Consider the following 72,089-nt stretch of genomic DNA (forward strand, 5'->3'; position numbering starts at 1 on the left):
CGAAATTCGACCCTTGATAAAATGTTAACAGATATGTTTGCACATATGGTAGCAAGAAAGGTTGGCACCCATAAAGAGGGGCCGTTATAAAGAAGGAGCAATGTCTTGTGAATATTTAATATTAAATGATTTTTTTGTTATTTATGCCATGAATTATGCCCCGGCATGCAGACACTTATCCTTGTTAATGTAAAAGCAACTTCACAAACCCTCAGAATTAAGATTTTTTTTTTCTCGTTTTTCTCGTTTACAAGATCTCTTTGCAGCCGCCGAAGCAACAATGCGTTTGGTAGAAGCTTTTGCCCTGTATTTATTTCTGCTGATAATAAGCATTTTCTTCCAGCCGAGATGCAAATGTTTAAGAATGTGAGTCTCTATTGTAATGAAAGGGAAAGCTGAGCTGATTTGCTGACCCGGTGGTTCTGCACTATATAGACTTCTGGGAGAATGGAATCTCAATCAGAGCATAGACTTTCTTTTGCCCCAGGCTAGGAAAGGTTTCGAGGTGAATGTGGCAACCCTGAGAGACTGGGATGAGGCAGGCGTTGAGGGAAAACACTGCTGGTTGGTTTTTCGAGGCAGCGATAATGTTCTTCATCAGACAGGAGTCAGGTCTACGGGGACTTTCTTGGGAACATTTAGCTGGAGATGAAAGAACAGTCACAAACCTAAGATCCCACAAGCACAGGCCAACAAAAATAATAAATAAAAATAAGGCTGGAAGGACAGGAGAGGAGGAAAGAGAACTTCAGGAAAGAGTGTATATCGCTTATATCTCTATGCAGATGAAGAAGAACTGGAGGTCACAAGTAATAGATACAATAAATAATTAACGCCCTGCCCTGCAATCAATTATAGGGAAAACAGCAAGCTGGAAAAAAAATATCAACTCGACCGGGAAATTTACATTATTAAAAGTGCCCACCCATGTAGCGTGTTAATAAATGCCTTACTGGCCAGAAATAACCCCAAATACAGGTGTGGAACCTATTATCCAGAATTACCGGGACCTGGGGATTTCCTGATGATGGATCTTTCCATAATTTGGATCTTCATCATACCTTAAGGGGCAGATTTATCGAAGGTCGAGGTGAATTTTCAAATGAAAAAAATTCGAGTTTCGAGATATGTTTTGTGTACTTCGACTAGGGAATAGTCTAAATTCGTTTTGAGATTAAAAATTCTAATATCGAAATTTATCATGTACTGTCTCTTTAAAACTTCGACTTCGACCAATCGCCATCTAAAAACTGCCGAATTGCTGTTTTAGCCTATGGGGGACCTCCTAGAACCTACTTGGAGTCAATTGGTGGAAGTTTTTGTTGGGAAAACATTCAAATCGAATTTGATCGAATACAGCGTGAAAATATATCATCGATTAATCTAGAGGAAAAAGCCCCACTGATTGGTACTCGTGACGGGCAAATCTGTGGCGGTTTGCTTCGCCGAAAAATTCACGAATTTAGAGAAATGGCGAAAAATAAGCGAAAGGCATTGAAGTCAACGGGCATCGAATTGACGTGCGACAATTTTGAAGCATCGACAATTTTTATACGCTCGAATATTTAGTCTAAATGCATTAAAGTCAATAGGAGTCTGAATAATTCTGAAGTGCAACCATTTTTTTTCATCTCTGAGGCAGCGAAATGCAGAAATTCGGCGCAAATCCATGCCTGGCGAATTTATTCGCCCATTACTAACTGGTACTTTCCAGCCCAAAAATGGGTAAGTGGACACTTTAAAGTTGGGACACACAAGGGCCGCCTCCAGCAGGTTTTTCCCATTTAAAGGGGTGGTTTACCTTTAAGTTAGCTTTTAGTAAGTTATAGAATAGTTTATTCTAAGCTACTTTTCAATTGGTCTTTATTATTTATTTATTTTTATATAGTTTTGTTAATTATTTGCCTTCTTCTTCTGACTCTTTCCAGCTTTCAAATGGAGGGTCACTGATTCCATCTAAAAAACAAATGCTCTGTAAGGCTACAAATGTATTGTTATTGTTACTTTTTATTACTCCTCTTTCTATTCAGGCCTCTCCTATTCATATTCCAGTCTCTTATTCAAATCAGTGCATGGTTGCTATGGGAATTTGGACCCTAGCAACCAGATTGCTTTAATTGCAAATTAGAGAGCTGCTGAATAAAAAGCTAAATAACTCAAAAACCACAAATAATAAAAAATTAAAACCCAATGCTAAAAGCAGCTCCGGATTTGTAGAGAGGCCACTAAGGCCCAGGCCTAGGGCGGCAGGAGTTTAGGGGGCAGCTGCCCAACCGCACCCACATTGCTTCAAAAACACTGGGGATGCACAAGAGATATGATAGTTTTTTAAATTTCCCAGATGCCAATCCCATTGCTCTGGTCCCGATGATGAAAATTTGCACAAATAAAGGGGAGGGGACGGGGGCACGAACTGCAGTGGGCCTAGGGGCGCTCGTTATGTAAATCCGGCCCTGGCTAAAAGCCTTAGGGTAGAACAGAATTTTTTTGAGCCTTGGAGGCCCCCGATGCAACCCCCTCTCCTGCTCCCTGCTTAAGACTTTAGGGACAGATTTATAACGGGTCAAATTTTTTAATTCGAATTTCAAGTTCATTTTAGTGTAATTCGACTAGGGAATAGTCCAAATTCAATTCGAAGCTACTTTTTTTTTTAATAAGTTTGGATTGGTCGTTTTTTCTCAAATTTCGATCTTATGGGAGTTGATGGAAGTTTTTAACTCCCATAAACTCGAAATTCAACTAGTGAATAGTCCAAATTCCCTTAGGGCAGATTTATCAAAGATCGAGGTGAATTTTCGAATGAAAAAAAAATCGAGTTTCGAGCTATTTTTTGTGTACTTTGACTGGGGAATAGTCCAAATTCAATTTGAATTTGAAAAAAATTCTAAAATTCTAATATCATGTACTGTCTCTTTAAAACTTCGACTTCGACCATTTGCCATCTAAAACCTGCCGAATTGCTATTTTAGCCAATGGGGGACCTCCTAGAACTTATTTGGAGTCAATTGGTGGACTTTGAACTTCGAATATGGACCTATTCGATCGAAAACTGACCTATTCACCCAAACAAAACTTTGGCTTAATTCCGGTTGGTCTTTTGAATTCGAATTTCAAAGTTTTTTCGATTCGAAATTCGACCCTTGATAAATATGCCCCTTAGTGTCAGAGCAGGTCAAAAGGGGGCCACGTCGTTAGTGTAATGAGTGCTCTCTTTGCACTAGCGCAGCCAAATCTCAGGTTTCTCAACCGGAAAGTCGTTATTTGTATTAAGTGTTTTAAAAAAATGACTGAATTATTTGCCACACATCATCAGGTATCGGCGTGTAAAAAACAGCATAAAAATTACGTAATTGTTTTATGAACTTTTTTTTATTCAGCAACTTCCACCGGATCTTACTTACAAGGGTCTGAATTAGCAGCGGAAAAACTGGCATTCGCATGTCGTAAAAAAACACACAGCTTGATAAATTTGCCATTTATTTTACACCGCTTTTTATACTTTTCTTGTGGAATTTTGTTTTACACACCATAATAAATTGGCCCGTTAAGTTACAGGAGGTGACTTTTGCTGCCCCTAGTAACTGGCCACTCACTGTTGCCCGAGGCAAATTCTCACCATTCCTCATGGCTGGAGCCGTCCTGCTTGGAGCCCTCCAAGAAACCCAATGGGGGGGGAATGTAAAAACCAGAATAAAGGATGGTGTAGCCATTTTTATTATAAAAAAGACATTTAGGGCCAAATTTATTAAGGGTCAAAGTAAAAATTCTAATTCAAATTTTCTTTTTTCTTTTTTTTTTGCTCAAAACTCTAAAATTTGAATTGTGAATTATCCAAACTTGATTTGAATTTTAATTCGAATTCAAAATTCCGAGATTTATCATACTCTGGCCCTTAAGAACTCGAATTTGACTATTCGCACCTTAAACCTGCCGAATTGCTGTATAAGCCAATGGGAGAGGTCCAGAGTTCAGTTTGGTGATGTTTGAAGCCTTCTGATAAACAAAATTGAATCAAGTATTTTTAATTTGATTCGAGTTTTTGTAATCCGAATCAAATTCAATTTGAGTTCTAATTCGAATCAAATTAGATTTACGTTTTTCTAATTCGAATCTAATTTGATTTGAGTTTTTTTAATTTGAATCAAATTCGATTTGAATTTTCGGGTCAATTGAATTCGTCTGAGCTGAGAAAATTCAATGTTATTAATAAATTTCGATTGATCGAATTTCGAGTGTATGGGAGTTTTAAATAACTCACATGAATTCGAAATTCGACCGTTGATAAATGTGCCCCATAACCTACACTAGGGTCGGATATGAATCAGGGAAGTTGAAATTCAATGAGCCAGACCAATAACATTTAATTATGAGCCCTCATCATCCCAATGAGCTGGTAAACTTTCTGCAACCACTGCTTAAATGGGTTGTTCACCTTTAAATTAACTGTTAGTATGATGTAGAGAGTGATATTCTGAAACAATTTGCAATTGGTTTTCATTTTTTATTATTTGTGGTTTTTGAGTTATTTAGCTTTTTATTCAGCAGCTCTCCAGTTTGCAATTTCAGCCATCTGGCTGCTAGGGTCCAAATTACCCTAGCAACCTTGCATTGATTTGAATGAGAGACTGGAATCTGAATAGGAGAGCCCTGAATATAAAGATGAGTATTAAAAGTAGCAACAACAACACATTTGTAGCCATACAGAGCGTTTGTTTTGGGGTTTTTTTGGTTGGGGTTCAGTGACCCCTGGAAATAATTGAAAAAACTATAAAAAGAAATAATGAAGACCAATTGAAAAGTTTTTAAGAAGTGGCTATCCTATAAAAAAATATAAAAGACTGGAATATGAATAGGAGAGGCACAAGTAGAAATATGAGTAATAAAAAGTAGCAATAACAATACATTTGTAGCCTTACAGCGCATTTGTGTTTAGATGGGGTCAGTGACCCCCATTTGAAAGCTGGAAAGAGTCAGCAGGCAAATAATCCAAACACTATACAAAATAAATAATGAAGACCAATTGAAAAGTTGCTTAGAACTGGTCATTCTACAACATACTAAAAGTTAACTTTAGTACCACTCCTTTAAGTACCAGTCCTAGGGTTACAGTTCTTCATATTTAAAAATGTAAAGGTGAGATCCTCAACCTAACATTTTGTTTCTAGCTGTGAGCTACATACTCATGCTGTGAGTCGCTGGCAGATATCCCCTGCTCTAATTGGCTGATTTCTGAATTTGCAAAGCGCTAAAGAATGACCTGCCTCAGGCCTCTGGGAAAGTGTCAGACTGAGGAATTACACCCATAAAGAACTTCAATAAGAACCTACTGTGGTTTAATGGATTTTCTATAATAGTATAAAGTCAAACGTTAATCATTGTATGGTAAGCCTTGTCCAAGGATGCTCAGTAAATAAAACTTCTTTCCTCCAGAATCAAACAGCCTACACTAAACAATTCCATACACTTACGTCACGTGAGGCTGGAACCTATGGGTACAATTATTCAATATGTAGTACTATTAATATACTACTAGTACAATTATTCAATATTAAGTAGTATTAATATACTATTAATACTATTATTCAATAGGTAGTACTATTAATATATTATTAGTACTATTATTCAATATTTAGAACTATTAATATACTTTTAATACTATTATTCAATATTTAGTACTATTAATATACTATTAGTAGTATTATTCAATATTAAGTACTATTAATATACTATTAGTACTATTATTCAATATTTAGTACTATTAATATACTATTAGTACTATTATTCAATATTTAGTACTGTTAATATACTATTAGTAGTATTATTCAATATTTAGTACTATTAATATACTATTAGTACTATTATTCAATATGTAGTACTATTAATATACTATTAGTACTATTATTCAATATTTAGTACTGTTAATATACTATTAGTACTATTATTCAATATGTAGTACTATTAATATACTATTAGTACTATTATTACTAATTATTAATGCAGCATGAAATGAATAAAGGATGACTGTCAGGTCTAAAGAAACATGAATATTCTCTATGAATCTACAGGCATCTATTCAATCTTCTCATTCCGTTTCTACTCGTCTGCTCCAAACACTTCACATTTCTGTAGCTCATTGTTATTTTATTTACTTCATATATAAATATGAGTTTTGTCTGTTTGGGCCTTTGTTCTTTTGTACATTTGCTCAGCAACAGAAACTAATAGTTCACCACAGTATTACTGGCTGCAAAAAAAAACTTCTCTGGACCATCTTCCCACATGGGAAGAAGTCAATGACTACTTTTTGTTGTCAAAGCCTTGGGTTTCACCTACAATGGCCCTCGAGCTGTCAGATTTTCCTTAAAGGAGAACTAAAGCCTAACTAAAGAAGTAGGTAGAAATGTTGTACATGATGTTTTGTGCTTCTGTACCAGCCCTAGGCAACCACAGCCCTTTAGCAGTAAAGATCTGTGTCTCCAAAGATGCCCCAGTAGCTCCCCATCTTCTTTTCTGCTGATTCACTGCACATGTTCTGTGCTGCTGTCACTTACTGAGCTTAGGGAGCCACTCACAATATACAGTACACACAGAATAGAAATGTCACAATATAAGGCTGATTAGTAATTAATAATTTAAACTTTCCAAAAATGACTAAGCAAAGTTACCAGAAATTGTGACTAAGGGCTATGCAGGTTGGGGTGTCCACAAACAAACCAATTTTGAAACATATGTACAAAGAATTGGGACTTACTCTCCAACCGTAGGCCCATAAATGACCATATTCTGTAAGTAATCAAAACATGTAAATAAAAAGGCAATATGTATTAACAACCCTAATATACCTTTAAAATCAGATTAAAATCATGGGTTATTATGTGTGGGAGAAGGGATCGCTCTCGTATATCACAATCTGATAAATATGAATCAGATGGGAGGAAAAGGCATGTAATATTTAGGGGCAGATTTATCAAGGGTCGAATTTCGAAGTAGAAAAAGCTTCGAAATTCGACCATTGAATTGGAATACTTCGACTTCGAATATTTTACATCGAATTTGGCCATTTGCGTCCGAAGTAAAATCTAACGATTCTAAGGATTTCAGCGATCGATCGAACGATTTTACTTCGACTTCCAAAAACTTAGAAAAATGCTCTAGAAGGTCCCCATAGGCTAACATAGCACATCGGCAGGTTTAATTAGGCGAAATATTGAAGTTGAAGTTTTTTAAAGAGACAGTACTTCGATTATCGAATGGTTGAATATTCGAACGATTTTACTTCGAATCGAAGTTCGTAGTATCCTATTGATGGTCGAAGTATCCCAAAAATTTTTTCGAATTTTTTTACTTTGAAAATTCCTTCGAATTCACTTCGACCCTTGATAAATCTGCCCCTAAATGTACAGGCTAACTGCCCTATCTATGTTATTAATGCGCAATAAGAAACAAATCAACATATAGCATGTGCCATAATGTTAGATATTTGTTAGTATAAATATGAATTATAGGCCTTGTAATGAACAAGGTCATATGTTGGGGTGATGACGGTCAACGGTCAACACCATAAGGGGCAGATTTATCAAAGGTGGAATTTCAAAGTGAAAATTACTTTGAAATTCGACCATCGAATAGCTATACTTAGACTTCGAATATCAAAGTCGAAGTTTTGATTACCGAAGTTTGACCGTTTTGCGGTAGAAGTAAAATCGTTCGATCGAACGATTTTACTTTGACTTCCAAAAACGTAGAAAAATGCTCTAGAAGGTCCCCATAGGCTAACATAGCACTTTGGCAGGTTTAATTTGTCGAAGTATTGAAGTCGAAGTTTTTTTAAAGAGACAGTACTTCGATTATCGAATGGTCAAATATCTGAACTATTTTACGTCGTAGTATCCTATTAGACGGTCAAAGTATCCAAAAAATTACTTCGAATTTCGAATTTTTTTACTTCTAAAATTCACTCTAATTCACTTCGACCCTTGATAAATCTGCCCCTAAGTGTGGATACTTTGCCAATGTGATTCCGTATACTCTTCAGCCAATCAGGGGGCTTGTTTCATCTCTGGATGTTTCCTGCACACTGTAGATTGGTTGGTCTGTCTATCAAGTGGAGATTATTTCCGGTGTCCTCCGCTGTGAAAGGAGAGAGAGAACCATAGGTAAAGTACTGGATATCCTCATATTTGTCACTGTCTGACATCACTAATTGCCAGATATAAGGATATTATTAATTGCAAATCTTAAGTTTGTCTGTATTATGTATTTATTATCGGGAAAACACAAGAACCTGGGGTGCCTACCTACAGTTTTAAGATTTTTTGCTCCTCTCCAGAAAAGGTGACAGGGTGACGATCCATCGTGCAGCGCTCGATTACAGGGAGGAGGAATCAAGTGCCGCAGGATGGATTGCGATCACCTTTTCTAAAGAGGAGCGCAAGCGAAGTTTCAGAAAGTTTTTTCTTAATAAAGACTTTGTGATTTTAAAGTTTAATTTGTCTTGGTGGTTTTTTTCAATGTACAATAACGAAATTTTTTTTTTGATAAAAAAAATTGATGTCACTGGTCCTTTAATAAATTTTCTAAAAATTCGATTTTTTAAAAAATAATCTGACAAATTCGAAATTGTTCAAAATTAGTTTTGACCCAAAAAAGCCCTACCAGAGTTTAATAAATAACCCCCTTAGTATGTTATAGAATGTTGCATTTTAAGAATCTTTTCAATTGGTCTTCATTATTTCTTTTTTATAGTTTTTTTTTAATGATTTGTCTTTTTCTTCTGCCTCTTTCCAGCTTTCAAATGGGGGAGTGGGGTCACTGACCCCATCTAAAAGACAAATGCTCTGTAAGTCTACAAATGTATTGCTGTTGCTACTTTTTTATTACTCTTCTTGTTTCTATTCAGGCCTCTCCTGTTCCAGTCTCTTATTGAAATTAGATTTTTGACCCCAAAAAAGCTCAACCAGAGTTTAATAAATAACCCCCTTGGTATGTTTTAGAATTTTTCTTTCTAAGAATCTTTTCAATTGGTTCATTTTTTATAGGTTTTTCTTCTGCCTCTTTCCAGCTTTCAAATGGGGGTCACTGACCCCATCTAAGAAACAAATGCTCTGTTTTGTTATTGCTACTTTTTATTACTCCTCTTTCTATTCAGGCCTCTCCAATTCATATTCCAGTCTCTTATTCAAATCAGTGCATGGTTGCTAGGGGAATTTGGACCCTAGCAACCAGACTGCTGAAATTGCAAACTGGAGAGCTGCTGAATAAAAAGCTAAATAACTCAAAAACCACAAACAACAAAAAAATGAAAAGCAACTGCAAATTGTCTCATTAAATTAAATGAGAACAACCCCCTTATTCTAAAGCCAGAGCCATCTATTCCTTGTTATTATATGAATTCCCTGCTATTCATTATTAACCCCCTGCAAGCCAACAGCCAATATAAGATGAAGCCTTGCCAGTCTGCCTGGAGGCACAGCTACATTGCTTCTTCCATTGCTTCTTCCTTGGAACCTTATGACACAGAATTGAGGCTGAATTAAAAGTTAAATGCACAAGTATTTAGCCACTAATCCCTTTAAGTATTTGAAAGCCTAATGAAGATTTATCGAAGGGAATCCGACATATGCTGCTGCCGTTAGTTTTGCCTGCAGGCTGGGATTCAGCAGATTGGCCTATTTATATAAGATATTAATTAAATATCGCTTCTGTTTGTATTTAGCGCGCAGGCAGGGGTGCTTCGCCAATGAGGCGAGTTGAGGCTGTCGCCTCAGGCAGCAGCGCCCCACTAGGTACCAGGGGCAGCAAAAATGCTGCTCCAGGTACTTTAAGAGTGAATTTCTGGGGTAGGGGGGGCAGCAGCAATTGCTGCTGCCTCAGGTGGCGGAGGGGCCAGGATCGCCCCTGCGCGCAGGATACGCGTGCGCTCGCTCGGTGCTGAATGGACAGCTCCTCTCCGCCGCTGGAATCGCGCATTTAATCGCATCAGGAGCAGCTGCCGCGTCAGTCTGCGCTTAAATCATATCTCCAGCCGATGGCATCGTGGATTATTCTCCTTTTTATTGCTGGGGCTTGAGGAAAACAAATATTACACGAGCTGCTGTTTGTATGCGTCAATGTCGCGATTTTCTGGATTCGGCAGAATTAACTTGATATGAACGTTAGAGCAATGACTTTCCTTTGTTTGCTGAACCCATGTACTGAATTATGTACTGAAGTCTGGGCTGTAATTCTCTGAATATATATAGTAGTTACATCTATAGCATCATTTGCATTATTTAAAGATTATTTCTGGTTTTTATTTTTAAATCCTAGTGGTGCTGGAGGGGTTCCCTCTTTTTTTTTAATTTATTATGTTTGAGGGATTATTTTAGTTCCCATCTTAGAAATGTTGGTCCACTTTATTTCATATTTTAAATAATAAAGAAATGGGGATCCAGCAGCCAAAGCAGAGACCTTGTATAGAAACGCCCCCTGTAGTGTGGAATGGGGCCCTTGGGTGCGACCTGTGGGTGCCATTTAGTCATCCAGGTTCGCTACATGCCTCCACTACAACATCAAGGAGAACCAGTTAAATGGATACTGTCATGGGAAAGAAATTCAAAACACATCAGTTAATAGTGCTGATCTACCAAAATTCTGCACTGAAATCCGTTTCTCAAAAGATTAAACAGATTTTTTTTATATTTAAATTTGAAATCTGACATGGGGCTAGACATATTGTCAGTTTCCCAGCTGCCCCCAGTCATGTGACTTGTGCTCTGATAAACTTCAGTCACTCTTTACTGCTGTACTGCAAGTTGGAGTGATATCTCCCCGTCCCTTCCTCCCCAGCAGCCAAACAACAGAACAATGGGAAGGTAACCAGATAGCAGCTCCCTAACACAAGATAACAGCTGCCTGGTAGATCTAAAGGTGACAATAGATGTATAGATCCGCTCAATTGGCAATATTGCCAAACGAGCGGATCTCTCCCCGATATGCCCACATTGAAGTGAGCGATATCGGGCCCAACGATCAGAATGGATCCGATATGGACGGTCGGAGCGCGGGACCTCATAGATACACAGATGTGGCCTTGTTTCGACAGGATTTTTTAACCCGCCCGATCGAGATCTAGCCAACTTTCGGGCAGATATTGATTGGGGAAGCCCATCGGCTTGCCCCACACATGGGCCAATTAGCTGCCGACTCGGTCTGCCGGCAGCTTTTATCAGCCCGTGTATGGGGGCCTTAAGAACAGCACTCAATAGTAAAATCCAGGTCCCACCGAGACACATTCAGTTACATTGAGTAGGAGAAACAACAGCCTGCCAGAAAGCAGTTCCATCCTAAAGTGTTGGCTCTTTCTGAAAGCACATGACCAGGCAAAATGAGATGCACCCACACACCAATATTACAACAAAAAAATACACTTGCTGGTTCAGGAGTGAAATGTTATATTGTAGAGTGAATTATTACACCATAACAATCATGTCAGAATCCCTTTAAGTTAATAGGTTTATTTTAAAAGGGGTGGTTCACCTTTAAGTTGACTTTTAGTATTTCGATAGAATGGCCAATATTGGGCACCTTTTCAATTGATCTTCATTATTTATTTTTTATAGTTTTTTTCTAATTATTTACCTTTTTATTCTGACTCTTTCCAGCTATCAAATGGAGGGGGTGGTCACTGACCCCATCTAAAATAACAAATGCTCTCTAGGATTACATATGTATTATTAGTTATACTTTTTATTACTCCTGATTCTATTCGGGCCTCTCCTATTCATATTCCAGTCTCTTATTCAATACATGGTTGCTATGGTAATTTAGATCCTAGCAACCAGGTGGCAGAAATTGCAAACTGGCGAGCTGCTGAAAAAAAACTAAATAAATCAAAAACCACAAATAATAAAAAGTGAAAACCAAATACAAATTGTCTCAGGATATCACTCTCTACATCATACTAACAGTTAACTCAAAGGTGAACAATCTGTAGAAATATGTAGAGATGTGGGACAAATCCAAGGCAGCAACTGGACTGCAATAACTTCTTTATTGGGGATAGAGGTACACAACATGTTTCGGGCAGCGCCCGACAAAGGGCGCTGCCCGAAACATGTTGTGTACCTCTATCCCCAATAAAGAAGTTATTGCAGTCCAGTTGCTGCCTTGGATTTGTCCCACATCTCTACATATTTCTACAGATTGATCTTATTGGGATATCACGCACAGGATATCCCGTGGGAAGATCAGACCAAAAGATTTGGTGAGCTCCACTTGTACTCTTAATTTCAAAGGTGAACAAACCCTTTAAACTGTAATTCCAGTAGAGCCATAGAGGCCAGTCTTACCCTTGGTATAACAATGAGCTCAGCTACAAGTGCCTTCACCCCCACATGGCTTCCATACAGATTTGGGGGTTCATGTGTTTCTTGGCAGAGGTGCTCAGGGCATTTATTTTTAGAAAGAGTATTTAGACTGGCTCTCAAACATTAGTAGAACACCTTTGGCGGATGAACATGGAGACAATTACTATTTAAAGGATTAACATCCATAGCCCTTTTATGATAAAATTTAAGGTTTGGTGAATTTGGGGAACTTTAGTTTAGCATCATGAATAAAAGTGGGGAACCTTAATTTAGGAGCTGGCTCCCTGCCTGTCTATAGGCGCCCATTTTATGGCATTGGCAGTGGCCCCTGTGCTAAATAGAGAGCATAGGGCTTATTTACTAATGGATCGCAAAATGCAAAAACAATGTGGTCATTCCAGCGTTTTATCAGCAACGCAACATTCCTACTATGAGTGAATAACCATGGAGCCACAATCACTTGCATTGGTTAGTACCTTGTTTCTCAATCCTCAGGGGAAACACATGAAGCTTTATGACCCAAAATTGGTTAATGGACCCCACTTGATTGACTTATTTCAGGGGAAAATGTAACTGTATTCAGGGTGACATATAGGGAAAAACAGCACAGGGGTAATTTTTGGGTCCTAACCCATTATGTTATGATTTCTGCATAGGGGGGACCTATAGGTTAAGAATCCTGCACGAGGGACCTATAGGATTGTAATCCTGCATGGGGGGACCTGTAAATTAAGAATCCTGCATGGGGGGGACCTCTAGGTTAATAGTCCTGCATGGGGGACCTATAGGATAGCAATCCTGCATGGGGGGCTGTAGGTTAAGAATCCTGCATGAGGGGACCTGTAAATTAAGAATCCTGCATGGGGGACATATAGGTCAATTACCCTGCATGGGGGACCTATAGGTTAATAATCCTGCATGGGGGAGCTATAGGTTAATAATCCTGAATGGGGGACCTATAGGTTAATAATCCTGCATGGGGGACCTATAATTTAATAATCCTGCATGGGGGACCTATACATTAAGAATCCTGCAAGGGGAACCTGTAGGTTAAGAATTTTGCATGGGGGACCTATAGGATAGTAATCCTGCATGGGGACCTATATATTAAGAATCCTGCAGGGGGGACCTGTAAGAATCATTAATTTAGTAAATTGAACACTAGTGGGCACAACTTGCACCTGTGAAGGACCTGAGTGGACACTAACATACCCTTATTGGTCAGGCGTTCACTTCTATAGGTGAAACAAACACACAAAGGGATCCCTTTATTTAGTGTCAGGTCCAAGTAGCATTAGGTACTGGCCTGAGCCTTGAGCACTTTAGGGTCAGGGGTACAATTGAGAGCAAGTGAAGTGATCACAGACACACCCAGTGTTATAAGTGAGGTCTCACTGCTGGTGTATGTGCAACTGACACACCACATTTTTATCTGGAATAAGAATTATTCACGTTAAAACAAACGAGAGAGAAATCCCATGCGATGAAGTCGCTGTTTTCCTAAATTCCTTTGCTATGACCCAGGTTTAGCCAATCATCCGACCCAGTTCAGAATCTTGACACACCCAAAGTGGTATCACTATCCATAGCTTATAATAAACCTTTAGTATCATAATCAATCAGTGTAGATATTTGAAAGAACTGATGGAAAACGGTGCGACAGAAATCGCAGTTATGAGCAAAGCCAGCGACTCTCCACTCTCTTCATTACACACGCGGCTGCTGCAGGCAATTGAGTGAATGTTTATATTGAATTCTCCTTGTATAATTATCCACATCACAGGGACTCCTGTCCCCACTTCTATAGGTTAATTATACCAATAGGTTTTGAACTCCCATATTCCAGAAATCCACATTAAAACAGAAATAGATTTCAGACCATTCCTTGGGAAAATCCAACTGTCCCATTGTTATTTTCTATTGCTGAAATCTATATTTATTTTTTTATTTTATTTTTATATTGCCTAATGAAAGGTGTTATTTGGGGGTTTATATGATATCCTCTTTATGTGTGAGAGAGAATTAATTGTAAGCCTGACAGACACAATTCTGACAGCTCAGTCCACATTGTTTAAGGGGATTTGCTATGGCTGATAAAGTAGAATTCGTCTGATTTTTGCCCACTGTGAGTTCCACAAAGCCTTTGGCTCAATTAGATTCCTCTAAAGTTTCATAGAGGGAGAGTGGGGCAGCCAGACATCACAGATGGGCACAAGAGCTTACAAACTATGCCCATATGTCCCTGCTTCTGGGGTTCAGCCTTGGCAGCTCGCTTTCTTTCTATGCCAACATTCTGCTGCCATCACTTTCTGGCCTTTATTGTTCATTATAAACTGAATTATTGATATTTTTCCTACAAATTCTTAGTCGACTTTAGAAATTATCTTTACGTTACCCTTATTTCTGTGTTATCTTGGTGTGATAGAGCCAAATAAACAGGAGGTATTTAGAATTAGTGAAGGTGCAACTCCCTGCACCTTCTGTCAGCCAGGTAATGTGGATAACTTTATAGTCAATTATTACAACCTTTTTTCCTTGCTGAGTAGATCTCTCCCTATTCCCAGAATCAAGCTTTTTTATTGAAAATGTCTTTTTTCCAATTGAATAAAATGGAAATGCAAATTCCCCAGCCCTCCCCTCCCAGACCATGTGACGTGCTCTCCTGTGCCCTTCCCTGATTCCCTTTATTTGGTGACTAAAGTGCAGCACATTGGGTTTGATGAGACTGCTAATCATGGGGGCTTGCCTGTTGACCCCAGTAGCAGTTAGTGAGATGCCCTTGACTGCTCACACAATAGCTGAGCTCTAGGCGTGTGCCTTTGTCCATTAGCTGAAAGAAAGAATGACAGCTCCTTAGACTAGCAGTCCAACAGCAGCCCCAGCAAATCCTGACCTCCTTCTTTCTTTCTTTTTTTTTTCATTCCTCCCTTCTCCTTTTGGCAGGGTGGATAGAAGCTCAAGCCTTTGTTTGCCTGCGGCTTTTTATTAAGACACCTTCCTTATGTTAACACTTGAAAGCAAAGCCCCATTAGAAACCAATTAAACAAAGGGGGTTTGGGGATCCCCTATATCTTCAGGCTGGATCTTTTCCCTACTCATTTCAGGAGATCACTAATTTCTATCCCTGATTACTTGTCCTCCTTATCTCTTTATGCATTCAACTCTTTTTTAATGTTCCTTTTTTTTTATTTATTTTTTTGCCTGCTGTAAATTGATTTACAACAAGTGGGTTGATGCTATCAGGGCTAATGTACATCAGTGAGCTTCAATGGGGAGCTTTCCACGTCATATAAATGGAACAGAGTGTGGGCTTTTCTCTATAGCTTGTGATACAGTAGTATATTGTCACGATTAATTCCTAATATATATATATATATATATATATATATATATATATATATATATATATATATATATATATATATATATATATATATATATATATATATAATCAAAGAGGTAAATAAACCGCACTGCCAGGACTTCCATAAGATGTGAAAAAGCAAAAATTATTTTATTTTCAACGTTTCGGCTCCCAACTTAAGCCGTCTTCAGGAGGTGAGACGGCTTAAGTTGGGAGCCGAAACGTTGAAAATAAAATAATTTTTGCTTTTTCACATCTTATGGAAGTCCTGGCAGTGCGGTTTATTTACCTCTTTGATTATTTATAATTTAACCAGCACCTAGGCAGTGACGATCACTTGGGAGTGCTCCAGATTGCGAATTTGTATATATATATATATATATATATATATATATATATATATATATATATATATATGAATATCCTTTGAAATACAAGTGTATTTGAAAGGAAATGAAACATCCGGTTTGTACTATATTCATTATATGTATAAGTATTTGATATATAGAGCTACCTCTACCTCTGCATATATATATAGAGCTACCTCTAATATATATATATATATATATATATATATATATATATATATATATATATATATATATATATATATATATATATATATTAGATATGTGTATGAATATCCTTTAAAAATAGAAGTGTATTTGAAAGGAAACGAAACATCCGGTCTGTACTATGTTCATTATATGTATAAGTATTTGATATATAAAGATATAGACACCCAAATATACAGTCTCAGAAGCATTAAGACTATCCCTATAGACGATCTAATATTAGAAGTCCAACATCTGAGCAGTACATTGGCGTCCAACCACTATAAATACAGGCAAATCATAGGAAATGGCACAGGATGGTATAGATCTGTTGTAAAGATAAAGTAATAAGAGATTAGGAGAGAGAGAGAGGGGAGAAAAAATGGCTAAATTGTCAAAAGATCCCACAGTTCCTTATTAGGGGAAGATACAATATTTATTCCGTGTCTCTTGGGATAAAGCTCTTCTATCTATTGTCCTCCCCATTCCTCACTGCTGATGCTTAATTTTCAAAACTTCTATATTACCAAGGGACCTACGACATCAGCTAAAGAATTACCCAGCAAGTACAAAATCTCATCCAGGCGGCTGGTTTAGTGCAGAGGGGAAAATATTTTGCTACAGGATTTTTCTAGCAGACTACGGGGGAGAAACCGACATTTGCGTCTGTGGCAGATCGAACGAGTATTTATTAGGGAGAAAAAAATATATAATCTATAAACACAAACTTCGAATCTACAGAATTTCGTCGAAGGGGAAACAAAAAAAAGAAAGAAGAAAAGACCAACCCTTTAAAAAATAAAATCATGTCAACTTCATTCCCAGGACTGGTCCACGATTCAGAGGTATTTAGTTGTTTTTTTTTTATTATTTTTCTATGACAGATTTTATTTTTTTTTATTTTTCTCTCCTTAATCCGTTTAACCGTTACAGTGTGCCTCCCCAAAATTTACAGATATTACAAAAAAAAAAGAGGGGGGGGGAGAGAGAAATTCGTTATGACATCTGTCGCCTGGAATGGCACAATTGTGCTCAATACAACAGTTGTTATAACGAAATTGAGGGGGGTGGTAGAGACGGATACAAAAAAAAAATAATCCCCTTATAGAGAAAGACTTAATATTGAGGCATGTTGCAAACGAATGAATCATTTGTGGGCATCAGATAAAATGTCTGGGGGGGACAGAAGCTGCGATTAAGATTGGGAGCGACTGGGGTTTTCTCACCTGCGGAAATTTGCTTTTGTGTTATCCGGTTAAGTTTGATTTGCTTTGATGTTGGGGGGGTCACTTTGAATAGAATGTTATTGTCTTGTCGATTTTACCTTGATCTGTCGCTTCCCTGCGACTTTGATGCGATTTGTGCGTTTTCTATTTCTTTTTTCTGCCATGATTTTGAGTTTTATTTGTATCATTGAAATTGTAAAATGGATCGATGTAGGAGAAATATGTAAAAGAAAACGATTTAGTCGCACAGGAGAAAATACAACGTCCTGTGTGTTATTTAAAACGACAAACCTGTTTTTTTTTTTTTTTTCTCCCTGTCTTTTTCTCCCTTCCTTCCAGATACGTCACGACGGATCAAACAGTTATCGTTTGATGCAACTCGGTTGTCTGGAGTCTGTGGCCAACTCGACTGTCGCTTATTCTTCCACTTCTCCTCTAACTTACTCCACCACCGGCACCGACTTTACTTCTCCTTATTTCTCTGCTAATCATCAATATAACCCCCTGCACCACCAGTCGTTCCACTATGAGTTCCAGCACAGTCACCCAACTGTCAATGCCGACGCCTATTCCTTAAATTCCCTCCATCATTCCCAGCAATATTACCAGCAGATCCATCATGGGGAGCCCACCGATTTTATTAACCTTCACAACGCCAGGGCTCTCAAGTCTTCCTGCTTGGACGATCAAAGAAGGGACTTTGGCTGCTTAGACGCATATCGCAGGCACGACTTGTCGCTCATGAGCCATGGCTCCCAGTATGGCATGCACCCAGACCAGAGACTCCTGCCAGGATCAAGTTTGGGGCTTTCAGGTGCAGGAGGGGACGATTTCCAGGTAAAAAAAATAATAATATTATATTCAATTCAATTCGATGTACGATTTAATCGAACGACCGCATCGTATAGTCTTTCCCTCTCTCTCTCTCCCTCTCTCCCCTGAACACTCCTAATTAGCTTGGGCGTGGCTCCATAAAGAAATCTTATTTTATCCTGAACTCCAACAAATCTGAAGGGGAAATTGGGGCATACAGGGATGTGAACACAGAAATAAATTTAAAAAAAGTTTCCAGCAAAGTTCCAATATATGGATTAAAAATGCGTCTTTAATTAATATACATAAGGTTATGTGCCAATATAAGGCCATTGGAAGCTGTAGTTGTTCCTGCGCCGCTGGTTCTCGCTCTTGAAAACAATTTAGTAAAAATAGATTTCAAAAGTCAAACCTACCTGGGCAGAGTGTAAAAAAAAAAATATTAACAAAAGTTAATATAATAACAAGTCACGTTTAAACCGCTGATAATTAGTAACTCATGTTTATAGAAAGACTGCTTAAAATTCTATTTTTTTCCCACTAATTTAGGGTTTAAATGTATCAAGCGAACTACAATAGGGCATATTCTATACTAAAAAGAAAATCTGAAGAATGTATTATTTAGTGCCAGCAAAGCTAATATTATTCTGGAAATAATTTTATAATAATAAAAATAATAAAAATAAATAATAATCATAATAATATGATATATAATGATAAAAATAATAATAATAATGTCATATATAATAATACTGATAATACTACTACTACAACTACTGCTAATAATATATAATAATAAAAATAATAATAATGTTATATATAATAATACTAACACTACTACAACTACTACTAATAATATATAATAATAATAATAATAATAATGTAATATATAATACTAACTACTACTACTAATAAAAATACATAATAATAAATAATAATAATATATAATAATAAAATAATAATAATGTACTATATAATAATACTAATAATGCTACTAATAATAATAATAATAATATATAATATATAATAAATAAATAACAATATATAATATATAATAATAAAATAATAATGATGTAATATATAATAATACTAATATGACTAGTAATAATAATATATAATAAAAATAATAATGTAATATATACTACTACTACTACTACTACTACTAATAATAACAATAATAATATATAATAACAAAAATAATAATAATAATAAAAATAACAGCAATAGTAATATATAATATATAATAAAAAGTAATAATATATAAAACATACTAATAAAAATAATAATAATGTATAATGCTAAAAATAATAATCATAAAAATAATATATATAGTTTATTTCCCTGCACATGGCTGGGAGCAGGTTGTTTAACAGCAGAGCAGGGTGACTGGGTCAGTCCAACGTGACTTCTCTTTTATTTACTCCGTTAAATCACTTTAGACTCCTGTTTAGTCTCAGTTCCTAGTCTATTTAAGGGAATAATAATTGAATTCAATAGGGGATCCGATTTATCCCCTTCTCCTTTTCCAGGCACAGTCTGCTGCTCATTTCCCCCCCTATCTGTACAAATGTTTCTTTTTTTCCCCCTTTTCTTTTGCCTTTTAGCAAGGGCTGAGCGTGGCTCTTGTCTCAGAAAGAAGGGATTAGTGAATTTGCTAAGGGGGGCAGACAATGGCTAAATCCCAGGCAAAAAGAGCACCGTAGTTGATCCAATTTCGCCACTTAATACCATTCAAGCAGTCATTTATGCAATGTCATCCGAGCAAACAGCACAAGGAATAATAAAGCTGGTTATAAACAGCGACTAATCCACAGGCAGTAAATCGCAGCTGCTCCTCTAGGCAAATTATTTAGAAACCGTAAACTTCCAGAGATCAGGAATTCAGCAGGAAAACGAGGTATTTGGGTCTGATCATAAAATATTGGCACAGAATTTGTTTCAAAATGTTTCAGTTGAAAAGTGGCATCAACACTCCAATATCTAAAAAGTGTCATTTTTCAAGTGTCATTTTTACAGTGAAGGGAAGGGAACCCCCCGGATACATTTGCAGGGCGCTTACAAGTCAAACTGAACAGATGTAGAGGGTCTGGGGCCTGCGAGTCGCATCTTTCAGTCTCCTAAAAAGATTTTCCATGGGCAACAATGAAACCTGTCACACCTTGTCCAATCACAGGGGCTAATTTATGCAGAATTTCTCCTTTTTTATATATATCTATCGATTTCATAATCAGCTCAGGGCTCAGAATTATTGTTTCTGGAGGTATTTTTTTTTTCTTTTCCTTCTGCCACAAATGATGGCGATGAAAGAAAAATCTAAGGAGTTAAATGAGTGGTTTAAAAAACAGACTTTTCCACTGATTGGGATTAGACTTTCCCAAGGTTTGGGGCCTGCTTAGTTACTAAGGGAGACTTTTGTCTGTAAACTATTTTCCACTTAATTATGTGGCCTTATTAATTAGTCTATTCTCAGAAATACCATTAATCAGCCCGCAGATTAAAATTAATTTATGGAAAAGAGTAAGGGATATATATATATATATATATATATATATATATATATATATATATATATATATATATATATATATATATATATATATATATATATATGATATAAAAGAGTAAGGGATATAAGTGTGTGTATGTATATATATATATATCCCTTACTCTTCTATATATATATATATATATATATATATATATATATATATATATATATATATATATATTGTTATGGACACAATGGAAAAGAGTAAGGGATATATATTTGTGTGTGTATATCTATATCTATATCTATATATATATATATATATATATATATATATATATATATATATATATATCCCTTACTCTTTTGCATTGTGTCTATAATAATATAGGTCTGTATGTGCAAATATATAAATATATGTGTTACAAATGTATCAAGTCCTCCCTGTGTCCAATACACCAATGATATGACTCCTATAGTCTATCGAATATATAATAAAGAATTGTAACTTAGCTATTTGACATTTTGGAATATATACTGGATTTATAGTAAATTTGAGCAGAGGCCACATAATAATAATAATAAAAATAATAACAATAATTATTTAATTATTATTATTATTATTATTATTATTATTATTATTATTATTATTATTATTATTATTATTATTATTATTATTATTATTATTATTAATAAATAATAATAATAATTGAAGTGGCTGTAGCTGCATGCATTGGGAGTGTTGGCATTTTGGGATGTATTTTCTATGTGAATGTATGAAATATGCACCAAAATTACTTGTTAAATTGGGCTTGGATGTTTTTTTGGGGGAGTATTTTTAGAGAACCGATTAAAAACGCAGAAAGAGAGATAGATGGGGGGATATATTAAATAAATATTATAATAAACTGCTTCAGTCTAGAAAAAAAAAGGAGACTGCAGTATTTAATAAAGTGACATTTGACTCTAAAAATAACTATTATATTGTATAGAAACGAAATAGAGATAAGGACAGGAGACGCAGTTGCGCAAATGGAGTGTCTCTTGCAAATCGCAAATCGAGAATAAATCGGTGCAATGTGTATAAAATGACTCTATATACAGTCGATACATAAAAGATATAATTAGTATTCGCTATATAAAAAAGAACCCAATGAATATCGATTATACTGGGTGAATGTTTGGGCATTAACAGACATATTCACAGTTTGCGCCTTTCTATTATTGAAGGGTTCGGTGGAGGCCCAGTGCGGATTAGTTCTCAACAGTCAAGGCGGAGTGATCAGGAGAGGTAAGTTGTTTTTTTTAATACGTTGTTTAATTAACGGGAAGTGTAAGCGCACAACTCATCCGCGCGATCATTCCCCCGCGCATTTACGCAAAGTTTCATTTCTACGCATCCAAACAGTCACTAGCGTATTACCGCGCGTCCCAGGCGACAGGACAGGCTGATATTCGATATAATTAGCTATACTGACAAATGTCAAGGCGTTATTCGCGATTCAAATGCCTCCTTTTTACTTAGCACTTTTCCAAGCTTTGTCGCTGGTGGTGAAATGGCACAAATGTCGCATTGACAGCAGAGCTAGTGCTGGGTTTAAAGGGGAACTGTCACGAAAATGAAAATTTAATTTAAACTTCATCATACTGAAATAAGAAAATTCCTAAATACAATTAATTAAATATTCTGCATCATTTCTGAAATAATCAAGTTTATCTTCACTATTCCTCTCTCAGCATCTGTTTCTCTTCATTCTCTCTTCATGCAGCAGTTGGGTGTCAGATATTCACTGACAGTTAGATCCAATATATCTTATAGGGGGGCTCCTTTTGCCTAGAAGATGTATTAGAGCTCACTCTATTAAACTCACAGACATCATGTCTCTCTACATGCAGAATCTGTGCAAAAAGCAGTTATTTTCTCAGATTCCTAATACATCTGCTAGGAAAGGAAACCCTCCTATAAGATATATTGGATCTAACTGTCAATGAATATCTGACACCCAACTGCTGCATGAAGAGAGAATGAAGAGAAACAGATGCTGAGAGAGGGATAGTGAAGATAAACTTGATTATTTCACAAACAATACAGAATATTTATTTCACTGTATTTAGAAAGTTTCTTATTTCAGTATGACGAAGCTTATATTCCATTTTACATATTACAGATAATAATAATATTCGCGATAGTTCCCCTTTAATTTCGCCCATTGCCGTGCCCCTTATTCTTCTATTTGGTATTCTATTTCTGATCTACCGACACACCCGTAATGTAGTTTAGGGTTTCAATTGATAATGCGGTGGAATAAGAGTTTCCTTATCGCCGCCAGCCTTTGGTTTGGACATTTCAATCGGTAAGTGACAGATAATGAGTAGCCATAAGACAGATACGTAATATTAAATTAGAGATATGCTGTAGTTTGACACACACATACATAAACATATATATATATATATATATATATATATATATATATATATATATATATATATATATAATATATATATATATATATACATACACATTAACATGATTCATATCGGATATTATTACAGTCACTATTATTTATTGTATGTGTAAAGTCAAATTACCAGCAGCACACTAAGTCAGTTGTAATGATGCAAAAAAGTGATTTATTTAGCCCAAAAACACAAACCGAACGGGCAACGTTTTGGGCCCTCCAGACCCTTTATCAAGCCTATTATTTATTGTATGTATATAGCAGTTTAGTACCATATATTTATAAATATACTGACACCTGTGAGGGTGCTAGCAGTATATTTGTTCCCACAATAAGGGTGCCAGAGAATACAAGTAGGACTATATCCAGGGGAGCAGGGGGAGCTATTCCTAGTGGCTGGTGTTGGCTGCAGTGCTTGGAGAGACGCATATTTTAACTGTTAGCCTGAGGCTGTATATGTCCTTAATGAGACAGACAGCTGGTACAGTAGAGTGCAGCTCACAACAAAGCGTGGGACCGACTCAATGCTCCTTCCCCAGTCCCTGGTGCTGAAATGAACAGCGCCTCTCGCAATTTCATTCATTATTAGGAGCTTACAATCGCTTGGCTCGGCTGAGCAGTGTGTTCAGTGTCAGTGTCTCTCCCTGCTACACGTTTACCTCCATATTTTCTTTGTCTCCCTTATATTTTGGCGTCTCCCTTGGATGAACATTCCATCCATCGGAATTATTCCCTTGTCTCATGGATTGTAAGCTCTTTTCTTCCTGCATAGCTCAGTGTTTAAATCTGGTTTGCAATCTATCCCTTTCTATGGTACAACTGCACCGTATAATAAATAGGCGTAAGTAATATTACTAATTCCATTTAATGTGATCATATAGATAAATATCTACCTTCTCTTTCTGTCCCTGCTCCTTCCTGGTTTTTATTTTTCTCTTTCTTTCTTACATCTTGCAGAATATGTCATGTTTGGTGATGCCTTTTATTAGCTAACTGAATAAAGAAATAATTGCAAGCTTTCGGAGCACACAGGCCTCTTTGTCAGACTAAATACAAATGAAAGCTGGAAAGGCACAGCATATATACTGTTAGTAAGGACATACAGGGAGATTAGTCGCCCCAGCAACAAATCGCCTCTTCTTCTGGGCGACAATATCCCCGAACTGCCTTCCCCTAACTTCCCACCGAAAAAATCGCTAGCGGTATGACACTCATGGCGCTTTGTTTTCCGAAGTCGCCCGAAGTTGCCACACGCAAAAACTTCGGAAAAACGAGTGCCATATTGCTGGCAATTTTTCATTAAGCCGGCGGAAAGGTAGGGGAAGGCAGTTCGGGGATATTGTCGCCACGAAGAAGAGGCGATTTGTCGCCGGGGCAACTAATCTCCCCGAATTTCCCTGTGTGCCCTTACCTTTTAAAAGGTTTATGGGCAATAAATTAGAAAGCTAAAGAAAGACAGAGATAAATTGTAGAGATAATAAAAGTAATTAAGGTGGGTTGTAAATAGTCCAGGGGTCTGGATTCAGTCAGGTCACGTAGCTTGAATAAGACCAAGACAGAGTAGGGTAAGGTTAGCACAACAGTGCACAGTTAGGAATTGGACTAGAAAAATGTGAAGATACAGGTAGAGCCCAAATCAGCCAGTTTAATCAGCCTGGTTATTGGCAAACTCCCCAAAGCCAAAGTACAAATGCAGCAGATTTAAATGAGCTCCTTGTGATGGCACTACTTTATCTGTAATAATATACAGCAGTTGTTCACCAGCCATTCCCTATTTCCCTACTCAGTGGCCTAGCTACATATTCCTGGGCCCCACAGCAAATTCAATTTAGAGCCCCGAAATTGTCCTATTTTGTCAAGTTATATTGAAATTATTTATTAAAGGGGGAACTAACTTCCGCGTATTGAAATAAGAACCTTTCTAAATACAATCAATAAAAAATTCTGCATTGTTTCTGAAATAATCAAGATTATCTTCTCTATCCCTCTCTCAACATCTGTTTCTCTTCATTCAGCAGCTGGTTGTCAGTTTAATGTATTAGAGCTCACTCTATTAAACTCACCAGACATCACGTCTCTCTACATGCAGGATTTGTGCAAAAGGCAGTTATTTTGTTAGATTTTGTTTGTAATGGAATCAGTTATTTGAGTGAGCTCTAATACATCTGCTAGGAAAGGAAGCCCTCCTATAAGATATATTGGATCTAACTGTCAGTGAATATCTGACACCCAACTGCTGCATGAAGACAGAATGAAGAGAAACAGATGATGAGAGAGGAATAGTGAAGATAAACTTGATTATTTCATAAACAATGCAGAATTTTTAATTGATTGTATTTAGAAAGTTTCTTATTTTAGTATGATGAAGCTTATATTAAATTTCATGTTCGTGATATTTCCCCTTTAATGAGGGCCTCACTGGGTCCCCACACTCCTATGCGACTGCAGGGTCTTCTTTCTCTGTAGTTTCACTCCTCTCTCATTACAGTGTCGCTTTCATTCTCTACCGACATTGTTTCTTTCCATTTCCTCCTTTTATTAAATTCTAATATTGACTTCCAGCAATATCCTAAATAGATTTTTTTGTAAATCTTGACTTGAACGCCTACGAAACAGTCACTTTAATACATATAGGTAATAACGCAAGGCCTATGCCTTATGAATTACAATATTATTTGGGCAATGAGACTGAAGCAGCCGTTTTATTACAGGATGAAAGAGAGAGAGAGAAAGTAATGGCTGCACTGATTTATAATTCAATGTATCATCTGAAACATTCCCAGAATAAATGTACCTCCCGCTCCACATAGAATCGTGCCGTTTCAAGGACTTCTGTTGATCAAAGGGAACACGGAATGTCCTGTATTTATTATAAAATCTATATCTGGTTGATAAGAGGTCTGAAAGGTCAGCCATCCTCTAGGTTTTAGGGTCTGGGTACAATTATTGTCTTCCCCATTGTCTCCCTGTTTAATGTTTCCCCCCAACAGGGTGGTAGGGAACATTAGTGCCCCTTTTTTTTGGTACCTACTGCTTCTAATCCCAGTTTATATTGCAGCAAAGCAGACGCTGAGATCCCCCTGCCTTCAGCTCCTGTTTAAAACAAAAACCAGTGCAGGATTTTTGCCGGCAGCCTCTCTAACACCAACCATCACTCCCAATAATCTTGACTCTACCTAGAGCTTGTGCATCGATGGCTTCTTCCAGCCTCAGGGCATCTCTTTTGATATGTTAATAAGCCCGAGTACCCAACTCTGCAGAGATCATATTAATGTTGTTCATAGAGTGCAGCTTCTTGGCCTAGTTGAATATTCACATATTCCATTTTTTTTTTTTTTCTTTCAAAAGAAAATTACTGAAGAGATCTGCTATTTACAGGAGTCGTTTTTTTATTTTTTTTTAATTTTGTTTTAAATAAAGGACTCGTGGGCGTCTTTAGATCCGTGTATGTGTTTGGTAGGATATAACTTACCCTTGGAGTGGGCTGGAGTTTTTTTCTTTCACGAGCCTCTAAAATATTGGGATCAAAGGGAAACATGATGACATTTGCCCCTGTCTTTATTTATTTTTTTTTCTCGCGTAATCTAAATGGCAAACTCCTAAAAAAAATAAAATAAAAAAAAAAGTTGCCGTTAGTCTGTGTGATCAGAAAGCCTGCAGGCCCCAGGCAAATTTCAAAAAAGCTTAAATACTGTTCTAGCCTCTAGGCCAGGAAGAGGACAAGACTATAGGCAATCGCTCCCTTTTTTCCCTCTCCGATTGCCAAGGGCAAAATAAACTACAAACTACTTTGAATCAAAACATTTTTGGGGAATTAATATGATCTGAACTCTTTTCGTTTAAAAAGATCTTGCGATTGTCAAATCGCTTAGAGGTGACTGACACTGAAGTAGTGATGCGTTTATTTCTATCTGCCAGCCATGTCAGATCTTATTTTGATTAAATAAAACAGACCAATCTCACTTGCTAGGCCATCAGCCATACTGCTCCTGCCACTGAGCTGCCACACTGATTATCCTATGTACCAAGGCATCAGGTATCTGCTTGTAGTTGTGCGATATGGAGAAGGAAGTGTAGGGGATACTTTGGTTGGAACTATAGCAGGGTGACTGTTACCCCAATGTTTCTATATATCTGTAACCTTGTTATGAGCTAAGGGGGCCCAGTCTGAAGGTCAGTTAGGGGGAGATTTGGGGTGAGTGATTATTTGTGCCCTGGGTACCCCTGGAACTATAGCAGGGTGACTGTTACCCCAATGTTTCTATATATCTGTAACCTTGTTATGAGCTAAGGGGGCCCAGTCTGAAGGCCAGTTAGGGGGAGATTTGGGGTGAGTGCTTATTTGTACCCTGGGTACCCCTGGAACTATAGCAGGGTGACTGTTACCCCAATGTTTCTGTATATCTGTAACCTTGTTATGAGCTAAGGGGGCCCAGTGTGAAGGTCAGTTAGGGGGAGATTTGGGGTGAGTGCTTATTTGTACCCTGGGAACCCCTGGAACTATAGCAGGGTGACTGTTACCCCAATGTTTCTATATATCTGTAACCTTGTTATGAGCTAAGGGGGCCCAGTCTGAAGGTCAGTTAGGGGGAGATTTGGGGTGAGTGATTATTTGTGCCCTGGGTACCCCTGGAACTATAGCAGGGTGACTGTTACCCCAATGTTTCTATATATCTGTAACCTTGTTATGAGCTAAGGGGGCCCAGTCTGAAGGCCAGTTAGGGGGAGATTTGGGGTGAGTGCTTATTTGTACCCTGGGTACCCCTGGAACTATAGCAGGGTGACACCCCAATGTTTCTATATATCTGTAACCTTGTTATGAGCTAAGGGGGCCCAGTCTGAAGGCCAGTTAGGGGGAGATTTGGGGTGAGTGCTTGTTTGTGTCCTGGATATTCTTAGAACTATAAAGGGTGACAGTTGCCAGTTTATCTTTAATATATTCTTAACTCTATTAAGAGTTAATGATCCTTAATAAAGGGATTTTAACCCAAAAAACTGACATCTTTTACTTTATTTCATTTACATTTTCATCCAAATCAGGGTAAAGCACTGGAAGACATTGCTCTTTATCTTGTCCCCCCCCCCACCTATAGCTGAATATATTAGGATGCCGACCCCACATACTTAGGAACCACTGCTCTGCTATCATTCACTTTGCAATGGGTCACTCTGGGTCTAAGATGGGTAACATAGGACAATAAGAATACTACGAAGTAAATGAATGCTCCTACTATTATGATTCAGTTAACAAATGTATCGCCTTTCTGTATTTTTGTTTTTTTTGTCCTTAAACCAAACTATTTATTGGTTGCCCATGTCCGTACCATAAGTAATGTTGGGAGTATTGGTAAAGCTAGATATTTCAATTTTTTCTTTCTTGCTTTGGGTGCAGTATTTGAGGTTTCTAGATCCCACCAAGGATCTCAAAAATTCTGACCTAATCTCCAAAATATTTTGTTTCCTTCCACTCAACCTCTTTCTTATCCTCCGTCCCCTTCCTTCTCTTCCTCTCCCAAGCTCTGTTCTCCCAAATTGTTCTAATGGAAAATAGGTTAATGCAGAGCTCACTGTGCAAGTATATGATCTAGTGTCAGGAATGCTTAGGTTGGTAATATGGAACACCATAATTACAACATTGGGCGTAATAAATATTATACCATGAAGACAAATTACAGAACACCTTAGTAATGTATATTGGAGGTGATTTGCTTAGGCTTCATGTCCTCTCTTCTCATATATGATATAAAGGAAAGTGTAGTACAGGGTCAGACTGGGCCTTTGGGATACCGGGAAAAACCTGGTGGGCCCCGATTCTCATGAGCCCCGCCAGCCCTGATCCACTCCCTGTCCTTGCTGCCAACTAAGATATAATTAATCCTTATTGGAAGCAAAACCAGCCTGTTGGGTTTATTTAATGTTTATATGATTTTCTAGTAGACTAAAGGTTTGAAGATCCAAATTACAGAAAGATCCCTTATCCAGAAATCCAAGGTCCCAAGCATTCTGGATACCTGTATACTATATTGCACAAATTTATCACTGATTGTTGCGGCATCAACCACAGTCGCACTCAGAAAACCTCATTCACCTTATGTTAACGTAACATTAGGTTTCTTTGTGTTTAGATATTTAAGCTCAGGATATTTATATATTAAAAACCCCATGGCCAGTGCTTTAGATCAGACAATACATATTGTATACAGTGATGGCTGAATCTTGGCGAATCCTTTTTGCTTCCCCAAAAATTCGATAAACTGCAAAAATATATCTGTCTATGGGTGACAATTTTTTTAAATTTTTTTTACCCATTCGAGTCAATAGGCATAATTTTCATGACGAAAATTGGCGAAAAAATTTGCTTATCGGTAATTTTAAATATTCATCGTTACAAAGGGGTTCTTGTATTACATGCACTCGATACATTTTTGCTCATTTATTCTTGGTCTTCTGCGAATTTCCCTGTGTACTTTGGTTGACCTTCTTTCTTCAATATGGCAGATGAATGTTTACCATGGAACCGTGACCAGTAAACTGGTTGGAGAACTCCTTTGTCCAAACTGTGGGCTGAGGGCCGGTAGCAGTTGTGCCACTCCTTTGTCAGTTTCTGAGCTTTGAGCCACTTCCAAATGGTTTCATTTAAAGACCTCGGTTGGCTCCAAACACCGTAACAGATGTCCGAGCTGAGCTGGTAGCTTGAGGCCTATCAGTCAGAGAAGGATAACACAGCTAGTCAAGTGAATAATACATTGTGTTTATTAGCTAGTGACAGAATACAAACAAGGGAACACATTAATATGAGACACAGAGGCACTCCTCCCTGGGTAAATACTCAGAATGTGACTGAGAAGATCTAAGACATTGGCATCTTGAGGCTAATGAACAAAGTCAAGACACGTCAGTCCTTCATGATAACCCAATGGTGAGATTTGGAAGCCCATAGGATCACAACCTTAGAAGCTACTTCCATGTCCTTTAGTACACAGCTTAAAGTCTTTGAGACAGATGTTTTTACCCCTCCTTTGCCTTGAAGGAACATAGAACCAATGAAACGCCAACCTGTCGTTTCTTCTACAATGCCAACAAAGATTCCAGGATAACAATGAGCTGTTTAACATTCTTAAACCGTTGCTCATTGTTCATAAAGAGAATAAAGAAGGATACAAATCTGTTTCTTCAAGTCCAATATGGCTGGACTCGCCTTTCTTGACGGTTGCTACAGAAAGCCAAGAACTGGCCAGTTGGAGATTTTATGTTATGCTGGGTGGGACAGTTAGGGTTCTGCAAAGGCTTCAATGGGTGGAATTGACATTGTTAACATTTTAACATTGTTGAAATATACAGGATAATACTAGACGCCAAATGGAAATTGTATGGAGTGGCCAAGTGGCCAAGCATTAATTGATTCAGTTGAGTAGGCTCAATTTCATATAAAATACCCAGGGATTCATCAGACTTCAAAGGCAACAGAAGACACTATGTATAAAAGGGGTAGTACAGCTAATTATGTACATCTGCATGTTGTTGTAGGCCAGTTAGCAAGTGCCCATCATTTTGTCCTTTCTGGTTTTTGTATTATTTACATTTTTTGTTGTGCATTCATCAGGCTTCAAATTCAGACTTCTATCTCGTGGTTAATTACCCTAGCAACCAGTCAAAATGGAATAGGAGAAGGCCTGTAAACAAATAAAAAGCCAGAAAACATTAAAAATGATGACATAATTGTAGCCTTGTGGTTATTCTATCTGATTGCTGGGTCAGTGGTCCCCGGTAGTTAAAGATTTTATTGGTGTTTTCTTCACTGGTGGACAAAATATATCTTAATAGAATAATATATACACACTTGTGCCCATCACCCATTCACTGCCAACAGAGCATGCAGCACATTTTGAGTATGTCCACTCTTTTTCAGCCTTCATTTATCCACTTCCGATGCTGTAGGAATTCAAACCCCAAATCCTACATTCATTTTTATTGTCTTAGGCGGAAGAAACGATTGTCTCCTTATCACCATTCATTGGCGAGGAGAAGCTGTGCCTTGCAGAGGAGCCAGCATATTCCTTTCCCGTAGATGTAGTAAATAATAAATCCCATCAATGCAGGCGGCATCGGGCTGCAGCAGAGACGTTGCCTTCAGCAATGTGATTGTTGTTGCCAGCGTGATTCTTTTGTGGGCTTGTTCATGATTTATTTCACAGGGCAATTGTCATTCATGTACATTAAAAATATATAGTGAGCAGTGGTCTTCAAAGTATGAGCCGAGACCAAAAAATACGAGCTTTTGCTGATTTCAGCGTTAGAGTATAGTACATGTGTGTGTGGGTGGCATGTATGAGTGGGTCTATGCAGTTATATAAAAAAACAATTGCATCCTTGCATCTTCATCTGTATCTCTTTGCCTGTCTAACCATGGGTCACTACTAAAATACGTCCTGATTGATAAAAACTCTACAGAAAGGAGCTGCCTTTAGATGAGCATGTCCAGCTCTGTCCTGTCTATCTAACTCATTTTTAAGCCTCAGTTAATCAGTTAGTTATAAAAGATAGTCAATTTCATGGATGTTCCTACCAACGGCCTTGCCCTTTCTCAAACACCTTCTCAGATCTCTGCAAAGGACCTGAAATGAAGATAGACACATTAGAGAAGGGCTGATTGATGTAACCTTTCACTTTAGGTGTACTTGGGTTAATTCTACCTCAGTAATCCATAAATCTGTGTTTTCCAAATTGTGGGGGGCTCAGAGAGTACTTGGGGTGAGATTTAGGAACAGTGGCCATGTGCTTTTGTAGATAGACCTGGAAGCCAAGCAGTTAGGTCATTTAGGGTAATAGTTGAGTCCAACACTTAGGAGCTTATTTATTAAACCTCAAACTTTTCTGGTTGAGTTTTTAAAGGAGTAAACTTAAATTTTAGAAGGAAAAAAAACCTTGAATTTTTGGAGATTTATCATACCCCAAAACTGTTAAAAATCCAAATCCGAAACTACTCCAGCTAAAACCTGTCAAGGTCATGTAGAAGTCAATGGAAGATATCCCTTTTACAATTTAAAGATGTCTTGATCTGTACTTGTTTTCTTACAATAATCCAAAAAAGTCAGGCTTTTCAACTTGAAAAAAACCATACAATTGGGCGCCAAACAACATTTTTGAGTTGATTTTTTTGATAAATGAGTTCAGTTCTTGGATGAGCGTTAGGTCGACTTTGTTTTAATTAATAAAATGAGATTAATTCGAGTTTTAGTAAATACCCCCCCCCCCCTTAGGGGCTTATTTATTAAACCTCAGATTTTTTTGGTTGAGTTTTTAAGGGACAAAAGTCGAATTTTTAGAGGAAAAAACAAACAAAAATGCATTATACCCAAAATTGCTAAAATCTGAATCTGAAAATACTCCAGCTAAAACCTGTCGAGGTCATGTAGAAGGCAGATGTTCCTTTTACAATTTGAAGATGTCGTGATCTTTGCTGGTTTTGTTATGATAATCTGAAAAAGTCTGGGTTTTTTGGCAACAACTAAAAAAAATTTATCGAGTTGTTTTTTTGATAAATTAGTTCAGTTCGTGTTTGTGAATTAGATAAATCGAGTTTTAGTTTTCCTGGGACTATGGCTGATGCAATATTTTCTACATCTGGGTATGTTCTAAGTGGCCCTGACCAAACCTTGTAGAATGACCACCACACCCACTGCTATTAGACAGCTACAATGAACACTTCACATTCTACAATGAACCGACTGTACTTTAGAACCTAAACTGGATGGCCTTGCTAATAGGCAAACATCTATATTAGTCACCTCTTGGCGGTAAATTCTGCATCTATACTGTCCTATATGTTGTCATCTGACATGCTCAAGATATTGTGTTACCCACTCCTGTACATCTAAATAAATACTTTTTGCAATTGTAATTTTAAGGGCTTTTTCTTGAAACCGTACAAGTAGTCATCCTTTCTCATGGGAAGACCATACTCATGAGAAGATGTTGCTAATGAAAAGATATCTACAGTCTTCACCCTATTCCTTGGCAGTAAATTCCATATTGACATATATATCATCATCTGACATGCTCTGGGTCACACATAACGTTGTATTTTGCACTCCTGTACATATAAAATAAATGGGTTCATCTTTGCACTTGGAATATTTAGGAAATGCTGTTGCTGGAAACCTTACACCCAAAATGCTGCTGGTGAAGGCTTAAAGAACATGCTTGTTTAATAAAACCTTTCCTTAGTGTTATGGTAATGGTGCAGAAATATATTCTATTACATGTGCAAAAGCTTCAGGCATAAATACTCTTTAATTTTTTTATAATGTCACCATGGGAGATTATAGGGGCTCCTACAACAGATAAAGCGGTCGAGTTATCCACAAATTTAGCTTATTTGCATGTGATTTACTAAATGAGCCAGAGTTATAAAGACAGTTACTGTGAAATACGGTGATGAGAAGAACAAGAGTACAAAAGTCTCTGATTCTCCGCTTCCTAGTTAAGGATAATAACAAATTTAGGGTTCCATGTGTCTAAAGATAGTGCAGCATAATACCCTACACTTTAAGGGACCAATATGCTAACACACATGCTAAATTTTTCTCACAAATCATATTTCTTCTCTAAAAATTTTTATTTTTTTATTTCTCTAAAACTCTAAAAAGTCAAGATTTATTGTGTAAAAACTATGAAATACTCTAATACAAAACTGCACCGTTAAGGTCAATGGGAACTTCGCTGGACTTTTTTTTATAGACATACAGACTTTTAGAGGTTTCAGATTGTCCAAAAAACTCACATTTTTAGAGGTTTTACAGGTTTTCTTATTCTTTAGTGAATCGTTCAGCCTTTATTCTTATTTAAATGTCCTTCTATAGTTGTAACTCATGTGGAGTAAATTGTTTGTACTGGTTACCAGCTGTTGGCTAATACCATGTTGAATAATGTTTCCATCCCTTTCCCTATTTAGAATAACAATGTTATGTTCCTGATCCTGACTCTAGGTGGCACCTGTGTGGTTAACCCTACTGATCTCTTCTGCTCTGTTCCTGGACGTCTATCCCTTCTAAGCTCCACTTCAAAGTACAAAGTCACCATAGCAGAAGTGAAGAGACGCCTTTCGCCTCCAGAATGCCTCAATGCGTCTCTTCTGGGGGGCATACTGAGAAGGTATATCATAGGTCCTCTGATGTTCCTCTAGTGTTTCTTTTATGAAGTCTTTTCTTACAATAGCGTTTTCCTTCATTGAGTCAGATATATGATGTGACACTATTTAAGAGAGGTTTGCGAATGTTGGTGCAGATTGTCTTTAAGAACTTTTGAAGTGAATAAACTATAGTAAAAATAATTAATACTTTCCATTCAAACTGAGGTTCTCTAGATATTTTTATGAACTGACACCACTTGGGAGAATCACCCAGACTCATAACAGCTCTCTGTTGTTTTGGAGGGGTGGGATTCACTCACTCAAAATACAATTGGTGAGCAAACAATTTCAGTTTTATGCATCGAGTAGAGCAGGGAAGCTAGACAAGAGGGTGGGTATGAGGTTGAATGATCCATTGCTAGATTTAGGACTACCAGAAGCTTAGATTTTTCAGTCAACTGTAGTATAAGAAGTTAATAATAGTATAAACGTTGAATATAATGTAGACATGAATATTTTGACAATTGGCCAGATTCAATTGAGTGAGAAAAAGATATCTCATGGTTTATCATGGTTTATCATGTGAAAACTCATGGATAAGATTCAATTCAAGGAGAAAAAACTTTTCTCCAAATCTAGAACCAGTTTTTTTCCCGTAGACTTTGCGGAGTCTTCACGTGATAACCAGTGAGATAAGTTTTTCTGAACTGAATTGCATCTCAAATTGAATTTCGTACTTGAGTTTCCACCTGATACACTTCTGTGGGGTGGCGTTGACTTTCAATTCGGCCCATCTAAACTGAAATGTGAAGTGCTATCTGGTTGTTGGGGATCAGGGACTTCCAACAACCAGAACTCTGATAGTGGGGATAATTATTTAGTCTTCCATTCATCTTCCAGTATGTTTGATTCAATTTGACTCATCCACATCATATCTGTAGCTGTTCTATTGGAGCTCTATTCGGATCAGTACTGTAGTGGCACTATATTCTGTAAACCATGGAGCATGTTCCTGGATTAACCCAAAGAACTCTACAACATTCCAACTGTTAAAAAAAGAAAAAAAATAGATTTACAAGAAAAGAAATAAGCTCAGCAAGGTTAGATGACCCTTGCTCCTCCAGCCAGGCTATAAGAAAGCTTCTAAATCCAAGTTATTTTATTTCCTATAGAGCAAAATCCAAAAATGGGGGCCGCTGTTTGAGAGAGAAACTTGACAGACTGGGTTTAAATTTACCCGCTGGAAGGAGAAAAGCTGCCAACGTCACTCTTTTGACTTCATTGGTAGAAGGTGAGTGGGAAATTTATTTTTCAGCCTGTGTTCGTAAGATTGTTGTCCTTCAACCCCAAGAACCTCTTGATAGAGTACAAGGGTACAAATCCTTGTTCAGATATTTTTATATATATAATGTTATGAATGTACCTAGAATTATATGTATTTGGTCAAGTAGAAGACTGGTTCAAACAACTGCCCCTGGGTCTACATACAATAACAAGGAGGTTTGTGCTGAGCACTAAATTGAGAGTTTCTACCTGCCTCATTCAATATCTGAATGAGACCTGGAGGGCCATTGGTTGGACTCCTTACATAAACTTTTTCAAAATATATAGAGTTTTTGTATTTGTCCCTTCTGCAGAGAGTCTGAAATTGCTGTTTAAAGAGCCATTATAGATCCTCCTAGCTCAATTATTTTAGGACACCCAAACTGAAACTAGACATCAATCAGGACATCATTGGGTCACCAGGGCAGGTGCTTCATCTGCTGGATCTCCTGTTACCCTCCTGGTCGTAGGAGACATTAAAACTGTTCTGTCATCGCAAATTGGGTTAAGTCACAGCTTCTACTTTATTCTGGTGTCAGTATCTCTTTAAGATCATTCTATGGGTCTGTGTAGGGTGCAGTTGCAGTAGTTGGATACCAAGATTTCTCCAGTGTTTTCCAATACTTAGAGTAGGTATATTATCAATAGTATAAAATAAATTTTTTTAGGCTCAAACTCCCTTTGTTGTCAAACATGTGGTCAAGGGTCATCTAAAAACAAGATCACAGCTAAGAGGGTAAAAAGCAAGGCAAATGCACATTCACCCTAAATTTGAATATCTCTAGAACCAGTTGTGTAACTAGATATCGCTGGGCCCACAGCAAATAATTTTTCCGTCCCCCAAAATGTCTAGAGGTTGACTTGCTTTTCCATCCCCCAAAATTTCTAGAGGTTGACTTGCTTTTCCCTCCCCCAAACTTTCAAGAGGTTGACTTGCTTTTCTGTCCCCCAAAAAGTCTAGAGGTTGACTTGCTTTTCCATCCCCCAAAATGTCTAGAGGTTCACTTGCTTTTCTGTCCCTCGAAATGTCTAGAGGTTGACTTGTTTTACCAATATTTATTGAGATTGTATATGAATTAGGGTCTCATGGGGCCCCTAAACCTCCTGGGCCCCCTGCAGCTGCAGGATCTGCTTCCTCTGTAGTTACGCCCCTGTCTAGAACTGATCTAAATTGCTATTGAACACTTATGGGCTTGGAATGGAACTTGAGAACCTGAGAGAAGATATAACGAAGAAACTCTGCTTCATTATTGAAGGTGTTGCATCTACAATTCCGATTCCATATTACCTGATTCTATGTTATTCCATATTAAACGGTTAAAACTTTGGACTCAGAATCTGATTCCCACATTAGTCCCGCTTTAGTCTCTTGCTTCAAACACCAAAAATCTTGATTGTCAGCTCTATAGACCAGGGTATGGCTTACACTAAACATTTCTGTGTACAACTCGGGACATAATTAGTCCTGCAATAAAGTGATGTAATATATCGCCTTTGCTATTTATTTTAAATGTGCCCAAGTCTGCTTTCCATCGTATGAGTATATTTCCCTATCAGACTTGCAGTAAATCAGATGTTCTTAGGAACGGCACCCTTGATTGAAACAGAAATTGCTTTCCTGTAGAGGCAGAGCATTAAAAATATAACAACGTGTTGTGTGCAAATGTCCTAGTAAATTTCTATAATTTATACCTGATTATATGATTGTGCAATGAAGCCCTCGTATAGGCTCGGCCGTAAAAATAAATGAGCACCGTGCAGCAAGCAATAAAAGTGGCGACTTCTCAATGGAGCATTATATCACGCAGGCCAATAAAATGAGGCAGCAAGTGGCGTATGCCGTCTTATCCTTTCTTAATTAGAAAACAATATATTCATTTTTGACTCATTTAGAAATATAATCTGCAACCTGTGCCTCTCTGGCAGCTGCTGTTAAACTACAATTCCCAGCATTCTCTGTAATAACTGAGGCTCAGGTTGATCCTTATAGGCCCATTACCAATGCACTCTGCAATAGTTCCGTTGCTCCTTCTTGCACACGGGAATGGTCTTCTTCTTGTTATCTCATAAAATATACTCTGATATCCTAGTTTTTACATTTACCCTATTTTATATGTCCCATTAGGGCATATGGTATTTAAAGCAGCAGATGAGAGATATATAGCTGTACTGCAGGTTTTCTGGCTGTGAGTTGTATTGAAGCAAAAAAACATCGATGCTCCTTAGGGACAGACCCTTAACATTCAGGCTATGACAATTAGGGGGTTATTTACCAAAATCCCGATTTATTTAAAAAAAAAAACACAACCCAACTCCCGATTTTAGCTTATTTATTAATTAAAAAACACGATTTTATCAGTTTTCGGAAAAACTCAAAATCAAGCGGAAACAGGAATTTTGGCTTTTTTCCAGAATCGCTCACATTTTTCTATTTTTTGCCTGAAAATCAGATTTTTGGGCAAAACCCAGTGCAGACCACGAAAACTTCAAATTAAGATAGGTGCCTTTCCTATTGACTTATACAGGACCTTGACGGATTCAACTTTTTTTTCCCTCTAAAAATTAAAGTTTTCTAGTGAAAAAAACCTTGAATTTTTCAAGATTTTAATATTGAGATTTTAATACACAACCCCCTGAATCTCCGCTCCTCAGGGGATGGGCTAATCTTTAGCCAAAGGACAATAACTGGTTTATCTGTACACTATCAGTAAATACATGGAGCCAAACACACTCAATTTATGCAGTTGGGGAGCCTACCCCATTTATGGCTTCACCAGCAGTATCAACGTTTTGGGGGGCACACCTTCACTTTTTTCCAGAAACGCTCACATTTTTCTAGTTTTTGCCTGAAAATCCAAAAAAGTCATATTTTTGGGCTGAACCCAGTGCAGACCATGAAAACTTCAAATTAAGATAGGGGCCTCTCCTATTGACTTATACAGGACCTCGACGGATTTTAGGATTTGGGCTTTTTGAAGCATCGGGGTATAATGAATCTCGAAAAATTTGAATTTTTCTAGATTTTAACATTCAAATTTTAATACATAACCCCCTGAATCTCCGCTCCTCAGGGGAGGGGCTAATCTTTAGCCAAAGGACAATAACTGGCTTATCTGTATACTATCAGTAAATACATGGAGCCAAACACACTCAATTTATGCAGTTGGGGAGCCTACCCCATTTATTGCTTCACCAGCAGTATCAACGTTTTGGGGGGCACGCCTTCCCTTCGTCAGCCCCCCTGAAACAGGGTCTAAAACTACAGGTGTGCAGAGGACCTTTCACATATTTATCGGTACACTACACAATTCTGTTACAATGAATATTGATTTTCTTGCTGCAAAAACATTGCCTAAATATCATCAGTGCGTAATTCCCATGCTTTCCTTCTACATCATAGGGGAAGCTTTGCATTTGGCCAGAGATTTCGGGTACACGTGTGAAACAGAATTTCCAGCAAAGGCAGTGGGTGAGCACTTGGCCAGACAACACATGGAGCAGAAAGAACAGACTGCAAGGAAGAAGATGATCCTAGCAACAAAGTAAGTAAAACCTCTCCAGAACAAGGTCTCAAATATCTAATAAATATTATCATTTATGGGTTTTGAGTTGATGCTGCCCAATTCTTGGAAACCTGAAAATTCCAGTTGGAGCCATTTCACTGCACCACTTTTAAAGGTAGCCTTAAAGGAGAACTAAAGCCTAGAAAAAGAAGTAGCTCGAAATGTTGTACATTTGGGGGCCCATTTACTTAGTTCTAGTGAAGGAATAGAATAAAAAATACTTCGAATTTCAAATGTTTTTTTTTGGCTACTTCGGCCACCGAATTGGGTACTTCGACCTTCGACTACAACTTCGACTTCGAATCGAACGTTTCGAACTAAAAATCGTTCGACTATTCGACCATTCGATAGTCGAAGTACTGTCTCTTTAAAAAAAAAAACTTCGACCCCCTAGTTCGCCATCTAAAAGCTACCGAAGTCAATGTTAGCCTATGGGGAAGGTCCACATAGGCTTTGCTATCTTTTTTAGGTCGAAGAAAAATCGTTCGAGCGATGGATTGAAATCCTTAGAATCAAATGATTCGAAGGATTTAATCGTTCGAACAAACGATTTTTCGTTCTATCGAACAAATTTCTGTAAATCCTTCGACTTCGATATTCGAAGTCGAAGGATTTCAATTCGGCAGTCGAATATCGAGGGTTAATTAACCCATAAGTAAATTTGCCCCATGTGTTAGGCTTTTATACCAGCCCAAGGCAACCACAGCCCTTTAGCAGTAAATATCTGTGTCTCCAAAGATGCCCCAGTAGCTCCCCATCTTCTTTTCTGCTGATTCACTGCACATGCTCTGTGCTGCTGTCACTTACTGAGCTTAGGGACCCACTCACAATATACAGTACACATAGAATAGAAATGTCACAATATAAGACTGATTAGTAATTAATACACATAATTACTACATGGCAGCACAGAAACCAGTGCAATTAGCATCAGAATTTAATAATCAGCAAACCTGTAGCATCAGCTTATATTACAGCCAGGGAAGCTCATTTTCTGCTGGATAATTAGTGACGAGCCCTAAGCTTAGCTTCTCAACAGCCAATCAGAGCCCACTGAGCATGTGAGTGTCACAGACACTTTCCAAGATGGTGACCCCCTGTGACAAGTTTGAAGTCCTGGATCATTGCTGCTATTGACAAGCTCAAACTTTAGCCTCGTGCAATAAGTACTGTATATAAAATATGGTATTTTAACCATATTCATTTTTAGAGTTTAGTTTTCCTTTAAATATATGACTAAATAATAATAATTTGTACTTATTTAGTGTAAATCTATCTTCAGTGCTCACTGTTTGTAATTATTTCTTTGAAATCTAGGCAAATTTGTAAAGAATTCCAAGACCTTCTCAGCCAGGACAGATCCCCCCTGGGATCCTCTAGACCGACACCAATTCTAGATCTCGACATTCAGAGGCATTTAACGCATTTCAGGTAAGTTACGTTCACCGCTGAAAGTTCCCCCCCCTTTCTTAAAGGAGCCGTGCTTCCAAAGAACCATCTATCATTTACTTTGATACATCTATTTTTTATAAAAAAAAGTTATCTGGAGCTCAATAGAACGTCTCTTCTGCATTCATGATGAAAGACTTTGTTTTCGTTCATTTTGGAAACAGATCGTATTGAATATTTATCACCGATTGCAGGGAAATTTTCATTTCTTCCTGCCAGGCATTTAATAAATATATGCAAAAGAAAGTTTTGCTTGGAATATCTCCCCAAAGTAATCTTTTTGCTATTGATTGCTTTGGAGGCAGCTTATTGAGCCGCCTCGTAATATCTCGACTGTGTCTGGGTTTAATATTTTCCTTGCCCTTATATTAGATATATATATATATTCCATTTGAAATCACATGCTCGGAATGTCAGGGAACATTTGTGATCCATTAAATTATGGAGAACTAGATTTCCTATATTTCAGCTCGTCTGTGATTAGAGTTGCGCGTTTATTCTGTCTGGCTAATCAATAGAAAACATTCAGACCATTAAAAATGAGGCCCAGGAAGATGCTCCATTATTTTAATCAGAGCATAATTGATACAGGTATGGGACCCGTTATCCAGAATGCTCTGGACCTGGGGTTTTCTGGATAATGGATCTTTCTATTATTTGGATCTTCATACCTTAAGATTACTAGATAATCATGTAAAAATTAAATAAACCCAATAGGCTGGTTTTGCTTCCAATAAGGATTAATTATAACTTAGTTGGGATCAAGTACAAGCGACTGTTTTATTATTACACAGAAAAAGGAAATTATTTTTAAAAATGTGGATTATTTCATTATAATGGAGTGTATGGGAAACACCCATTCTGTAATTTGGAGCTGTCTGGATAATGGGTTTCCCAATTACAGATCCCATACTTGTTGGTCTCTAGAAGCATCCTAAGAAGAAAAGGGTTTCTCTGTGAAATATAGACTTTTAAAGGAGTGCTTTAGTAATGTAAAACCGACCCGCACCCTCCACCTGACTTCCGGGTTCCTTTTATAGAACCGCGTTGACCCGCCAATGACGTCACAATAGCATTGAGGCGAACAGGCGCCCGGCTATAAAAGTGGAAGTCGGAAGCCGGCAGTGTAAGGTGGCGGGCGGGGAAAGTAGGATGAAGAGCTCGTCCCGGAGCCACTCGCAAATGGAGGTGCAAGATTGGCTCGAACCCGGGTCCCACGGATATCGGGCCGACCCGCACATCACTAGAGTGCTTCAGCTTTAAGTTAACTTTTAGTATGTTATAGAATGGCTTATTCTAAGCAACTTTTTTTTTAATAGTTTTTTAATTATTTGCCTTCTTCTTCTTCTGACTCTTTCCAGCTTTCAAATGGGGGTCACTGACCCCATCTTAAAAACAAAGACAAAAAATTAGTTATTTCTACTTTTTATTACTCATCTTTCTATCCAGGCCTCTCCTATTCGTAGTCTGGTTTCTTATTCAAATCAATGCCTGGTTGATAGGGTACTTTGGACCCTAGCAACTAGATTGGAGAGCTGTTGAATGAAAAGCTAAATAACTGAAAAATCACAAATAAATGAAAACCAATTGCAAATTGTGTCAGAATATCACTGTCTAAATGATACTAAAAGTTAATTTAAAGGTGAACAACCCCTTTAAACATCCAATATACATAAGAATGTCCTCAACCATTGAACTTGGGATCTTGCTGAAGGTGTCAGAGCTGTAATTTCTCAAATTTACATTGAGACAAAGACAAATCAGTAAAGGAAACTGTCAGAGACCTTCAGTTTCACCGGCAATTGCCAACTCAGCAAAGGGAACTGTCAAGTCCTGAGTGAAATCTGTTCAGTCTGTTTAAGAACAAGGATTTAATTGCATTTATAAAAAAAATATATGGCCCAGAATTGTCTCTTTCGGAAAATATATAAAGTGGGACAAGCAAGTCATTCTAGGATAGTAAAGTTGAGGTAGATAGAGGTTCTGAATACCCAAATCAAATTATTAGACGTGTCCTAAAACTAAAGTCTACATTATTTGTTCCAAGAGAAACCCTTCTTACTGATAGATGGTGCCAATCAGTGGCAGGTATCAGGTCTTTATTAAAGGCATTTGTCCATCCACGCGTCTTCCATGTCACTGTTAGGTACTTGGAATTTATCTGGGCATAGAATAAGTGATGTCACAATAGATATTCTTTTGTATGGGCAGCAATGTCCAAGAGCAGTCCCCTAAGTTTGCTCATAGTCTGTACAGAGAGATCCCATAAAACTATGGCAGCATAGGTATTCCCTGTACTAAGCACAATTCAGCAGGAACAGTCCCCTAAGTTTGTTCATAGTCTGTACAGAGAGATCCCATAAAACTATGGCAGCATAGGTATTCCCTGTACTAAGCACAATTCAGCAGGAACAGCCCCTAAGTTTGTTCATAGTCTGTACAGAGAGATCCCATAAAACTATGGCAGCATAGGTATTCCCTGTACTAAGCACAATTCAGCAGGAACAGTCCCCTAAGTTTGTTCATAGTCTGTACAGAGAGATCCCATAAAACTATGGCAGCATAGGTATTCCCTGTACTAAGCACAATTCAGCAGGAACAGCCCCTAAGTTTGTTCATAGTCTGTACAGAGAGATCCCATAAAACTATGGCAGCATAGGTATTCCTCTGTACTAAGCACAATTCAGCAGGAACAGCCCCTAAGTTTGTTCATAGTCTGTACAGAGAGATCCCATAAAACTATGGCAGCATAGGTATTCCCTGTACTAAGCACAATTCAGCAGGAACAGTCCCCTAAGTTTGTTCATAGTCTGTACAGAGAGATACCATAAAACTATGGCAGCATAGGTATTCCCTGTACTAAGCACAATTCAGCAGGAACAGTCCCCTAAGTTTGTTCATAGTCTGTACAGAGAGATACCATAAAACTATGGCAGCATAGGTATTCCCTGTACTAAGCACAATTCAGCAGGAACAGTCCCCTAAGTTTGTTCATAGTCTGTACAGAGAGATCCCATAAAACTATGGCAGCATAGGTATTCCCCTGTACTAAGCACAATTCAGCAGGAACAGTCCCCTAAGTTTGCTCATAGTCTGTACAGAGAGATCCCATAAAACTATGGCAGCATAGGTATTCCCTGTACTAAGCACAATTCAGCAGGAACAGTCCCCTAAGTTTGTTCATAGTCTGTACAGAGAGATCCCATAAAACTATGGCAGCATAGGTATTCCCCTGTACTAAGCACAATTCAGCAGGAACAGTCCCCTAAGTTTGCTCATAGTCTGTACAGAGAGATCCCATAAAACTATGGCAGCATAGGTATTCCCCTGTACTAAGCACAATTCAGCAGGAACAGCCCCTAAGTTTGCTCATAGTCTGTACAGAGAGATCCCATAAAACTATGACAGCATAGGTATTCCCTGTACTAAGCACAATTCAGCAGGAACAGTCCCCTAAATTAGAACTATGGCAGCATAGTGTTTACTGAGCACAGGAACAGCCTAAATTGGGAAGCAGACTTATAAAAATTCATATCTCTTTACTTTTGACTAAACTTGAAAAAATCTAAATAGGTGCTTAATTATAAGAAATAAAGGGAACACTTTAAAAACTCAAACGCAGTAGAATTTTCAATTTCCAATTCATCTCAAAAAACCAGCTTGAATTTTAAAAAAACAGCTCCCGTTGGCTACTACGTGGACTACCAGCTTTTAGACACAGTGTCGGACTGGCCCACCGGGATAACAGGAAAACTCTTGGATTCAAATCATTTAGCCTATTTCATGGTCATTCCCTATTTCTTTTTGGAAAACAAAAAGTGTAATAATGGAAGAATTAGAATATAGTAAGTAGTTATAAAAGACTAGGCAAATAAAGAGGTTGAGTGAGGGGAGGAGGAATAATAGTTTGGAAAGTGGGCTCTCAGTCTTCAGTTGGGCCCCTGGCATCTCAGTCCAAAACTGTTTAGACACCAAATTTCATTCCAGTCTTTGATTTTTGTGATTTCTGCTGTAAAAAAAATGGTGGTACAAAGTCCAATTTTAGATTTGATAAATCTGCCTGAGCGAGTGATAGAATGTCCCCTAACTGGTCTCCTCTTTCCTTGCAGTCTGATCACCCACGGCTTTGGAACGCCAGCCATCTGCGCAGCCCTGAGCACCTTCCAGACTGTCCTGAGTGAGATGTTGAACTACTTGGAAAAACATACGTCGAATAAAACAGGAGGGGTGTCAGAGGGGGGGCAGGGGGGCACAAACTCAGAAAAGGGACCTTTGCGCAAATCTTCGGAGGTTCTGGTAAAAGACGCCAAAACAGAGAAGGCCGACTAACTCCTCCAAGCCCCCCAGAGATTCCTGCTGCTGACATTTTTTTTATATATAACATTAGGTGAATATATTTTCAAAGGACCAAATCCAACCTGCTTGACTTTGAACTGCATTTGTAAATTCTCCGCTCAAACGTCACCCCCCAGATATAACGACATATACACGGCAAGCCCTATTGACTTTTCTGTCTTTCTTTTTTTTTTCTACTGTAAATGACATTTTCTGGGAGAATTCTTCCTCGGAAATCGCAATGTTTTATTTTGGAATGTTGATATATCGTTTTTTTGTTTTTTTTTAACAAATGATAAATCAACTGTTTGGTACTGGAAATGCGCAACTGATTTAACCACCACACTGATAGATAAAAATAAAATTGTAAAAATAAAACTGTATTTCTGTTTTGAATTGTCTCAAGGCCCAATATATAAATATATATGTGTGTGTGTGATGTCCTTGTGTATTCATTGCTAAAACTTACCCACTCTGACTCTTCATTAAGGGGCCGATTCATTAACTTCGAGTGAAGGATTCGAAGTTAAAAAACTTCGAATTTCGAAGTTTTTTTTGGGCTTATTCGACCATCGAATGGGCTACTTCGACCTTCGACTACGACTACGAATCGAAGGATTCGAAGTAAAAATCGTTCGACTATTCGACCATTCGATAGTCAAAGTACTGTCTCTTTAAAAAAAACTTCGACCCCCTAGTTCGCCATCTAAAAGCTACCGAAGTCAATGTTAGCCTATGGGGAAGGTCCCCATAGGCTTGGCTAACTTTTTTTGATCGAAGGATATTCCTTCGATCATTGGATTAAAATCCTTCGAATCGTTCGATCCAAAGGATTTAATCGTTCGATCGAAGGAATAATCCTTCGATCGTTCTATCTGCCCTTAATCCTTCGACTTCGATATTCGAAGTCGAAGGATTTTAGTTCCTAGTCGAATATCGAGGGTTAATTAACCCTCGATATTCGACCCTTGGTGAATCGGCCCCTAAGTCTCCCTTACCTTTAAAGTAGGGTTGCAACTAATTCACTATTTTGCCAAATCTTTCATGAAGGATCCAACCAGATCCTGATCCAAATCCGAACCCTAATTTCCATATACATAATAGGGCAAGGAAGGGTTCAAAAGAACAAGTATGCAAACATTTGTTGGAAGTAAAGTCTCATGATTTTAAGGTTTTAGATTTGGTTTGGCCAGGCACTTGATCCTGCTAAAAGAGGCCTAATCCTAAACCAAATCCTATATTTAGCACATAACTAGTTTAAAGACCCTCACACCTCAAAACATCTCTGCAATTGTGTCTCCTCATGTTCCTCGTCTTCTTCTCTGTTCTACTAGGAGCCACTGGCTCTTTCAATTCTATCCAACTCCAACTTTTGCCTTCCTTCCTAAATCTTTTCCCCTTATCACTCTTTACCTGTGGAATTCCATCCATAAGGAACTCTCCTTCTGCCTTTTAAGTGTAAGGGCACACACTAAGATTTGGGGACATTTAGGGGCATATTTATCAAGGGTCGAATTTCGAATTTGAAAAACTTTGAAATTCTAATTAAAAAAGACCAACCGAAATTAAGTCAAAGTGTCTTTTTGCCCAAATAGGTCAGTTTTCGATCTAATTTTTTTTCCCAAAAAAACTTAGATTTTTCAAAGTCCACCAATTCACTCCAAATAGGTTCTTGGAGGTGGCCCATAGGCTAAAACATAAATTCGGCAGGTTTTAGATGGCAAATGGTCTAAGTAGAATTTTTTTCAAATTCAAATCGAATTTGAACTATTCCCTAGTCGAAGAACACAATTTTTTTTAATTTGAAAATTCAACTTGACCTTTGATAAATCTGCCCCTAAGTCTCCCGGCGATAAATCGCCTCTTGTTGGGCGACTAATCTCCCCGAAAAGCCTTCCCACCAGCCTTTGCCGGCGGGATGACACTTAGAGCGCTTTGTTTTCCGAAGTTGCCCAAAGTTTCCTCGTGAGGCAACTTCGGGCGACTTTGGAAAATGAAGCGCTCCGAGTGCCAAACAGCCAGCGACTTAGATTCTAGCCAGCAGGAAGGCAATTCGGGGAGACTAAATCTCCCCGAATATTATCATGTTCAATTACCCTAACTCTAAACTTGGTTTATCAAACATTTTCTACTTCATAAAAGAGCTGCATTTTTTTAAAATGTTGCATTTTTGTCACAAATCTGATTTTTTTTCCACATTCATAAAACATGACCCATGGGGCACGTTTATTAAAACTCAAAATTATCTCGTTTTATTATTAAAACAAAGTTGACCTAGCTCCCATCTAAAAATTTAACCTCGAAAAAGTTGGGTCGGTAAAATCCTTGACAAAAAATTTGAAAATCGCTCGATTTTTCCGGATTTGATGATCAAAACGCTCACATTTTTCAAGTTGTCACACGAAAACTGATTTCTGATTATTCTACGAACCCCAGCTCAGGTCATGATATATTCAAATTGTAAAAGGGACATCTGCCGTTGACTTCTACATGACCTCAACAGGTTTGAGATGGCAGATTTTCAGATTTGGATTTTTAGCAGCTTTGGGGGTATAATAAATCTCTAAAAATGTGAGGTTTTTTTTTCCTCTAAAAATTTGAGTTTTCTCCCTATTAAAAACTCAACAAGAATAAAATTGAGGTTTAATGAATGGGTTCCTAAGTCTTGAAAGTCTGCTGCTGTCACGTATGGCAAACCCCAGAGGGGTGACTGGGCCCCTGTCTAGGTGTGCTCTTCTGCCTATAACAATAACATTTGGCTTTGGCTCTGGCCTCAGCTACTCGGTGCCACCAGGACTTACAGCACAAGAATCCAGTAGCTCCCACAGGGACAGGCAAGGACATCAAACATATAATCAGAGAAGCAGCCAGTAAGGAAGAAGCTGGACATGGTCAGATAGGCTGGGTCAGGACCAGATAAGAGGAGAGGAATTGCGAGGCAACCTCAAGGTCAGGAATAAGCCGGGTCAGAACCAGAAAGTCACACCGGGAACAGGAACAGGTAAAAGGAGTATAAAAAGCAGCAATAACAAGGAACAGAGCACCTAGGACCAAACACACTTGACCTACAACAGGCAGTGAGTCAGTGTAGAGCAGGGGTTATATAGATAGACTAATGGCTAACAATGAGCAGTCTAGTGATGAGTAAAACATTTTTGCCAAGTTTTGCCACGAAAATGATGGCCATAGACTCCAATGGGAGAAAAAAAGTTGTTGCACATCAAAAGAAAATTTTCGGCGTCAAAAAAAGTCTGTCACCCATTGACTTCAATGCATTTTGGTGAATATTCGCCGTTTCAGGAATTTTTGGTTATGGTGAGATTCGCCCATCTCTACCGTGATAACCTGTGGCTAGATTAACAACAGCTGAGCTCACCATGACTACCAGATAATACAAGGATACCTATAAGAGTGAACCAGGACTTCAGCTGTCTGCTTGTATCGCACTGCAGTATAAGAGCCTACAGGTCGTAGGTTCAACTCCAGACGGGATATTATTCGACTGAGGAGAAAACGTCATGAAAAGGTTTTGAGCAGAGAGAACATTGAATACAATACAAGTCCATGGGAAACTTGGGCATGTTCTTTCACTGTTCACTCCCTAGGAAATTATAAAAAATAATGACAATTTCTGAGACATCAACATTATCCTTGGAATTTCTTCCCCACTGATGATATATGTGCCAAAAATATTATTCCTCGGACTAAATCTGACCCATGTAGAACAACGGTATAGAGATTTGGGCCAGATATTAGTGATGGGCAAATAATTTTGGACGCGCGTCGGAAAAGTCGATTGCATCAAAACCGTTGTGCGTCAACATTACCCAGACGCCTATTGACTTTGACAACAGCGTCAAAATTGATGCAGGAGCCAAAATTAGCGTTTCACAGATTTTACACCATTTCACAAATTTCATGGGAAATTTGCAAATTTTTTGGCGAAGCGAAACGGGACAAATTCGCCCATCATTACCAGACATATATTATATCAGTCAGGTCAATAAATCTCTCACTAGAATCTGTGCCTCCCCCCGTGCCGTTCTTAAATTTAAATCCATGGCTTGATACCTGATAATTGGAGCTGTTTATCCTTCCCCCTACAAAATTTGATTAAAAGTATTTATTACTTGTTATAATATTAAGTTATTTTAGATTTTTAAGCAAAATGTTTTGTTTTAAATAACCGAAGCAGGTACCAAAAAAACTCATTTGTGAATTGGCCAAATTCCGAATTCTCCACCATGCAATCGGGCAGAATGTTGAGTTGAATTCAAGCTCTTACAGATTTTGGAACAATTAGGAAAACTACAAAAGCTGTGAGCAAAGGTCTGGCAGCTTCAGATGTTCCTCATGGGTCCCATGGTTTGGATTCAGCACGGCTCTACACTGCAGGACTGAGACAAATCTGAGCTTTAGTGCTGGTAACACCGCGAGTTGGATAATCAGTCGTCCAGTTGAAACCTGTCCAAAACATTCCACAAACTGATCCAGAAAGATGGAAAGGGAAATTCTCAAGCCCATTTTAGAACTCACTGCACCTCTCTCAAAAGAGAGATCCCTATTTGCCTTCCCCTGTTGACAGTTAGACTTCATTTCCTTCAGTGTCAGTGGATGGGCCCTTGCCAGTTGCAAAACAGTGAACAGGCATGGGATCCGTTATCCAGAAGGCTCTGAATTACTGAAGGTCATTTCCCATAGAAATAATTCAAAACACAAGAGCAAAGCACCAGTGTCAGACGGGGGGTCCAGGGCCAAGAGGGGCCCCTGTTTCAGCTGCATCCCCCCTCTGCCTCCCTGGTCCCCTTTACCCAGCCACAACCTTCTTCTGCCTCCTCCCCCATGAGTAACTTATTCAGGAGGTCACGGGGCAGTGGCCAGGGTTTACAGTGAGTTGGTCTGGGTTGGTGAGGTCCATGAGGATTGACCAGGTTTTCTCCCAGTGTCCCACCGGTCTAGTCCGACCCTGCACAGCATACTTAGGGGGAGGGTAGCAAGTGTTTCTTAAATAAGCCTCTTAGTACTCTTTCACTTGCACCTTCCCAGCAACACCCGCCCCCTGGTCAATGTTTGGGACCTGGAGTATTCTGGATAATGGATTAATTCATATAAAAATTAAATAAACCCAATAGGCTGATGTTGCCTCCAATAAGGATTAATTATATCTTAGTTGGGATCAAGTACAAGGTATAGGTATGGGATCTTTTATAGGAATAGTCGGGACCTGAGGTTTTCTGGATAACAGATCTTTCCATAATTTGGATCTTCATACCGTAAGTCTACTAGAAAATCATGTAAACATTAAATAAACCCCTTAGGCTGGTTTTGCTTCCAATAAGGATTAATTATATCTGAGTTGAGATCAAGTACAAGCTACTGTTTTATTATTACACAGAAAATGGAAATACTTTTTAAACATTTGGATTACAAAGGAGACAGCCTTTCCATAATTCAGAACTTTCTGGATAACGGGTTTCCGGATAATGGATCCCATGCCGGTACATTAAACAAGAAGTCAGTTTCTTGTGGCGGGGGCCACACTAGACAACTGATGACAGGAGCCGAACACAAAAGCAGAATTAAATGAATATATTTTATTAATTAGCTGCATATACAGGCACTCACTGTTTGTAAATAATAAATCCAGAGTTCAGCGTAGCAGCATTCTATAGGCATGGAGGGGCCCGGTCCCGCAGGCAGTGTCCCACATAGAATTATGAGAAAAGACAGAATAATTAAGCAAAAGAAAATCCACGATCTGATTGGACAAGGAGCCAAGTTTCCTTGGCTCCAATACAATACGAATGCACCAAGTTCTACATGAACCCCATGCCCTTCCATTCATGTTGCAGTGATGGCTTCCACCATGTGCCAGAGGGGGAGTCCTGCGTATCAGCAGAAGCAATTGCGAAATGGGTCACTGGTTTTCTTAAAGGAAAACTATACCCCCAAAATGAACACTTAAGCAACAGATAGTTTACAGTATATCCAGAGCTGATCCTATCAAATGTGGGGCCCAATTGGGACCATGTTGGCGGGGCCCCTAGACAAAGTGTTGCTGGCTACTGACACACCAAGTATTTAGGAAAATAAGGGCATACAGGCACAAAATAGAAAGGAAAGGGGCAGACAAGGTAAGAGAGTGAGAGGGATGAAATAGGAGCACATAATATGGGCACACAGGGTAAGAGAGAGAGGGAGGAAATAGGAGAGTGGACTGGGCCAATTAGTTTGGGGCAGGCTGGGCCGATTCAGCTTGGGAGCAGGCTTGGTTGGATTGGGGGCAGGCAGGGCCTATCAAGGTTGGAGGAAAGCTGGGCCTATGAGAGTTGGGGGCAGGCTAGACCTATGGAGTTGGGGGATAGGCTGGCTTATCAGAGTTGGGGGTGGGCTGGACCTTTGGATTTGGGGATGGGCTGAACTCTCAAAGTTGGGGGCAGGCCAGGCAGAATCATGTGCTGAGGGAAATATTATCTGTGCTGCCCTATGGTGCGGGGCCCCCAGAGGTGCGGGGCCCTATTGGGCCCAATTGGTCCAATTGGCCTAAGGCCGGCCCTGTTTACATCATATTAAGTGGCATATTAAAGAATCTTACCAAATGTGTCTATATATTTAAGTAAATCTTGCCCTTTTACATCTCTTGCCTTCAGCCACCATTTTGTGATGGTCTGTGTGCTGCCTCAGAGATCAGCTGACCAGAAATACTGCAGCTCTAACTGTAACAGGAAAAGATCACCTGACCAGAAATACTGCAGCTCTTACTGTAACAGCAAGAGATCACCTGACCAGTAATACTACAACTCTAACTGTAACAGGAAGAGATCACCTGACCAGAAATACTGCAGCTCTAACTGTAACAGCAAGAGATCACCTGACCAGTAATACTACAACTCTAACTGTAACAGGAAGAGATCACCTGACCAGAAATACTACAACTCTAACTGTAACAGGAAGAGATCACCTGACCAGAAATACTGCAACTCTAACTGTAACAGCAAGAGATCACCTGACCAGTAATACTACAACTCTAACTGTAACAGGAAGAGATCACCTGACCAGAAATACTGCAGCTCTAACTGTGACAGGAAGAGATCACCTGACCAGAAATACTGCAGCTGAGCTTATTACTTGACTCTTTCCAGCTTTCAAATGGAGGTCACTGACCCCATATAAAAATACATGCAAACTTTCAGTATGATGTAGAGAGTGATATTCTGAGACAATCTGTAGCTGAAAGTGATGGACGAATCTGTCCGGTCTCGCTTCACAAAAAAAATTGCGAAACTCTGAAAAAATCCGTGAAACGGCGAAATATTTGCAAAACGTTTAAAGTCAATGGGCGTCAAAATAATCCTGACGCGCAACAATTTTTACACGCTCGACTCCTTTGTCCAAATGCATTAAAGTCAAGGGCCGTTAAAATAAGTCTAACGTGCAACTATTTTTACACACGTAACTTTTTTCACTGACAAATTTTTGCTACAGTTTCATGAAACAATTTGCAGGTGCCAAAATACGTAAATTCGACTTGAATCCATGCCTGCCGAATAAATTCACTCATCACTAGTTAGTGGTTTTCATGTTTTATTATTTGTGTTTTTTGAGATATTTAACTTTTCATTCAGCAGCTCTCCAGTTTGCAGTTTCAGCCATCTGGTTGTTAGGGTTCAAATTACCTTAGCAACCATGCATTGAGAGACTAGAATATGAATAGTAGAGGCCTGAATAGAAAAAAATAAAAAATAATAATAATAATAATAAAAAGAGGCAATATGAATACATGTGTAGTCTTATAGAGCATTTGATTTCTAGATGGGGTCAGTGACCCTCATTTGAAAGCTGGAAAGATTCAGAAGAAGAAAGAAAATAATTCAAAAACTATACAAAATAACAAATGAAGACCAATTGAAAAGTTGCTTAGAATTGGCCATTTTATAACATACTAAAAGTTACTTTAAAGGAGAAACAAACCTCTTATTAAAAAAAAAAAAACCCTACCCCACATAGACCCCCCTCCCTCCTCCCCCCATCCTAGCTGCTACCCCGGGCAAATGCCCCTTTTTACTTACAGATTCAGGGATCGCAGTTCACTTCAGACATCTTCTGAGTCTTCGGTAATCTGAGAATGAGACCGGTGTGTCGGTGCAGTTGGAGCAATTTCCGACAATTGCGACAACTGCGCATGCACCAAAATGAACGGAAATTGCAGAATCGCTGGAAGAATACACAAAGACCCGAAAGATGGCTGCCATCAATCTGCACCGAGGGGTAAGTAAAACATAAGGGGCATTTGCACAGGGTAGCAGCTAGGGGGGAGGAGGCAGGGGGGTCTATGGGGGGTAGGGGATTAGGTTTTTTTAAATAAGGGGTTTGTTTCTCTTTTAAGCCCTTCATTTGCATAATAACATCACCAGCAGGGGACAAGATAGGGAAATCTTGTGATACTTCTAGTGGAGGAGTTTACTAAAACAAGGCATTCTGGGTAGAATACTCAAGGCAATGCTAAATCTGAGCATGCTCCTGAAATTTGCATATTATAGTCTCTGTTATAGTCTCAGTATGGCCTCCCTCAGTGAAAGAACCCATTTGACAAAGTAAGAGATTTTTTTTAAACCTGCAGTTTTTTGCAAAAAACTATATATGTAGTTTGATTAAACGTGTTTAGGTTGTACTGGTCAGATTGTTAATATGTGTTTGATTTTGGCTGCGATAGGTGCCCTTTAAAGATGAACCTCCCCATTAAAGCCATGTACAAGGATCCAAGAAGGGCCCAATGGCTTTATATTTTGGCAAGCAGTGAAAAAAGCTTAGTGAGAGTGAGAGTTAGTTGGGTAGGAGATACAGCAATGTTGGGAATGATATATATTCCCTGTAAATCAGCATGCCTGCGCTATATACTATATACTACATTAAATATAGGATAATTGAAACTCAGCAGTACATAGGCTTCTATTACTGCTCTCTTATTTGCACCTACAACCCCCTGTTCTAAATCCCTGATTCAGAATATGCTTAATGATGAATAAGTTTGGGAGTTTTACTTTGAAAGCAGCAAGTAAGTTGCAGGTAAAACTTAGTCCCTTTGTAAAATGTATAATGAAGCAATAGAATTCTTAATGAATCAGATGAAAATTGAGCATAGGACTGGCCAGATATGGGATGACTTTGACGTAGTTGGCCAGCTTAAATATATTGCAATATTTGGACAAACTATCCCTGTTTTGTTTAAAGGGTAAGGCATTTTTCAGTAGCAGTAGCACAAAATGTCTCTGTCTTAAATATATTGATAATGGGTTGAGTGCAGAGGACTCTTGTATTTTTCTATATGTATTTTGTGGTCACAGCCTCATTGCAACCCCCAACTAATGATTTTAAAAACTTTCCCTTGTTTGTTATGATCCTACGTTTCGGTTCCTTCTTGGAACCTTCGTCAGGGACCTTTCCCGGACGAAGGTTCCAAGAAGGAACCGAAATGTAGGATCATAATAAACCGTATGGTTTCACCTTATTCAATGTTTGAATTTTTACCTGTGAGTGCCGTCATTTCTGGAATTACTCTATGATTTATATTTAGGCTGGCACCCAGGTTATTGTTTACTTTATGGTGTGCGCTTCACGAACGGACTATATATATACAGTAATAATTATATAGAGAGAGAATATCTGGGATCCTTTCTCATTCCCTACTCTAATCCTACAGATTCATTTGTGAGCTACAGGCTCCCTCTGCTGGTCAGTGCTCATAATACAACAAGTCATTTCAGATTTCCAACTTCATTTATCAACAGATTGCAACAAGCAGAGTGTAACATGTACATGTATATTGTTCTGTATTTTACCCAAAATGCACTCGCTCCTCCATAACACAGACTTCATGTATAACAGCAGGCGCCTGCTAAGTAGCCTCCACTGCAGCTAACGTTTGCCAATAAGGGTGAAATTTAGCACCAACTATTGTAAAACCTGCATAGTGTTAATAACAGAATCAGTCTCCTTTTAACCACTAACAGAACATTGGAATAATACCAGATCCAAGTTTGAATCATTCTGTTAAAGGGGTTGTTCACCTTTAAATTAACTGTTAGTATGATCTAGAGAGGGATGTTCTGAGACAATTTGCAATTGGTTTTCATTTTTTTATTATTTGTGTTTTTTTTTTAGTTATTTAGCTTTTTATTCAGCAGCTCTCCGGTTTGCAGTTTCAGCAATCTGGTTACTAGGGTCCAAATGACCCTAGCAACCATGCATTGATTTGAATAAGAGACTGGAATATGAATAGGAGAGGCCTGAATAGAGAGATGAGGAATAAAAGGCAGCAACAACAATACATCTAATACAAGTACTTTGGACTTTGTCTTCTTTGAACCCAATTTAACTATGTAACTATGTAAGTAATTCAAAAATAGATAACAATAAATGTGTAGCTTTACAGAGAATTTGTTTTTAAGATGGGGGTCAGTGACCCACATTTGAAAGCTGGAAAATAGTGTGAAGAAGAAGGCAAATAATTCAAAAACGATATAAAACAAAATAAGGAAGACCAATTTCAAATTTGCTTTAAATTGGCCATTCTATAATGTATTAAAAGTGAACTTAAAGGAACAGTTCAGTGGAAAATAAAAACTGGGTAAATAGATAGGCTGTACAAAATAAAAAATGTATCTAATATAGTTATTTAGCCAAAAATGTAATGTATAAAGGCTGGAGTGACTGGATGTGTAACATAATAGCCAGAACACTACTTCCTGCTTTTCAGCTCTCTAACTCTGAGTTAGTCAGTGACTATAAAGGGGGCCACATGGGACATAACTGTTCAGTGAGTTTGTAATTGATCCTCAGCATTCAGCTCAGATTCAAAAACAACAGTTATGACCCATGTGGCCTCCCCTCAAGTCACTGATTGGTCACTGTCTGGTAACCAATCACTGGAAACCAAGAGAGCTTATTAATATTATTATTATTATTATGTTACACATCCAGTCACTCCAGCCTTTATACATAACATTTTTGTCTGACTAAATATATTAGAATGTTTTTTTATTTTGCACAGCCTATTTATTTATCTATTTATCTATTTTTATAGTAAACAATTCCTTTTAAGGTGATCCGCCCCATTCAGTCCTTCTTAACTTCCTTGAAACTGCTGTCTGGTTGCTAGGGTAAATTGGGCCTTAGAAATCTTCTACAGCTCCAAATGGAAACAAAAACCTAATGCGTAACATTGAATGTCAGAAGCTAGTTGGAACCTACAGTAGGGCTGGTCCACTTATCTGATATACTACCTGGTCTGCGGCTGACCAGCTCTAGGTGAAGTCTAATCAGCTCCAGCTTTAGGGGGTGCTGCCCTCTTGTGGCAAATCAAAGCATTGCACCAAAGTTTCACATGAAAAGGAACCCCAGGCCAAAAGGCAAATATAATAATCATCTTCCCTTGTACATGATGCTCTAGGGAGAATATAGGAAATCAGTCTTTCATTAGAAAAATTACATAGTTACATAGTTAAATTGGGTTGAAAAAAGACATCAAGTTCAACCCCTCCAAATGAAAACCCAGCATCCATACACACACCCCTCCCTACTTTTAATTAAATTCTATATACCCATATCTATACTAACTATAGAGTTTAGTATCACAATAGCCTTTGTATTATGTCTGTCAAAAAAATCATCCAAGTCCCTCTTATAGTCATTAACTGAATCAGCATCACAACATCACCCGGCAGTGCATTCCCAAACCTCACTGTCCTGACTGTGATGAACCCCCTACGTTGCATCAAATGAAACTTCTTTTCCTCTAGTCTAAAGGGGTGGCCTCTGGTACGTGATTCTCTTTATGGGTAAAAAGGTCCCCTGCTATTTGTCTATAATGTCCTCTAATGTACTTGTAAAGTCTAATCATGTCCCCTCACAAGCGCCTTTTTTCCAGAGAAAACAACCCCAACCTTGTCAGTCTCCCCTCATAATTTAACTCTTCCCTCCCTCTAACCAGTTTAGTTGCACTTAGTCTCTGCACTCTCTCCAGCTCATTTCTATCCCTCTTAAGGACTGGAGTCCAAAACTGCCCCCATACTCCAGATGAGGCCTCACCAGGGACCTATAAAGAGGCAGAATTATGTTTTCATCCCTTGAGTTAATGCCCTTTTTTATACAAGACAGAACTTTATTTGCTTTAGTAGCCACAGAATGACACTGCCCAGAATTAGACAACTTGTTATCTACAAAAACCCCTAGATCCTTCTCATTTAATGAAACTCCCAACACATTGCCATTTAGTGTATAACTTGCATTTATATTATTTTTGCCAAAGTGCATAACCTGCATTTATCAACATTGAACCTCATTTTCCAGTTTGCTGCCCAGTTTCCCAGTTTAGACAAATCACTGTGCAAAGTGGCAGCGTCCTGCATGGAACCTATAGTTCTGCACAATTTAGTATCATCTGCAAAAAGGTTTTGCTTTGCAACGACGTTCCTTGCTTACAAGTGGAATATATTGACAAGTATATTTATTAAGCAGCATTTTAAAGACTTCCCAATTTTGTTCTGTGACTTTCAATGCCCACCTCCAGTACTTTCAATGCCCACCTCCAGGTCATTAATAAACAAGTTGAAAAGCAAGGGACCTAATACAGAGCCCTGCGGTACTCCACTAACAACACTGGTCCAATTAGAAAATGTTCCATTTACCACCACTCTTTGTAGTCTATCTTTTAGCCAGTTCTCCATGGTACAAATACTATGTTCCAGGCCAACATTCCTTAATTTAACCAGTAACCGTCTGTGTGGCACTGTATCAAATGCTTTAGCAAAGTCTAAGTAAATCACATCCACTGCCATCCCAGAATCGATGTCCCTGCTCACCTTCTCATTAAGAGAAATTAAGTCAGTCTGGCAAGATCTATTACACATCTATTACGGCATTGAATAGCAGCACCACATTAGCAATTCACCAGTCTCTCAGCACCATGCCAGACCTCAATGAATCCTGAAAAATTAAGTAGAAAGATTTGGCAGTGGCAGAGCTAAGCTCTCTAAGTACCCTGTGATGAATATCATCTGGTCATAGACCTTTGTTTATCTTAACATGTTCTAGTCTATTTTGAATTTCCCCTTCCTTGAACTATGCATCATTTGTTGAATTAATAAAATTGGGCCTATTTAGAAGGAACCCTTCATTACTTGGTTCCACATTTGTGTAGACAGACAAAAAATAACAGTTCAGAATCTCAGCTTTATCTCTGTTCTCATCAATCAACTGACCTCCCTCTTACAACAATGATCCCATCCCATTAAGTTTCATTTTGTTACTATTCAAATATATAAAAAATAATTTTTATATTTTTACTGCTTGCTGCAATATCCTTTTCCATATCAATTTTAGTTTGCCTAATAGCTTCATTGCATGATTTATTGGCCTCCTTGTACCTTATAAATGATTCGGCTGTACCAGCTAACTTGAAAGCTTTAAAAGCACGTCTTTTCTTACCCACCTCAACACCAACACTTCTATTGAACCAAAAAGGTTTTGCTTTGCAACGACGTTCCTTGCTTACAAGTGGAATATACTGACAAGTATATTTATTAAGCAGCATTTTAAAGACTTCCCAATTTTGTTCTGTGATTAACTCTGTGAAAAGCCTTTCCCACTTAATATGTTGCAGAGATGCCCTTATACTGTCAAAGTTTGCGCGTCTGAAATTTAGTGTTTTAGTTACTCCCTTATAGAATTGCTTCTGAAACAGAATCTCAAAGGAGACCATGTTATGATCACTATTCCCTAAATGCCCCTCACCCACACAAATGTTAGAGATGAGTTCAGTATTATTAGTTATTACAAGGTCCAAAAGAGAGTTATTCCTAGTAGGTTCTTGAACGAGCTGGAATAAAAAGTTGTCATTCAGCATATTTACAAACCTACTCGCTTTTTCTGTCTTGGCAACCCCATTACCCCAGTCAATGTCTGGATAATTGAAGTCACCCATAGCAACAACTTGACCCAGCTGTGAAGCCGCTTGTATCTGCAAGAGTAGCTGGGCTTCATACTCGACACTTATACCAGGTGGTTTATAACATACACCAATGATAATTCTTTTTGTTACCTTTTGCCCAGTCAAAATCTCTACCCAGAGGGATTCTACACCCTCACCAGTGCCAGCTATTGTTATTTCTTTAGCGCATGGCTTTAATTCAGGCTTTACATACAAACACACTCCTCCACCCGCTATTTAATCCCTCTGCCCCTCATAAAAAGGGTGTAACCATTTAAATTCACAGTCCAGTCACATGTTTCATCCCACCAGGTCTCAGTGATACCAATTATATCATAGTTAGTTATGGGCGAATTTCTCCCGTTTTGCTTCACCACAAAATTTGCAAATTTCCTGCGAAATTCGCGAAAAGGTGAAAAATTCCATAAACTCGAATTTTGGCGTCCAAATAGTGTCGACGCGTGATGGTTTTGACGCTAGCGACTTTTCCGACGTGCTTCCAATTTTTTTTGATGCCGGCAAATTGTCACCGGCAGATATTCACGGGAGTTTCACAAATTTATTCACCGGCGGTAAAATTTGCGCCTGGCGAATTTATTCGCCCCTCACTAATCATAGTTATTAACTCCTGCAATTAATTTTAGGTCTCCCATTTTAACTGACAAACTCCGTGCATTCGCAGCATACAGCGGAGGTTACTACTTTTACTTTTGATATTTGCATTACTTAGTGGAGAATTATATGTTAAGTTAGTATTATTCTGTTTTCCTTGTAATAGAGGGACCTCCTTAGCTGGTATATTGTATGCCCCCCTCACTCCTCCCCAATGACCCCTAACTAATCCCACTGCCCCGTCTACCCTAATTTCCCATAATTCATTATCTCACCCACCCCCGCCTAGTTTTAACACTCCATTGTCTCCATTAACATTATATTCTTGAAAAAAAAATATTTTTTTTCCTTGGGTAAAATTACTGCAAAACTTTCATGATAAAAATGGTCCAGACATGATCCAAATTCCTGATGGATCTGCCCCACAATGTGTCGTCGCAGAAGCAGTTTTTTAAAGAAGATCTAAACTCATAAAATAATTGCAGGATTCAATTTCGGCCGAATTCTTGTGCCTGGCCGAACCAAATCCTAATCTTTAAAATCACATGACTGCGTGCGGCTCTCTTTTTCCCTCCCCCTCACTGATTAGCATATGCAAATTAGGGATTCAGATTCGGTTTGGCATTCGTCCGAATCTTTCAGGAAGGATTCGGCTGAATTCCAAATCGTGGATTCAATCCCTAATTTTTATTGGTTCCTGCAACATTAGCAGTTTTGGTTGGTTAACGCTAGGCTTTGGGCTTTAACAGACCTTTAAAGTCAATGCACTTCATGGATTCAGTTAACCCTAGAGATGCTGAATCTCACTATTACCAGCCGAAAAATGCAAATATCCATATGAATGTAAATAGCTAGTAAAAGGTAACATCAAATCATTTTTTGGGTTTGGTTTCCTTTTAATGCTAATAGACATATCATATTGAAAGACTACACATCAGAAAGTGAGAATTTGTCCATAGATAAATACCCCAGATGCTTCTCTCTTTCCAGAAACCATCACCAACTTCCCTGGGTCTTGCATTTAACTCCCACACTCCAAGCACATAATAGAGTCAGGTTCATTGGCTCCAGATGTTATTGACCCTCCTGTGTGTGTGACTGTGATAGGGAACCTTAGATTGTAAGCTCCATTGGGGCAGGGACTGATAGGGATGAGGTGTAATCTCTGTAGTGTGCTGCCGAAAAATGTTGGCACTGTAAAAAATAAATTACCCATAATAATTGTGTAGTCAGATTAGCTTGGTGCACTGGTGCCCTCTTGTGGTGTGGGAGAGTATTGCTGAGATGAGCTTTACACTCATAACACTTGTGATTATAACTATAAATGTTGTAAATCTTCATTATTAATTAATTAATTATCCCAATGGCTCCACAACTGTGCGGCAGGTACCCCTTTAGGAAGCAAACCAGTCTGAAGGTCAGTTAGGGGGAGATTTGGGGTGAGTGCTTATTTGTACCCTGGGTACCCCTGGAACTATAGCAGGGTGACTGTTACCCCAATGTTTCTATATATCTGTTATGACAGTGTTTCTGTATATGTGGGTGCAGATAATACTGGACATCTTTATGAGAGAGATAGGGCTCAGTAACATCTCTCCAGTTGTTATTGCTAGTTACAGTTAGCATTACATAACATTAGTACATAGAAGATAATCATATTACTCTTTCTAGGATCCCATCAAACAAGTCTCCCATCAATCCTGTATCAGTGATTTATAGGGATGGAATTCCCCCCGGGGAAATAATCTATAATCCAGTAATGCAAAGTGAACAGAACCCTTATTATTCCACACAGCAAATGTCTCGGCGTCAGAAATGTTCTATCTGTTATCTTAGGATCTCAGGCATCTGCTGTGTGTCTGGCCAAAGGATAGGTTTGTAAGTAAATCAAAATTATTTGTGCTGTGACCTTTATAAATCTGACACTGTCCCTTCCCAGAGACTATTATCCACTGTTACTATAGACACCATCTCTCCCTACTATACCTGCTATCCCACAGTCACACTCCCTTCCCAGAGACTATTATCCCACTGTTACTATAGGCACCATCTCTCCCTACTATACCTGCTATCCCACAGTCACACTCCCTTCCCAGAGACTATTATCCACTGTTACTATAGGCACCATCTCTCCCTACTATACCTGCTATCCCACAGTCACACTCCCTTCCCAGAGACTATTATCCCACTGTTACTATAGGCACCATCTCTCCCTACTATACCTGCTATCCCACAGTCACACTCCCTTCCCAGAGACTATTATCCACTGTTACTATAGGCACCATCTCTCCCTACTATACCTGCTATCCCACAGTCACACTCCCTTCCCAGAGACTATTATCCACTGTTACTATAGACACCATCTCTCCCTACTATACCTGCTATCCCACAGTCACACTCCCTTCCCAGAGACTATTATCCACTGTTACTATAGGCACCATCTCTCCCTACTATACCTGCTATCCCACAGTCACACTCCCTTCCCAGAGACTATTATCCCACTGTTACTATAGACACCATCTCTCCCTACTATACCTGCTATCCCACAGTCACACTCCCTTCCCAGAGACTATTATCCCACTGTTACTATAGACACCATCTCTCCCTACTATACCTGCTATCCCACAGTCACACTCCCTTCCCAGAGACTATTATCCACTGTTACTATAGGCACCATCTCTCCCTACTATACCTGCTATCCCACAGTCACACTCCCTTCCCAGAGACTATTATCCACTGTTACTATAGACACCATCTCTCCCTACTATACCTGCTATCCCACAGTCACACTCCCTTCCCAGAGACTATTATCCCACTGTTACTATAGACACCATCTCTCCCTACTATACCTGCTATCCCACAGTCACACTCCCTTCCCAGAGACTATTATCCACTGTTACTATAGACACCATCTCTCCCTACTATACCTGCTATCCCACAGTCACACTCCCTTCCCAGAGACTATTATCCCCACTGTTACTATAGACACCATCTCTCCCTACTATACCTGCTATCCCACAGTCACACTCCCTTCCCAGAGACTATTATCCACTGTTACTATAGGCACCATCTCTCCCTACTATACCTGCTATCCCACAGTCACACTCCCTTCCCAGAGACTATTATCCACTGTTACTATAGGCACCATCTCTCCCTACTATACCTGCTATCCCACAGTCACACTCCCTTCCCAGAGACTATTATCCACTGTTACTATAGACACCATCTCTCCCTACTATACCGGCTATCCCACAGCCACAACCCTTTCCCGGAGACAATTATCCCTCTAAACTCTATAGGCACCATCTAACAGTATAAATAGTGTTGTTCCTAGAGCAAAAGTTGTTTATTGTGCTATTCCCTATCCCCATAATAAAACTTTTGCTCCTCGCTCCACCCATACCCTTCTGATTTTTTATTATTATTTATTTGCTACTTTGTACTGAGCATTTTTTCATCTTCATTTTTGTTAGTAGGGCAGGGCCACAATGACACAGTCACTGGCAGGGCACAGTAGGGTTTCCACCCAGATTTTGAATGTTTTTTCTTCCTCTTTAGCCCATGTGATCATATTGAGTGCAATGCACTGTGTAGTAGAAATATTTTAGGAGATCGGTGTTATTGTTTGTGATTTTCCCTCTATAGTAACCAATAGCAACCAATCAGCAGTTTCTCAGTGAAGGCCTACTGCAGTTACTGTAATTAAAGCTAACATGCTATTGGTTGATATAAGTTGCTGGAGTAAATCAAACGCTTCCCCTTTTATCACAAAAACCCTTTTATGTTCAGCTTCATCTTTTCCTTTATCCCAGACTGATTAACATGCACTTCCCCTTGTCTGGTCCAATGAAAAGAGAAGATTTTCTCCAAAACCTACTCAGTTGCTACATGCCAAATGCACTTTATCTCCGTGACTTGGCACCTGATAATTACATCCTCCCATAGACTAAACAGAAGGGAACATCAAACAGTCATTAATTGGGAAGAGGAAAATGAAATGTTACAGTTGGTTTAGAAATAAGGGAGACGGAGTCGGGCAACGAGTGGAGCTGAAATGGTTCGTTCTGCTCGGCTGCTTCCCTGGAGCTAATGATCTGTGCAGAGAGAGGGTCCCTGTAATCCCCCCATGTACAGCCCTTTCCTATGTCACAGACAGTATAAGTGTGTATTTATTTAACTATAGACATTCATTTCCTTCATGTACTTGTTTTATCCTTAATTGTTGCTGTTCAACTGGAGGTCCATGGGCCAGATGTCTTCTGTTTTTATGGTCCAAGATCTCCATAGAGTTTTCTTATATGGTGCCATTGTTATATAATATTTGACCCCCTCCCCCCCAAAAATGTAAAATAAGTGGCCAAGTTTATGGACAGGACACTGAGAAAAATTCTGGTGGGCCCCATCTAACCAGACCCGCTCCTGCCCGATTGCTGCTCTGGTGCTCTCCCTTGATTGTTAATTTAGACATTCATTAGTCACATTTGTTGCTGGAGACATTGGGGATGGTGGAAATGCTCTTACTTATTATGAGGTCACAAGGCAGGCTCCTCTTAATCCCGGATATGATTCAGGATTCAGCCAAATCGGATCTATTTTTTTTTTGTAAGTCTTTATTTTTAATTTTCAAGTTTATGGGGGGTACAGAAGAGAGAGAGGGGGGGGGTGAGGGATACAATATTACATTGAAAACACACATCACATATAGTATACAGTATAGAACAGTCATCCTCAGGCTATTCCTTCAAATTATACCCTTTTATTTTTGTCTTTTGTGTTAGACCGACTGGGAAGCCCTTCTGTCATTCCTCCTTCTAAATATTTTTCAGTGATTCTATACTGTTGCTATCTAAGTTAGGGGGAGGGGAGAAAAGGGGGAGGGGGTAAACTAGGGGGGGATTGGAAGCAAATCTAGAACCACTTTTCATTGGTCCTTCTTTTTGACTAATTCCCTATATCTCTTCTTCATCTAATCAGTATACCTAAGATTACTTTAGTCTCTTGGATGTTGTCTGTTGACTCATTTTCCTAGTATGTATTTTGTAGGTCTTTCCAATCACTCCATATTTTTCCAAATTGTTTCATTGTACCGTTTTTTAGTGCTAAAAGTTCTTCCATTGTCTTCGTCATCTCCAGTTCCCTGACCCAGTCTAGTTTATTGGGGGATTCTTCCATGTTCCATCTTTTTGGTATCGCCATTCTCGCAGCTTGAAGTATATGAAGGATCAGTTTGTCTTTTATTACTGCTTGTGTGGATTTGTTTACATTGAAAAATCACTGTTTCCATACTGTTTGTGTACGTCCTCGGTCTCAGTTTCTCTATTTCACGAAACACCTCTTCCCAGTACATTGCAATTTTCTCACATGTGTACCAAATATGACTGAAAGTTCCCTCTTCTTTCTTACATCTCCAGCAAACTTCGGAGACGTGATCAAACATTATATGTAGTTTTACGGGAGTCCTATACCATCTACTTAAGAGTTTGAAATTAGCTTCTTGGATTCTGATCGATCTTGCCCCTTTGTGCGCTGACAACATTATATCCTCCCATGTTTCATCTGTGAAGCTAATGTTCGTTTCTTTCTCCCACTGTTGTTTGCATCTTGAATCTCCTGTTTGAGCTTCCGCATTTAATTTTTTGTAAAATTTCGCTATAGGATGACTCATGCTTGGTTGTTGAAGCATTATTTCCCAGTCTGTTAGTGGTCTAGTCAGCCTATCTAACCCTACTGTTTTCAGATAGTTTTTAACTTGTATGTAGTTCCAAAAGTTCCTTGGGTGGTAAGCCCATCTTTTATGGATTTTAGTGAAAGGGATCATTTTCCCTTTTTTGATAAAATGTTTCAGTTTGTTGGGTACCCCTTTAGTACTTGCCCATCTGTCAAGTTGACCTCCATCCCAGCTAGGGGGGAATTCTGGGTTTCGTACTAGCTCTAATTCTGGGGAAGGGTAGGGGGCAATGTTATACAGCTTCTGAACTTGATTCCATACCGTCAGCGTAGCCCCCATCATGGGGTGTGTTTTTATTTGTAGGGGTAACTTGTTGAAGTGGATATTTGTAATGTTCCTCAAGTGAATTCTTGATTCTAATTGTTCTATTTCTTTCCACATCTTGAAGATTCCCGGTTGTTTCCAGATCCAAGCCCTTTGTAGGTGAGTTGCTATGTAGTACTTTTCTGGATCAGGGAGGGTTAATCCACCTTTTCGTTTAGTTTGCATTAGTTGAGTTAACTTGAGTCGAGGTCGTTTAGCTGCCCAGAGGAAATCTGATCTATTTTTATCAGGATTTGGCCAAGTCCAAAAGCCTGGCCAAACCAACTGTAAACCCAATATAACGGTATGCGCATGCTGTGTGTGTGTGAGAGCTAGGGCTGCCAACTTTGACCTCCACAAAAACAGAACAAAGGGTGGGATGATGACATCACGGGTGGAGCAGTGGAATATGGGGGAGGGGTTATGACTTTGAGGGCCATGTTTGAGCTTGTGGGTGGGGTTGCGACATCCGAGATGGGTATGGGCCAGATTTATGTTTGATTTTCACAAGGCCACAAGTTCTGACCCGAACAGCCCTAAGAAAATGAGGCAACACTAGTGGAGGAAGGGTTCGAATTTGGTTCGGAATTCTGCTTAATCGTACACCTAGAATTGGGGATTCAGCCAAGCCCTGAAATACCTTGTTCATGCCTTGGAGGCACCAACAAATTGGGTTCTCTACCACTTGGTACAACAGAGATTTGTTTGCTGATTTTACACAGCAGATAGAATGTAAATTAAACACACGCTCTATTTAATACATCATGTTAAATACTTATTGCTCAACATCACCTCTTCTTCCTTTAATTGGTCAATCCCTGTCTCCATCTGTGCCCAGACTGCCATGGCTAGGGTTGCCACCCGGCTGGTATTTTACCTGCCTAGCCGGTAAAACATCTGCCAAGGCCGGGGCCGGTATTACAAATTTACCAGCAATGTAGCTGCCGGTAAATTTGTAATACCCTTAAAAAGACCCCTGGGCCCGCCCCCAATTCCCTGTAAACTTAGCTTGTCCTTCGGTTTTTGTCCTGGCCGTGCCGTGGCCCCACAACCCGCCCCCTTTGATGTCACACCACGCCCCTTTTTGTACCCCCCCACCAGCCGGAAAAAAAATTTGCAAAAGGTGGCAACCCTAGCCATAGGCCACCTGCACTCGGGGTGCACCAAATATATTGACATTGTCATTTCTTCAGCTACAAGATAGATGCCAAGTAAATAAAGACAACAGGTATTTTTAGTTTGCCACCTGCCCAAATATGGCCAATGTCACAATAGACCATTTGACCCACAATACAGCATTCTTTCCTAGAGTTCTTGCATAACTATGCCTCTCTGCAGTCAGATATAAAATTGACTCCATATACATATTGACAAAGAAGAGTCCATTGCACACAAACGGTTGGGACTGGAGCCTGTGAAGGATAGGGCAGTGCTTGGGTGGGACATCAGGTGCAACTCAAAAGCTGCAACATTGAGAACATCTGTAGTGATGGGCGAATTTATTCTCCAGGCACAAATTCGCGGTGAATTCCTGCGATTCACCGCCGGTGAATAAATTCGCAAAACCAAAAACAGACGCCGGCGTCAAAACAAGACGACGGCGCAAATTTCGCAGGAAATTCGCAAATTTTCCGGCAAAGCGAAACTCCCAAATTTGCCCATCACTAAACATCTGTAGTTCGCCCTTGATCAGGGCAGGAAATGGGTAGAAATCAGCACCATAGAGCTTTACCAGTGCTGCTCACATAATATGTTCACAGTACAGGTATGGGACCTGTTATCCAAGAACCAAGATGCTCAAGGCCTAGGGTTTTTTGGATAACAGATGGTTCTGTAACTTGGATCCTCACACCTTAAGTCTACTAAAAGAAATTAAGCATTAAATAAACCCAATAGGCTAGTTTTGCCTCCAATAAAGATTATTTATATCTTAGTTGGGATCAAATACAAGCACTGTTTTATTATTACACAGAAAAAGGAAATCATTTTTAAAAATTTTAATTATTTGGATAAAATGGAGTCTATGGAAGATGGCTTTCCCGTAATTAGGGACCTTCTGGATAATGGGTTTCCGGATAACAGATCCCATACCTGTATTCTTTTCACTGATTTCGTCTGAATCTTAGCAGTCACCTTCCAGTTCATGGGTACCCAATGCAAGGGCCACACACTCAACAAGCCCTATTATTGAGAAGTAAACTAGGTCAGATGTTGGAAAGGGCAGTTTGGCTCATTTTCTCCTTACTATTTGGGAAAGTTGATAGTACAGATTATTCAGCAACCCTATTACCCCATTCAAGCACAGGATACACAGTAGATAACAGATAAGTACTACTATAGTTTATATAAACAAGCTGCTGTGTAGCCATGGGGGCAGCCATTCAAGCACAGGATACACAGTAGATAACAGATAAGTACTACTATAGTTTATATAAACAAGCTGCTGTGTAGCCATGGGGGCAGCCATTCAAGCACAGGATACACAGTAGATAACAGATAAGTACTACTATAGTTTATATAAACAAGATGCTGTGTAGCCATGGGGGCAGCCATTCAAGCACAGGATACACAGTAGATAACAGATAAGTACGATTATAGTTTATATAAACAAGCTGCTGTGTAGCCATGGGGGCAGCCATTCAAAGCTGAAAAGGGAGAAAAGGCACAGGATACACAGCAGATAACAGATAAGCTCTGTAGTATACAATGGTATTCTTCAGAATGTATCCTGTGCTTGAATGGCTGCCCAATGGCTACACAGCAGATAGCAGATAAGCTCTGTAGAACATAATGGTGTTATCTGTTATCCACTATTTAGCCAATTGAATTTTTTCAATTTCCACCATTGCTACACAGCAGCTTATTTATATAAACTATAGTAGTGTTTCTGAACACTTTTGCTTCTTGGTGTTACTGTTCCTTTAAGGGATGGTTCACCTTCAAGTTAACTCTTAGCATTTTATAGAATGGCTTATTCTGAGCCAGTTTTCAACTGGTCTTTATTATAGTTTTTTTTTAATTATTTGACCTTCTTCTTCTGCCTCTTTCCAACTTTCCAATGGGGATCACTGACCCCATCTAAAAGGTGGTGAAAGATGGTGGGAGCGACAAAAGACGGAGGGCTTAAGGGCACCTGTTATGTAAATTTGTGTCTGAGTGGGGGGGGGGGGGTTACCCCTCTTTTTCACAATGTGCAGGGTTGGACAGAAGTCCAGTGCATAGAGTGGAGCAAAACCTCAAGTAGAGGATTCAATGTAGGCCATCAATAATCATTGGGCCCCATACTACTGAGTTAGCAGTGGTCATTGTTCCCCTGGGGCCCCTAGGTTGTGGGACCTGCTAACAAGTAAAACAGCGACCCCCATACAAGAAAATTACACCACCTTAAATTTATGCTTTTTGCATTTTTGGGTTCCCCTCTGCCATGGAGTCCCGACTGCTGTACCCCTTGTACTGGCCTGTGGGGGACCTGCTTCAATGTGAAGGGAAATTTCCTCTATTTGATGTATGTACAAGAGCAAAAGTCACAACCCTGGCCTCTTTCAGGTGTAGAACAAGCCAGTTTACATCTATCACATTGCAAATTGGAATTGAAATCAGTATTGGTTTATCTCCTTCTGTTTCAGGTTCTGACTCAAGAAACAATGTAGCAGGTCTGTGAATCCACTGCCTTTTGCTACGTCATGAGAACCAGCAGTGCAGAGAATGTAAACTGCCAGACAGATACTGCTTTCTGAATATGATTATTAGAAATTAGAAGTAGGATTATTATTTATCATAAGTAAAATCTGTTTTTTTCAAGACATAATGCTCAATATTAAAGGGGAACTCCAGCTTCCAGGATTTCAAATGATGCAGAAAGAGGAGAACAGTTAAACAGCTGGATTTCAGCATAGAAAATTACATTTATTCATACTTTTTGAAGAAACAGGTAACTGCGATGGGTTTATTAGAGGTTTCTTTGTTATGTGGGCCTCTTTATCAAATTTTGGTTGGAAGCCGGAGTTCCCCTTTAATATTGAGCATTATGTCTTGGAAAAAACAGATGCTGAATAGCAATGGGAATAAATTTGCCAGGTGCGAATTTGCTGCAAATTTCCACTTTCACCACTGTTGAATAAGTTAGTGAAAATTCGCCTGCAAAAAATCCGGCGCGTCAAAAAAGAATTGGGCGCGCAAAAATTGTGTGTCAAAATTATTTGGACGCCCATTAATTTTAATGCATTTGGACAAAATAGGTGCGTATATAAAAATTGTAGTAGGAGTCGAAATGGGCGCGTTTCAAAATCAATTTCGCTGGAAATTTTCTGATTTTTCAGCAAAACGGGACAAATTCGCCCATGACTGCTGCTGAATAAAAAGTTAAATAAATCGAAAACCACAAGTCATAAAAAATGAATTACAAATTGTCTCAGAATATCCCTCTCTACATCCAGTGTCGGACTGGGACACCAGGGGCCCACCTAAAAATCTTAGACCAGGGGCCCACCCAAAAGACCTTAGATCAGGGGCCCACTCTCAGTACTATTATTATTCCTCTCCTCATTCAACCTCTATTCTCCTAGTCTCTTTTCTTTACATACTATAATCTATTATTCAATATATTTAGTCTGTTTGTTCTCATAGAAATAGGGAATGGCCATGAAATAGGCCAAATATTTTGAAGCAGGAGGGCCCACTGACACTTGTACCCAGGCCCAGACTGGCAATCTGTGGGTTCTGGCAAATGCCAGAGGGGCTGCTATAAGGTGCCATAGAAAGTCAGTATTTAGTGGGCTGGTGGGGGCTGTTTGGGCCTCTGAGTGGGCTGATTGGGCTTCTGTGTACCTGAAATTCCAGGGCCTATTTAAATTCTCAATCCGGACCTGCCTGGACCCACCTGGAGTTTTCCTGGTATCCCTGTGGGCAAGTCCGACACTGTCTACATCCTACTAAAAGTTAACTCAAATGTGAACCACCCCTTTAAAAACTTAAAAACATGGCCAAATAAATATATTAATATAGCAACTCCCCTTTTCAAATAAAGCAAATCCCAGTAATATAATCATTTAACGCATTTTCAGACCAACCCCAACTGCCAGCGCAGCTACAAAGTCATTATAGAAGCGCAAGTGTCAGGCACAGTGCGTTACACTCAAGTGGCCGACAGAGGGCGATGTTGACCAGGGAAATTGTTGCCTTTCCTCGCAGACGCTCCGGCGTTTTTGTAATTTTTAGGCAGTGGGTGCCCTCCTCACATCTGCCATGAATTCTACGCGCTGTTTCCTAATGGTAAAGGGCCTTATGGAAAAAAACAAAAGTGTAAATGAGAATATCAGAAAGAAACCCCCTGTGGAACCAGCCACGTGTTTAGTATTTCCAGTGAGTGTTTCATATGAGCTGACACTCTCCTGTATGTCAGGTACACACTGTATGGCCATAGTTTTATTTTATTGCATTCATAAAAAAAAACAGAAATAAGGGAAACCAAAATGGAAAAAAATTCCAAATAACATATAATTGGGGAGTGGAGGTAAATAAATGTGCTGGGGGGGGGGGGTGAAGGTGAAAATAAAGACCCCCTTCCATTGGATATTTAGCAGCTGGAATAGGGATAGAAATGGACTGAATTCAATGCGTAAAATGTCTGCTTTAAATGGATTGTGTGTGATTTGTGATACAGTTTGTGTGTCTGACGCCTGTGCAATCTCTGTATATCAGACCGATCTATTAATAATAATAACAATAACAATAATAATAATAGTAATAATAATATACTTATATTAATATAATTTATTACTATAATTATCCTTTCCCAATAATACATTTAGTCCTTCCTACCCCTCTCCCAAAAAAAAAATAAAAAAAATCTCTTCTTTTCGGTCTGGAAGCGGTTTAATCACACAGCCCCATTATAGTTATTAATCTTAAAAAGCGACCAATTTCAAGTTAGATCCTGACGTCACAAAAGCGTGTGGCGTCACTACTCATAAATGTCGCTTATTTGTGAAAACTCGGAGGGCTTAAAACGAGCTCCTCAGACTGTGATCGGTGCAATAGTCCTGTTTTGGCCCCGGGGGTTCAGCTGCCACCCTGTCCAATTCCTTTATTGCGCTGGTCGCAGTCTGGTCGCACGATCTGCTTTGTCGCAAGCATTACTCGTAAATATAAAGATAAATATATTGACCCTGATCCTGAAATAAAGCTGCTAATAGTACAACTAAACTCATACATATATAAACTAAGCAAATATTTAGATATATCATGATTTAAGTGAAGACGCAACAACTAACCATTTATTTATAGAAATATATCTTTACATTCCTACTTATTTTTCATGAATAAATAAGAATTTTCGTTATTTTACAGCCCCCAAAATATACTCAGTCCATCTGTTAAAATGAATGACGATCAGGGGGTTTTCT

General features: G+C 38.8%; 1 protein-coding gene across 1 annotated transcript; it reads left to right on the plus strand.

The window, feature by feature from the left end:
* Window positions 1-16,830: 16,830 nt before the first annotated feature.
* tfap2d.L (transcription factor AP-2 delta L homeolog) lies at window positions 16,831-45,433 on the plus strand. The gene is made up of 8 exons (XM_018262480.2): window positions 16,831-17,110; window positions 17,831-18,328; window positions 22,023-22,083; window positions 34,243-34,408; window positions 35,558-35,676; window positions 39,109-39,250; window positions 40,589-40,702; window positions 44,830-45,433. The coding sequence occupies exons 1-8, from the start codon at window positions 17,072-17,074 to the stop codon at window positions 45,047-45,049; spliced, it is 1,359 nt and encodes a 452-aa protein (XP_018117969.2). The 5' UTR covers window positions 16,831-17,071; the 3' UTR covers window positions 45,050-45,433.
* The last annotated feature ends 26,656 nt before the right edge of the window (window positions 45,434-72,089 follow it).

Source organism: Xenopus laevis, chromosome 5L (assembly GCF_017654675.1).
Source record: "Xenopus laevis strain J_2021 chromosome 5L, Xenopus_laevis_v10.1, whole genome shotgun sequence".
Taxonomy (NCBI): Eukaryota; Metazoa; Chordata; class Amphibia; order Anura; family Pipidae; genus Xenopus; species Xenopus laevis.

What these genes read in the sequence shown, in the direction of transcription:
- tfap2d.L (XM_018262480.2), top strand. Translation starts at nt 17,072, where the DNA reads ATGTCAACTTCATTCCCAGGACTGGTCCACGATTCAGAG. An exon ending in CTGGGGGGCATACTGAGAAG is followed by an intron (nt 34,409 to 35,557) that starts GTATATCATAGG and finishes TATTTCCTATAG; the next exon opens with AGCAAAATCCAAAAATGGGG. An exon ending in TTTGACTTCATTGGTAGAAG is followed by an intron (nt 35,677 to 39,108) that starts GTGAGTGGGAAA and finishes TCTACATCATAG; the next exon opens with GGGAAGCTTTGCATTTGGCC.